Here is a 72089-nt window from a genome sequence, read left to right on the forward strand (position 1 = left end):
AGCTTGTTTCTTTTCTGTAGATCTATTTAACAGCACTGTGTTCAAATATTTAAAATAACTAAACAACACAGGTTGTACCAGAGGGCTCAAGAGACCGTCTCCTAACTATGATATCAGGGTCGTAGCAGCCAAGAAAATCAAGCAGGAACGGTTGAGAAATATTGCTCAGGAATGTCTCCTATTGGAGGCCTTCATATGCAGGAAAAAACATTCTTCAGGTTTATAAGAACTTTATTAAATCCCTGAATCTACAGGTGCATAATTCGGATAACCAATCCATGCTTAAAAAACTGAAACATAGTAACACCTCTGATTTTTGGGCGTGACTAATGATAAGGAGGGTGGTGTCATGGCCTCAATTACCTTCCTGATTTCAGAACAGCATTGGACAGAGTATAAGCATAACAAGTTTGGCAAACCTATGCCTAGGCGGATTGCAGGTTGAGCAGGTCTGCTTCCCGGTTGAAGGCCCGTGGGATGAAGAGGATATTCTATGGGCTAACTCTAAGACCAAGCAGTCAAGAGCTCCTGGCCCGATGGTCTGGTGTCTGTGGTGATAGAGAGTGATCCACACACACGAGCTAGCCCATTGGAGACTCTTTTTGGGTCCATCTTCTCCACAAATATGGCATGGGTGAATTAAGTGATCCTAACAATTACAAGCCAATAGCCCTCCTAAATGCAACTAGTAACATCTTTTCATCGGTTTATAGTCATAGCATCGAATGCTAAAGCATCAAATGCCTTACCATCTAAAAAAAAGCATTGAAAAAAAAACATCTAATGCAGTTTCTTTCTTTTTGTTTTTTTAATGGGGGTCCCCCAACCACTATTTTTTAATCTTTAAAAACCCAATACAATTAAAATAAACCCTTTACCTTAAAAAACTGCATTAGATGCTTTTTTTGTCAATGCTTTTTTTATGGTAAGGCAGTCAATGCTTTGGCATTTAATGCTATGACTGGATACCCTTTTCATCCCTCCTATTAATGTACTCAAATTTTTAAGCATCTAAGTGCTGGGTCCCATTTTCAGGTGGGGTTTCGACCAGGCATGGGCACGGCTTTAAATGCCAACATCATGGCCCATCCTCAGGTGAATGTCAAGAGGGGCTCTATTGGCACAGGCTATATGGCCTCTATTGGCATGTGTAGATCCTTTGACAGGGTAAACAGAACCACCTTGTGGAACACATTATTGCCTGGTCTGTACATTTGAAACTGATACAATTGCTGGCTGGTATTCACAATGATTCTACATTAAAGATTAGGTTGACCGGGGAGGGCATGGTGTCAGGACCAATAAAAACCTTTGTGGGTCTAAGACAGGGTTGTGTCCTGGCCCCTGCCCTCTTCAATGCATATATATCTGACATATACCACATATGGGTACAAGGTCTTGAATCTTGGATAAGTTAGCTTATATTCAACTTCAAGATCATGTTGAAAAGCACAGCACTCGTCAATCCTTTTATAGGGCCCGTCATGGCACTGAAACTGCCATGCTTGACCTGAAGTCCACCCTAGCTGGCATAGCAGACAAAAACCAAGCCGCTCTGTTGATGGTGCTAGACCTCTCCACAGCCTTCGATGGTGTTGATCACACCTTCTGGTGACAAGCCTCGGAGAGGTCGCAAACTGCTCCACGCTGGCATCCAAATGTATTGCCTCCTTCTTGGGACCACGCATGGTAAAGGTCTGTGTTGGCAACAACCATTCCACTCCCATCACACAAACTTGCGGTGCGCCACAAGGCTCTTCCCTGTCACCATTACTCTTTAATTTGTATATCCGACCACCACTAGATCTTCTGAACAGCTTGGGTGTCTACTATACAAACTACGCAGACAACACTCAGGTTGTCATTCAGCTCTGTGGCAAATATAAGAATGTTGCCGAAACCCTCAACAACATCTACAGAGCCATCCAGAATTGGATGGCCTGTAACTCTCTGGCTCTCAACAAAAATAAAACTAAGCTGATGATTGTCCCCACCAAGAACACTCGGAGCAAGCTAACTTCAGACTACTCCAATTATCTGATCGCAGACAATGGGCCTCATTACGAGGTTGGAGGCAGCCATGGAGCTACTAGCTCCATGGCTGCCTCCAAAACCCTTCCGACTCCGCCCTGGTGAATGGAGCAATTACCGGTCCATTCCAAAGTCGGAGGGACCGGTAATTCCCCCTTCACCGGGGCCATTCCCCATTCCCATTTGAGCCCCCATTGGGCTCAATGGGAATGGGGAAGGCGCTAATAACGGTACCGCAAACTGCGGTACCGTTATTAGCTCTAGTGTCCCTTTGCGGGTCCCGTCCTTAACGCCTGCAAAAACCAGGCGTTCAGGAAGGACCCGCAAAGGGAACTCGTAGTAGGGAGGTAAGGGATTACCAGCACCGGTGCCCTTACCGGTGCCAGTAATCCCTTACCTCCCACCTCGTAATGAGGCCCAAGGTCATAACCGTTTTAGGAAAGTGAAAACACTGGGTGTTATCCTGGATGATGAACTTTCCATGAAGCCTCATGATTTCAGTACTCGTTCATGCTGTGGACTCATCAATAAACAAATAAATTCTATTCGACCTTTCATAACAACTGACAACTGCGCTCTTCTGTCCACAGCAGTAATAAATTCCAGGCTGGACTATTGCAACAGCCTGTTAACCGGCACCACCTCTGCAAACATACAAGCTCTCCAAGTCACACAAAATAATGCTGTGCACACTATCTTAAAACAATTGCGTTGCACCCACATCTCCTCCTTTAGGAAAAAGCTACACTGGCTTCCTGTGAAACAGAGAATAACACACAAAACGCTCACATTAGCGCACAAATGCGTGTCTCTACCAAGTCCCACATACCTATCTGAGCGCATTAAGATCAAGCCGAAGAATAGAAACCTTTGCTCTACTTCAGCTACAGTACTTGTCCAGCCGAGATCCAAACTTGCCACGTTCAAAGGGAACCAGTTTTGACTCTCAGGCCCCTATCCTTTGGCACTTACTTCCGGCAGCCATACGCCAAATTCAGAATTACTCTCGTTTTAAAAAGGCTGGAAAAACCCACCTCTTCAACCTGGACTAAGAACTTGTATCTTCACCTCTCTCAGTTTAGTTCATGTTTAGTGTGTCCTGTCCCTTGGTCTGTTGTGTGCGTCCTGAGGCCTGCGGGCATGTTGGTACGTTACAAAAATTAAAATAAATAAATAAGGTACTACTTTCCCATTAAGTTGGGTCACTTAAAACTGTACTGGCAAGCTTTCACGGGCAATTTGGTGTTCTTTGATAGACCACTATCAGCCTACAGCAAAAGCTAGACATAGGGCCTCATTACAAGTTTGGTGGTAACCTTGCCGGTAAAACCGGCAGGCTGCCACCAAACTTGCAATATTTTACAGCGCCCGCGAATGGGCAATTACTGGGGCATTCTGGCCCGCCGGACCCGGTAATTGCCCATTCGTGGGCGCCGGAAAAAAGAAGCTTCCCATTCCCATTCGGCCCCATAGGGCTGAATGGGAATGGGGAGGTTGGATGCACTGGCACTGTTTAGAACGGTGCCGGTGCATCCGACATGCTGTGCTCGCGGGTGCCTTTCTGCCAAGCAGAAAGGCACCCGCGAGCACAACTCGTAGTTTGCCGGTCCGGGAACTACGGTACCAACAAGCTTATCGGTACCGTAGTTCCCAGACCGGCAAACTTATAATGAGGCCCATAGTCTTTGACTATGCCACTGCAAACAACTTGTTAGTTAACAGAAATAAAAACTAAAATTGTTGTCTTTTCCACCATAAATAGGCGGAAAATTATGTATTGGAAGGTGGGGGAACAGAGACTGGAAAGAGTACCTTCTATCAGATATCTAGGATATAATCTTGCCAGCAGTTGCCCTTTTGGTGACAAGCCTCGGAGAGGTCGCAAACTGCTCCACGCTGGCATCCAAATGTATTGCCTCCTTCTTGGGACCACGCATGGTAAAGGTCTGTGTTGGCAACAACCATTCCACTCCCATCACACAAACTTGCGGTGCGCCACAAGGCTCTTCCCTGTCACCATTACTCTTTAATTTGTATATCCGACCACCACTAGATCTTCTGAACAGCTTGGGTGTCTACTATACAAACTACGCAGACAACACTCAGGTTGTCATTCAGCTCTGTGGCAAATATAAGAATGTTGCCGAAACCCTCAACAACATCTACAGAGCCATCCAGAATTGGATGGCCTGTAACTCTCTGGCTCTCAACAAAAATAAAACTAAGCTGATGATTGTCCCCACCAAGAACACTCGGAGCAAGCTAACTTCAGACTACTCCAATTATCTGATCGCAGACAATGGGCCTCATTACGAGGTTGGAGGCAGCCATGGAGCTACTAGCTCCATGGCTGCCTCCAAAACCCTTCCGACTCCGCCCTGGTGAATGGAGCAATTACCGGTCCATTCCAAAGTCGGAGGGACCGGTAATTCCCCCTTCACCGGGGCCATTCCCCATTCCCATTTGAGCCCCCATTGGGCTCAATGGGAATGGGGAAGGCGCTAATAACGGTACCGCAAACTGCGGTACCGTTATTAGCTCTAGTGTCCCTTTGCGGGTCCCGTCCTTAACGCCTGCAAAAACCAGGCGTTCAGGAAGGACCCGCAAAGGGAACTCGTAGTAGGGAGGTAAGGGATTACCAGCACCGGTGCCCTTACCGGTGCCAGTAATCCCTTACCTCCCACCTCGTAATGAGGCCCAAGGTCATAACCGTTTTAGGAAAGTGAAAACACTGGGTGTTATCCTGGATGATGAACTTTCCATGAAGCCTCATGATTTCAGTACTCGTTCATGCTGTGGACTCATCAATAAACAAATAAATTCTATTCGACCTTTCATAACAACTGACAACTGCGCTCTTCTGTCCACAGCAGTAATAAATTCCAGGCTGGACTATTGCAACAGCCTGTTAACCGGCACCACCTCTGCAAACATACAAGCTCTCCAAGTCACACAAAATAATGCTGTGCACACTATCTTAAAACAATTGCATTGCACCCACATCTCCTCCTTTAGGAAAAAGCTACACTGGCTTCCTGTGAAACAGAGAATAACACACAAAACGCTCACATTAGCGCACAAATGCGTGTCTCTACCAAGTCCCACATACCTATCTGAGCGCATTAAGATCAAGCCGAAGAATAGAAACCTTTGCTCTACTTCAGCTACAGTACTTGTCCAGCCGAGATCCAAACTTGCCACGTTCAGAGGCACCAGTTTTGACTCTCAGGCCCCTATCCTTTGGCACTTACTTCCGGCAGCCATACGCCAAATTCAGAATTACTCTCGTTTTAAAAAGGCTGGAAAAACCCACCTCTTCAACCTGGACTAAGAACTTGTATCTTCACCTCTCTCAGTTTAGTTCATGTTTAGTGTGTCCTGTCCCTTGGTCTGTTGTGTGCGTCCTGAGGCCTGCGGGCATGTTGGTACGTTACAAAAATTAAAATAAATAAATAAGGTACTACTTTCCCATTAAGTTGGGTCACTTAAAACTGTACTGACAAGCTTTCACGGGCAATTTGGTGTTCTTTGATAGACCACTATCAGCCTACAGCAAAAGCTAGACATAGGGCCTCATTACAAGTTTGGTGGTAACCTTGCCGGTAAAACCGGCAGGCTGCCACCAAACTTGCAATATTTTACAGCGCCCGCGAATGGGCAATTACTGGGGCATTCTGGCCCGCCGGACCCGGTAATTGCCCATTCGTGGGCGCCGGAAAAAAGAAGCTTCCCATTCCCATTCGGCCCCATAGGGCTGAATGGGAATGGGGAGGTTGGATGCACTGGCACTGTTTAGAACGGTGCCGGTGCATCCGACATGCTGTGCTCGCGGGTGCCTTTCTGCCAAGCAGAAAGGCACCTGCGAGCACAACTCGTAGTTTGCCGGTCCGGGAACTACGGTACCAGCAAGCTTATCGGTACCGTAGTTCCCAGACCGGCAAACTTATAATGAGGCCCATAGTCTTTGACTATGCCACTGCAAACAACTTGTTAGTTAACAGAAATAAAAACTAAAATTGTTGTCTTTTCCACCATAAATAGGCGGAAAATTATGTATTGGAAGGTGGGGGAACAGAGACTGGAAAGAGTACCTTCTATCAGATATCTAGGATATAATCTTGCCAGCAGTTGCCCTTTATCTGAATGGAAACCTACTCTATCAGAAAAATCTTGACCATTAAACCTAGCTAAAGTGAAGCCAGTTATTTTATACGGCTTAGATATGTCAACAGCAGATTTGGGCCCACACTTGAACACCTTGCAGGGAGTGATCTGGAAGGAGACTCTTGCTTATCTAAATCAATCCCTAATGCTGTTGTTATACATGAATTGGGGTTGATTTCACTTCAGTGCAGGATCCACTGGAAACAATCATCTGTGCCAAGATGATGTTGCCTCCGGCTAACTCTCTGTACTTTGATTTGGGGAAAATTCTAGTTGACAATTCTCTGCACTTGCCTACCACTTTCAAAGCTAACATGATGAACTCCTCAATGAAATACAATCTTCTCAAGAGGACCTAGTCTTGAGGCAAACTAAGACCAAACAGTAGCTGTTTTCTACTGATTCGCCTTAATATAATCGACTTTTTTGATTCTTATACCACATGTAAAGAATATGCTAAATTTCCAAGGAATCGAGGAGATTTACCTAAATACATCTACCACGTCCCCAGTGAAAAGGTGTGCAGCTTACATATGTTTTTCTGACTAAACCAGCTTCCGACACTAGAACGCATGGGCAGTTGGAAACTTGAAGAGCCTTGACCTCGAAATTGTAGACTAAATGGGAGTTTGTCCACCCTAGAGACACTGAAAGATCTAGTCCTCTTGGGCCTGATCCTAACCAACATCAGAATCCACTACTTTAAAGCAATGCTTTCGGAAGACAGTATTTGGTTAGGAGAAATGTTCTCGAGAAGACTAATGTGGGGGGACAATGTCTAATTAATCATAGCATTATGGGGGTTCCTCTCAGAAACATTCAGGATACTTGGTGAAGGTGTCCAAGACGTGTAAAACTGGCAACATAACTAGGGTTGGAAGTATTCGAGACAAGGTTCTTAATTTAGTCTGGGCTAGCTTACATATCAAGGGTTAGTGAGAGTAAAAGCGTTCACAATTGTGCTCGTTCATGATTTGTTTGTTTGTTTCTTTTACATATGTCAGCTGACTAATTAATTGGTAACTTTGATACATGTTTGCTTTTTTTGTCTTTATTTATTTTAAAATTTGTTTATTGGCATTTAGTTATAATTACAGATCAACACCGTAGGTGAATGTTCCTACAGTTGTCAAAAATTACATATTTTTCTTAAATCATGCCGCATAACAATAAACAGTAACATGTCTAACAACAATTAACTTTAACTGTCTCCTTGATTACCGTGAGGGATGGTCAACATGGTTCCAGGATTGTGGGGGCCTGCGGGGGGGGGGTAGGAGGGAGGAGGGCAAGATCTTATTCGGGTTTTCTTCTGGAGCTGCGTTGGTCACGCGTCAGGTGACGTAGTTAGTCTTGCGATTTAAAGGTTCACCGAGGTAGGTGGTTCAAGGGGGCTTATCGTCCGAAGAGTGAAATAATTTTGCCATGGTATCTTTCCATGCTGCCAATGCCATACTCGAGTCCTCAGAAGATCTGGTAAAACTGTCCTCATAGGCTTTCGTTTCAGCCTTCACCCACTTTTCCAGCTCTTTGTGCCACACTTTGTAGTTCGGTCCTGTGGGCTTTTTCCATGACATAGCAATAGTTCTTTTAGCCATGATGCACATTATATCCATCAGTTTAACTGAGTGCTTGAGTTTAGCGAGTCTGGGATAAGTCCCTAAGAGGCATTCAGATGGGGTCCATTTATATCTGGTTACTCCTACTTCCTCACATGTCTGTTTTATTGCTGCCCAAAGGCTATGTGTCTTGTTACAGTTCCACAGTATGTGGATCAAGTTTGCATCTTCAGCCCCGCACCAAGTGCAGCTCGAGAGCGAGGATTTGCTGAATGTAGCCAGTTTGCTTGGAGTAAGGTAAGTGCGATACAGTACATTTATCTGAATTAACCGGAATATGTGATTCCTAGAAACTTCCTTGGGGAATGCCAGTGCTCTCTCCCATTCCTTATCTGACAGTTCTTGACCCATATCCGTTTCCCATTTTTCCTTGAGTTCGGCACTTTGAGGGTTGGGAGTGTCAGTTAGATGGCCATATATTTGGGACACTACTTTCCCACTTTCCCCCAGATTATACAGCAGTGTTATGAAGGCATCTGTGTCCGGTTCCTCAGGCCAGTTATCCCATCTCGTTCGCGCTATTTCTCTGATTTTTTGATACCAGAGAAATTGGCCTCCATGAATGTCGTCCTCGGCTTGTAGCGCTGCAAAGTCTCTGAAGGTTCCCTCAGCGTATAGGTCACCCCAGGTATACACCCCTTACCTTGCTTTTTTTGTCTTTATACTTGTGATTTGTTTGTGAAAGGTTTAAATATGTTTAAAAACCAAATCACAATAAAAAAAAAATCAAACATGATAATCCTTATTACCTGGTATACCCAGATAATAACACTTATGTTTGCTTTGCCCTTGATGCACAGTTACTGACCAATCTAGCTAGGTAATAACACTTATCATGTTTGCTTTACCCATGATCCACTGTCACAGTACATCAAGGGTAATGCAAAAATGATAAGTGTTATTGGGCCAGGCGGATAGCTCAGGGATAATGGACTCGCCTTAGGTTCCGCCGTGTCGTTCTAAGAAACCTCTGGGTATTAAGCGTGTTATAAATAACCAATCATAATTAATTATAATAATTAGAATTATTACCTGCCCTACACTAGTGGGGCCAGTATTCATACACTTTCTGATTGTGGCGTGGCATTGTTTATTTGGGGTCAAGGTACATGTAAACATAATATGTGTTCTTACCTATCTAGTTTGGCCTCCATTGAGTAGTATTGTCAGTCTGCGTATACTTTCTTAATGTGGCATGGAATTTTTTACTTGGAATCAAGGGTAACACAGACATGGTAAGTGATATTATTTGTCTATTTTGGCCGATGGTGTCAGTGTGCATTTACTTTCTCACTTTGGCATGGTATTTGTTACTTTTTTCTTGACACCAAAGGTAAAGCAAACATAATGAGTGGTATTACATGGCTAGACAGGCTTACATTGGTGGCTCTAGCCATATATTCTTTGTGTGTCATGGCATTTCTTTACTTTGTATCAAAGGTAAAAGCAAACATAAATGTGATTACTTGGTACACTGTGTTCAAATGGATTTCTAAACTCTGGCCTGGTGGATAAATGTTTAGGAGGCCACCCTTGCAAGATGAACAGGGAACACTTCTGGACTGGTCTGGATAGCCAGACCAATTCACTGTAGCTTGGAGATCAGTAAAGGCTTGGAGGGTAATTCATAGAAAATTGCACAAAAGTGGCGCACGCGGCTGGCGCACAGCGTGCCCGTGCGAATGTCTGCACCAGCCGCGTGCGCTAAAATCGATTTCCATGCACAGCGTATTCATGGATTTTCGCATCCAAAACCAGCCGTGGAGCAGCGTGGCGCAGCTACCCTGCAGCAGCACCAGTTACGCCCCCAAGAACGCCCTCGCGCAAGGAAAAGCCTCCAAAATCCCCAAATAATCGCAAAGGGCTGCGCTAACACTGGACCAGTTCAAAAGGCTGGCAAACAGCGAGCGCCAAGCGGGGAACGTGTATTTCAGTGGTTCGCGGGAAGTTCCACTCGCGATTGTCCTGTGTACGTGTGCATCAGGGGTGCGTGGGAAGTATCACACGTGATTCCATCAGGGTACTTGTATTCCAGGGGTGCGCGGGAAGTATCACACGCAAAAACAGCAGGGTACGTGCATTTCAGGGGTGCGCGGGAAGTATCACACGCAAAAGCAGCAGGGTACGTGTATCTCAGAGGTGCACGGGAAGTATCACACGTGATTCCATCAGGGTACGTGTATTCCAGGGGTGTGCGGAGGTATCACACGCAAAAACAGCAGGGTACGTGTATTCCAGGGGTGCACGGGAAGTATCACACGCAAAAGCAGCAGGGTACGTGTAACTCAGGGGTGCGCGGGAAGTATCACACGCGATTCCATCAGGGTATGTGTATTCCATGGGTGCGCGGGAAGTATCACACGCAAAAACAGCGGGGTGCGTGTATTTCAGGGGTGCGCGGGAAGTATCACACGCAAAAGCAGCAGGGTACGTCTATTTTAGGGGTGCGCGGGAAGTATCACACGCAATTCCATCAGGGTACGTGTATTCCAGGGGTGCGCGGGAAGTATCACACGCAAAAACAGCAGGGTACGTGTATTTCAGGGGTGCGCGGGAAGTATCACACGCAAAAGCAGCAGGGTACGTGTATCTCAGGGGTGCGCGGGAAGTATCACACGTGATTCCATCAGGGTACGTGTATTCCAGGGGTGCGCGGGAAGTATCACACGCAAAAACAGCAGGGTATGTGTATTCCAGGGGTGCACGGGAAGTATCACATGCAAAAGCAGCAGGGTACGTGTATCTCAGGGGTGCGCGGGAAGTATCACATGCAAAAGCAGCAGGGTACGTGTATTTCAGGGGTGCGCGGGAAGTATCACACGCGATTCCATCAGGGTATGTGTATTCCAGGGGTGCGCGGGAAGTATCACATGCAAAAACAGCAGGGTACGTGTATTCCAGGGGTGCACGGGAAGTATCACACGCAAAAGCAGCAGGGTACGTGTATTTCAGGGGTGCGCGGGAAGTGTCACACGCAAAATCAGCAGGGTACGTGTATTTCAGGGGTGCGCGGGAAGTATCACACGCGATTCCATCAGGGTACGTGTATTACAGGGGTGCGCGGGGAGCACCACACGTGAATTGCACGTGTGGGTCCTCCCAGGTGTTCCCTCTACACCCTCCATGGCCCCTGCAGGTGGCCCACACCACAGGGGCCTACCCTGCACATGTCCTGCAGGCACCCCATCCACCATGGCCATGCCCCCCAGCCAACCCACGTCACCTTGCACTACTGCCCACCAACGCATGTCCCCCTGCACCCCCAGCCACCAGGGGCAGCCTCCACGGGGCCCCCACTCATGTCTCCCATCACCCCCACCCCCCAGCCACCAGGGGCAGCCTCCACCAGGCCCCCACTCATGTCTACCACCACCCACACCCCCCAGCCACCAGGGACAGCCTCCACCAGGCCCCCACCCATGTCTACCACCACCCCCACCCCCCAGCAGTGCAGGGGCAGCCTCCACCAGGCCCCCACTCATGTCTCCCATCACCCCCACCCCCCAGCAGTGCAGGGGCAGACTCCACCAGGCCCCCACCCATGTCTACCACCACCCCCACCCCCAGCAGTGCAGGGGCAGCCTCCACCAGGCCCCCACTCATGTCTCCCATCACCCCCACCCCCCAGCAGTGCAGGGGCAGCCTCCACCAGGCCCCACTCATGTCTCCCATCACCCCCACCCCCCAGCAGTGCAGGGGCAGCCTCCACCAGGCTCCCACACATGTCCCCCTGCACCCCCACCCCCCAGGGGCAGCCTCCACCAGGCCCCCACTCATGTCTCCCATCACCCCACCCCCCAGCCACCAGGGACAGCCTCCACCAGGCCCCCACTCATGTCTACCACCACCCCCACCACCCCAGCCACCAGGGGCAGCGTCCACCAGGCCCCCACCCATGTCTACCACCACCCCCACCCCCCAGCAGTGCAGGGGCAGCCTCCACCAGGCCCCCACTCATGTCTCCCATCACCCCCACTCCCCAGCAGTGCAGGGGCAGCCTCCACCAGGCCCCCACCCATGTCTACTACCACCCCCACCCCCCGGCAGTGCAGGGGCAGCCTCCACCAGGCCCCCACTCATGTCTCCCATCACCCCTCCCCCCAGCAGTGCAGGGGCAGCCTCCACCAGGCCCCCACTCATGTCTCCCATCACCCCCACCCCCCAGCAGTGCAGGGGTAGCCTCCACCAGGCTCCCACACATGTCCCCCTGCACCCCCACCCCCCAGCCACCAGGGGCAGCCTCCACCAGGCCCCCACTCATGTCTCCCATCACCCCCACCCCCCAGCCACCAGGGGCAGCCTCCACCAGGACCCCACTCATGTCCCCTATCACCCACACCCCCCAGCAGTGCAGGGGCAGCCTCCACCAGGCCCCCACTCATGTCCCCTATCACCCCCACCCCCCAGCCACCAGGGGCAGCCTCCACCAGGCCCCCACTCATGTCCCCTATCACCCCCACCCCCCAGCAGTTCAGGGGCAGCCTCCACCAGGCCCCCACTCATGTCCCCTATCACCCCCACCCCCCAGCCACCAGGGGCAGCCTCCACCAGGCCCCCACTCATGTCTCCCATCACCCCCCCCCCCAGCAGTGCAGGGGCAGCCTCCACCAGGATCCCACACATGTCCCCCTTCACCCCCACCACCCAGCCACCAGGGGCAGCCGCCACCAGGCCCCCACTCATGTCTCCCATCACCCCCACCCCCAAGCAGTGGAGGGGCAGCCTCCACCAGGCCCCCACTCATGTCCCCTATCACCCCCACCCCCCAGCAGTGCAGGGGCAGCCTCCACCAGGCCCCCACTCATGTCCCCTATCACCCCCACCCCCCAGCCACCAGGGGCAGCCTCCACCAGGCCCCCACTCATGTCCCCTATCACCCCCAACCCCCAGCAGTGCAGGGGCAGCCTCCACCAGGCCCCCACTCATGTCCCCTATCACCCCCACCCCCCAGCCACCAGGGGCAGCCTCCACCAGGCCCCACTCATGTCTCCCATCACCCCCACCCCCCAGCCACCAGGGGCAGCCTCCACCGGGCCCCCACTCATGTCTCCCATCACCCCCAGCCCCCAGCCACCAGGGGCAGCCTCCACCAGGCCCCCACTCATGTCTCCCATCACCCCCACCCCCCAGCAGTGCAGGGGCAGCCTCCACCAGGCCCCCACTCATGTCCCCTATCACCCCAACCCCCCAGCCACCAGGGGCAGCCTCCACCAGGCCCCACTCATGTCTCCCATCACCCCCACCCCCCAGCCACCAGGGGCAGCCTCCACCAGGCTCCCACACATGTCCCCCTGCACCCCCACCCCCCAGCCACCAGGGGCAGCCTCCACCAGGCCCCCACTCATGTCTCCCATCACCCCCACCCCCCAGCAGTGCAGGGGCAGCCTCCACCAGGCTCCCACACATGTCCCCCTGCACCCCCACCCCCCAGCCACCAGGGGCAGCCTCCACCAGGCTGGCCGCACCGCCAGAGGCAGCTCCACAGGGCACCCAGGTGACTGATGGGTGGGACGATGGCACGGAGGACGACAGGCGCATAGGGGGTTCAGTTGAGGAGGGGATCATAGCAAGCCCCATCAAACGGAGGAATCCGGCCTGGGTGACCTGTCCCAGTAGGCCGACGCGGTGAACGAGCCATTCGAGATGACATGCAGTCTCCTCATGAAATGACTGCAGGTCACCTTGCATGGCCCGTTGACGCAACGCCACACCAGTCAGGACAGGCTCAACCCGGACCCGGATAGCCACGTCCGCAGGCAGAGGAAGGCCAGTTGTCATGAGCTCATCCCCTGCCTGAAAACGGGTCTGGACGTAGGCATCCCTGCTGGTGCAAGATGATGCAGTGACAGGATCAGGGACAGGATTGCACACAGGCACCTCCGCGGCGACCTGTGCTGCCTCTTGTCCCTGGTCCTGCACTGCACCACTAGCACCAGTGGAATCCCCACCTCCAGACCCCATCTCTGTTGCTTGCACGGCCTCCTCCTCCACCAACCTGGATGACTCCATGCCATCTTCCCCCGTTGGGCCCTGTGGGGTCCCAACTGCCCCTTCTGCTGCCGAGGAGTCCAACTCCGACCTCCGCCTCTTGGACCTCCCGCCGGCAGCTGCGGCCTGGGACGCGGCACCGGACTCCTCACTCCCCGACGAGATCACAACCTGGGAGGGGAGCCGGGCCTTGCGTCTCCGGCTGGCAGTGCAATCCCTGCCGCTGTGCTCCACAGCACCTTCTCCACCCTCTTCATCAGTTGACGCTGCAGACAGGGAGAAATAAAACACAGGCATCAGGGCACTTTACAATGGACACATACACACATGACAGTTGCACATGAGTGGCATTGGCAAACCTCAGACATGGCATCACAATCGGCAACACACATGTCATTTCAACTTGCACACATGAGCCATACCACAGCCACATCGCAACTGCCAGCACCATCCATACACATACAACAGCATGAGCAGGCAAAGGTGAGCCAGACATCACATGCAACACAGGGAGTGCACTACACATGCACGCACACCACCACACTTGCATGCATGTGTATACCTCAGCCAACTGTCACAGTGTTCCGATGGGCATCCATGTCACATCTGCCAATCAGGCTTCCACATCCCGCTGTCACATGCAGCCATGTTGCCTCACTGTTGCACCCTTGTCAAATACACACACATGCACATGTACACAGTGCTGATACATGCAGCTGAAAACAACATACATGCGTGACATCACGAACATGCCCACTTACATACACATTCATCCAAACATGTGTGCCCACACAACTGCATTTGGCATGCAAGCCTATACACACAAGCACCATCCATGTCTCAAACATGACAGCCCTTGCATGTGTTAGCCTCACGGTCCTGTACACCCCCACCCATACTCGGCCCCATACAAACAGATGTGCAACCGGCACACTACTGGCACATCACCACACGCACAGCTTACAATCATGATGCATGTACACTTACCGCTCGACTCCAGACGGGTCAGCCTCTCAAGGACCTGGACGTGGAGCGCTGGGGATATACGTTCCAGGACCCTCATCTGATCTTCCGACAAGTGTCCCCGGCGCCCCTTAGCATCCGCTGCCTTCAAGAGGTGCCGGGCCTTGTTCAGGGTCCTGGACCTGAAGTCCTCCCAGCGCTTCTTGACATGTTGGAAGTCGCGGACTGCCACACCCTCCGCGTTGATGGAAGTCACGATGTCCGTCCAGATCCGAGTCCGTCCTTCCTTGTCGGCGCGCACACTTCCGTAGAGGGCATCATACTGCCCCAGGACTTGCTCCACCAGGACACCAACTTCCCTGGCACTGAAGCTGGTGCCCCTCTGCCTCTCTGGCCGGGGGTTGTCAGTGGTGCCAGATGTTGCAGTGCCCGACATGACAACCCCAGAGGCAGGAGTGGGTGGGCAACTGGGTCCTGGGGCTGGGCTGTGGAGCGATGGAATCCCAGTCGGGAGTCTTCGGTTCCAGCAGGGGTGGTCACAGCAACAGAACCCCTGGCTGATGTGCAGGCAGCAAATGACAGGGCATGTGGGCAGCAGTCAGTCAGGCAGCAGCAGATGGCAGGTGGGAGCGTGCTCGGGGCTCTGGGGGGCAGTAATTCGGCCTTCTGGGAAGGAGCGTGGTCTTCCGTGTGCTTACGCGTGGCCAGCTTGATACGGAGTGATTTGGCACGTGAAAATCCTGCACGTCTGCGTGTAAATCGAGGAAAGGCCCTTAGCGCATATACACGTCAGCACGCATATGCGATTTCCTTGGACCAAAGGCCCTTAGCGCGTAAGCGCGTCTGTGACGTGACGCACGCCGGTGTTTCCCTCATTACATGTGATGACAGAGCACACGTGGATTTCCACCAATCGCGTGTGAAACTTCCTGCGCACCCCAGAAATACACGTACCCAGGCCAATCGGGTGTACGCTCAATTCCCTCCGATTACACGCGATGACACTCGGACGTGCAGTTTTACCACGTGTGCTCGCATATGCGATTTCATTGGCCCAAAGGCCACCATGCGCAGCTGTGACGTCACGCGCATTGCCGTAGAGAATGGCGTGTGTAAAAATGAAGAGATACACGTCCGAGTGTCAAAGCGCGTAATTGGTGGAAATGGCCTCATCACGTATGCGCGTCTGTGACGTGTGTATAAAAGGTACGTGTAGAACGCCATTTCCTTGTACGTGCTTTTCGTGGAGAGCGAGTGGGTGAAATCTGTACTTCTTGTCGGTTCACACATGATTTACTTCACAGCCTTGCCAGTTCGTACTCCCTGTTACCTCTGACAGCTTTTTCTCTTTTCCTCTTTTTCCTGGGCCTGTTTCCTCTAACAGCGTTCCCTTCTACTGTTGTCCTGTCTCCTCAGACAGCGTACAATTCTTCTTTTGGCGGGGGTGTTGCCAACGCGCACCCGCGCATATTTTTCACGCTTTTGTTCCTGGCAGACGGTGAGTCGCGCACGTATTTAACATCTGTGCTTGCCTCTGTGTGTCGCGTACCCCTTCAGAGGTCATTCTAGGCTGCGTGTGACACGCATATGTTCATTCTTGTGTTTCTGGGTGCCACAGCGTAGTGCAGGTTTATTTTTCCACGCACGTGGTCTAGGAGGGGTTGCGTGCACCTTACTTCCCTTTTTTGGGGTGCCTGTCCGTTGCGTGATCCGTCATCTTTCCCCAGGGGTGACATACAGCCTTGCTAGAGCACTAGGGTACGATTACCATCTGGTACCCAACCCCTTTGACCCCCAATTGCCCAGGACAATAGTTCACATTGACTCCAATATGCACAATAACATCAGTGCCATGGCTGGGAGGCGACCAAGCCGTAAAGGTGGCAAAGGTGGCCGAGCCCCAAGTGGTGGCCGTGGTGGATCAAGTAGGGGACGTGGCCGTGACTTGCAGGGTGCCCCTAGCCCCCCATGTGTGGAGGAGCAGTCAGGGACACCCATGCCCCCCCCCCCGGTTGAGGTCAACGTGGCTGACACCATCCATGCTCAGCCCTTGTTGGACCAGCCCACTGTGGAACCAGACCTGGCACAGGGTGACTCCATGGCTGACTTCCAGGTCAGCAGGTCTAGGCCACATGCACCGGTGAACGTTGGTGTCATCAGGCCACGTGGATCAGGGGCAGCTAGGTCATCTGCTGCCCCGCGTAGGCAGGCTGGGGAGGCTGCAGGGGCAGCTGCGGCTCCATCCACCCCACCTCTCACACACCCAGCCAGGACAGTGTCGGTCCAAGTCCATCATGCTGACATTCCCCCTGACACCATCACACTTGAGCTAATGCCTGCACCAACTCCCATGCTGAGTGTGCAATCCCACGCTCCTGCCCCTAGTGTCCAGAGCGGCGTAGGACACTCAGGATCCCCACCACCTTCCAAGCGGAAGAGGAAGAGTGCTCGTCCAGTAGAGGCTGATGCCCCAGACACGGCTACACAGTCCGGTTCGTCAAGGAAGCCCAGCTTCAATGAGGCCGAACTCAATGCACTTGTAGAGTATGTGTCCGCACATGACCGCGAAATGGTGATTGTTGCAGGATCCAAGACCACACCTGCACAATGTCAGGCACACTGGCAGACCATTGCGGACATCATAAGTGCCCTTGGAATCGTGAGGCGCACAGCTAATGAATGCTACAAGCGCTGGAATGACCTGAAGCGCAGGGCAAAGAATAAGCTGGCCTCAAGTCATGCCGCAACTCTAGTGACTGGAGGTGGGTCTCCAGCAGACGACATAGAACTCACTCCACATGAGCAGGTTGCTGGGACCTACGTCACGGAGGAACAGATCCAAGGCGTGGGAGAACTGGCAGATTACAAGGCATTGTCCGGTGAGTGCACATGCATGTGTGTGTCATCCATGTGCATGGTGTGTGTGGGAGGGCTTCTGTTTGGGTGCCAGGTGAGGGTGTGTGTGCCTGAGTGGTTCGGGTCACCCATGTGCCTCTTCCTATACATTCTTGGCACCAGCATTTGGGTATAGCAGCATCCCTTCTGCCAACATTAGACATCCAGCCCAACACCACGCCAGTTGCCCTTGGAGTGTCATCTTGCCACAACATTGTTGCTTATTTACCTCTGTTTATTCAGGCAGATTGTTTGCATACCACCACTTTTACTCGGGATTTCTCAGTCCTATTGTCACATGTATGACATGGCTATGGTACAGTGGACTGGCTTAGTTTCCTGGACATGATTAGTTTAGACATGTCCCTGTGCTATAGGACCATTTTGGACTGGCAGCTGCAGGTTAAACATTTGAACCATTTCAATGAAAAAATCAATTATATGAGCAAACTGGACTGAATGAACAATTTGTGACCTCCTCTCCCTCTTCACTTCATGGCTAGGGTACATGCCATCTGTGTGATGGCATGTGTATTTGACCTGCCAATCACTGGCCAATGTGTGATGCAACTGCTAGGCAGCATGCAGCAAATGTGTTCATCTTCCATCTTGGTGTCATCAATGTGTGCCATCTGCCTCCCCATCATACGCAGTGACGGTGCATGCATGGGAGGGTTTTAGTCATGTGGGACATGTGTCAATCAAGTACTGTTTCTGTAGCCTCTCAGCCCTAATTGTGTGCCATAGTGCTAATGCCTGTTTCCATTTGTTTTCTTTTATGTCTTTGCAGGGGATGACGCACTTGATACTGCTGGGGTTGTGGAGATGGTGCAGACCCAGGAGGGGTCTGAGGGCCGACCGACCACCAGTGAGAGACGTGGTGTGGTGGTGGGTGAGAACCCACAACTGCTGCAGGTCGTGCTCTCAAGGGGTGTCTCTGGCTGCACCTCCCCCGAGCTGTATTCAGGTGTCGATTCGGATGATGAGACCTATGTGCCGTCGCAGGTGAGTGTTCCTGGGAGGGATTCTGTTCTGTCCGACCCACCTGCACCAGGGTTAGAACCTCAATGGGGATGTCAGTGTTGGCAGGTACGCCTTTGGTGGTTACGGATGCAGGGTCACACTCAGCGACATCTGATCCTGTTCCTGGGCCAGCAGATCAGAGGGGGAATGCAGTCCTGCAGCCTCAGGCAGTGCCGGCACAGCAAGGCGCAGTTCGCCTTGCCCCAGACAGGTGTGGTGCCCTGCCGACGTGGTGGCCGTCAGCCACCTGGCAATACCGCATGGGAGCAATCCATATACGGTATGGCAACCCAACAGGCAGCATCATCAGAGATGATGGCTCAGGCCATGGATAGGGTGGCCACTTCCATTGTCCCCCCCGAAAGGCTGATGGAGCGACTTCAGCAGGCAACCGACTCCATCTGCCAGTCACACAGGGAGGACATGTTGGCGTCCGACAGGGACAGGCGGGCGGCACTGGTGACTCTGCAGGAAGCCATCTCCATAGAGTCCCAGGGCCACAGGGAAGCCCTGAGGGTGGAACTCCTTCACCTCAGGACGACTCTTGTTGAGCTTGAGGCTTCAACAAACAGAAGGACAGAACAGCAGCTGGAGCGTCTCACCCGTACGCTCTCAGCTGAGATGCAGGCAACTAGGGTGGAGGACCGGGCATCCCGTGAGTTGTTGCATGGGGACCTCTGCACACTTATCCTCCAGAACGAGACCTACCACACCCGCATGCTTGCAGCCATGGAGGAACAGACTAGGGCTTTGCGTGGGCTGCCTCCCATAGTGCCACCACCTCCTGATGCAGCTGCAGAGGGTGAGGAGAGCGACAGCAGTGATACTCCCACAATAGGGTAGCCGTGTAGGCCATGAGCCCATGGAGGTGTTTTTTTTCCGCAAGATCCACACAGGTGGGTTTTGGTGTGCATCCTGTCCTCGGACCTCCTGGGTGGCCTCCCCCACCCCGCCGGGCCCATTAATGGCCATTTTTGATTTTTGATTTTTTTTATTTTTATTTTGATTTTTATTTTTTGGGACAGTGTGTTGCCTTGTGTGGCTCCCGTGGGCATTCGCTGCATTGTGGCTGGGCACATGCAGGCTTGTCATGGATGTGGTTCAGATGCTTGGGTTTTTGTCACACACACCCCTCCTGCTTCCCGTTTCCATGGGCTTGCAAAGGGTGTGCCCAAGTGACATTGACGTACATGGTGACATTGGACTCCCATGAGCTGTGTGGGCAGTCTGTAGTCAATACTGTGTATACATTCATAGTGCATATTGTTGTTGTATTGTACACTGCATAGTGTATTGATATCTGCCTCTGCATCCATCTCATCCTCCTAATTTGCAGGTCCATTCCTCATGTCTTCACAATGTGGTCCACCTTGGAACTGGAGTCCATGTTGTAAGCAGTGCACCTACACTCTTGAGTGGCGCTAACACTGTATACTTGTAAGTGTCCGGAGGGCTGTCATCATCAGGTAGTGAGGCTAGCAAATTTTTAAGTCTGTAATGTCATGTTTAAGGTAGGTTGGAGGTTGTGTAGGTGATTGGTATTCTTGGTAAGTATTTGGTAATGTGGGTTGTAGGTCCTGCATTACTGTGAGCATTTCATGTGTGGACATGTTTCCATTAGGGACACTGTAGCTGGTGACACTTGGGGCATGTTGTGGGGATTAATTTCTTTCCTCTCACATTGCATGACATGCCATGGTGTGTTGTGTGGCCATGCCGGGGAGGGGTTGGGTGACATGGCACTGTTTTCATGTAGTATTTTGCGAGTGGGTATTCATTTCTGCAGCATGGAAGTGTCTTTTGATGACACTGCATTGGTGGTGTTTGTGTAGGTAGGGATGCACACATTGTGACAATTCCACGTGAACGATCTCAGGCTGCTATAGTTCTGACAGTTGACTGTCCCTTTGTTCGTCTTAATTGTCAGGTCGAGTCATCATTGCTTATCAGATGGTATGTGCCAGGCCTGTGTGCACTCCACTGGGGTGTGATTTCTATGTGAAGTAATTAGCCACCAGCTGCGTACGGGCTGCCTCACCCCGTGCCCTCTCCCCTCCCATGCGCAGCGGGCGTGCATGTGGTTGGGGATGAGGGGGCACAACCATGTCCACAGCCAGGCCCCGGCGTGTTGCAACATTGTGCAGGACACATGCTGCCACTATGATCCTGCACACTACTGGGGGCGCATATAACAGCTGCCCGCCAGAACGGTCAAGGGAGCGAAAGCGTGACTTGAGCACTCCGAATGTGCGCTCCACTATGCCTCGGGTTGCAATATGGGCTGTGTTGTATCTTACCTCTGGAGGCGTGATGGGGTTCCGAATTGGCGTCATCATGTGGGTGCTCAGAGGGTAGGGACTGTCCCCTGGTGAGGAGGTGATGGGTATCATTATTGGGGTAGTGACATAACTCTGCATCTGACATGCATGCATGTGCAGTGGCATTCATACTCACCAAGCAGCCATATATCGCCATGCCGACGAGCTTCTAGGTCCCGGCTTAGGGTAGACATTCGGTAAATGAAGCTGTCGTGGGTGGACCCTGGATAGTTGGCATATACTGAGGTGATGATTCCCTTAGCATTACATACTACCTGCACGTTGATGGAATGCCAGTGCTTGCGGTTCCTATAGATGTGCTCAGATGCCCTGGGGGGACTTAGTGCCACATGGGTGCAGTCAATGGCACCTAGCACTTTTGGGAATTGTGCCACACCGTAGAAATCGAGGGTGGCAGCCTGCCTTTCTGCAGGTGTCCTGGGCATGTATATGTGCCTACGGACTGATGGGCGTGCAGTGATGATGTTCAAGACCTGGTGTAGGCAGCGTGACTGCGTGGCCTGTGACACCCCACCCACTATGGCACTTGTCCGCTGAAATGCTCCTGTGGCCAAGAAGTGCAGTACATTGAGGACCTTCTCCAGGGGGCTGAGTGCTTGGGAGCACAGGGTGGGTGATGTGAGGTCATCCTCCCATTCACTGACCAGGTCCAGTATTATGTGTGGTGGAAACCTGTACCTCCCATACACCTGGTCATCAGGCATCCCAAAAAGGCTGGTTCTGGGAGTGAAAATTCGGGCCCTCACTATCCTCCTCCTCCTCCTTTGGTAACCCACGGCCACTGCTGCTAGGAACGGTACATTCATCCTGGCATATGAGCTTGTTTGTTGTTTGCGCACACTTTTATGCTGCGCGGGTCGACGTATGCCTGCTTCATGCTGGCGTACGTGTTTCAGGATTGGACCATTTATTTTTTGGCATGTCGTAGTCGAACGTGTGAATCTTCCCGCCCACCCCAGGAATACACATAGCACACTCTCCCAGGCCCAGTCGCGGGTAAATATTCCCGCCCACCCCTGGAATACATGTACCCCACTCTCACAGGCCCAGTCGCGTGTGGAAGTTGACGCGCACCCCGAAGTACACGTACCCAGGCCAATCGCGTGTGGAACTTCCTGCGCACCCCGAAGTACACGTACCCAGGCCAATCGCGTGTGGAACTTCCTGCGCACCCCGAAGTACACGTACCCAGGCCAATCGCGTGTGGAACTTCCCGCGCACCCCTAAGTACACGTACCCAGGCCAATCGCACGGCTGTAGGGTGGGGGTGATGGGAGACATGAGTGGGGGCCTGGTGGAACCTGCCCCTGGTGACTGGGGGGTGAGGGTGGTGGTAGACGTGAGTGGGGGCTGGTGGAGGCTGCCCCTGGTGGCTGGGGGGTTGGGGTGGTGGTAGACGTGAGTGGGGGCCTGGTGGAGGCTGCCCCTGGTGGCTGGGTGGTGGGGGTGATAGGAGACATGAGTGGGGGCCTGGTGGAGGCTGCCCCTGGTGGCTGGGGGGTGGGGGTGGTGGTAGACATGAGTGGGGGCCTGGTGGAGGCTGCCCCTGCACTGCTGGGGGGTGGGGGTGATAGGGGACATGTGTGGGGGCCTGGTGGAGGCTGCCCCTGGTGGCTGGGGGGTGGGGGTGATAGTGGACATGAGTGGGGGCCTGGTGGAGGCTGCCCTTGCACTGCTGGGGGGTGGGGGTGGTGGTAGACATGAGTGGGGGCCTGGTGGGGCTGCCCCTGCACTGCTGGGGGATGGGGGTGGTGGTAGACATGAGTGGGGGCCTGTTGGAGGCTGCCCCTGCACTGCTGGGGGGTAGGGGTGGTGGTAGACATGGGTGGGGGCCTGGTGGAGGCTGCCCGTGCACTGCTGAGAGGTGGGGGTGATGGAAGACATGAGTGGGGGCCTGGTGGAGGCTGCCCCTGCACTGCTGGGGGGTGGGGGTGATGGGAGACATGAGTGGGGGCCTGGTGGAGGCTGCCCCTGCACTGCTGGGGGGTGGGGGTGGTGGTAGACATGAGTGGGGGCCTGGTGGGGCTGCCCCTGCACTGCTGGGGGGTGGGGGTGGTGGTAGACATGAGTGGGGGCCTGGTGGAGGCTGCCCCTGCACTGCTGTGGGGTGGGGGTGGTGGTATTCATGGGTGGGGGCCTGGTGGAGGCTGCCCCTGGTGGCTGGGGGGTGGGGGTGGTGATAGACATGAGTGGGGGCCTGGTGGAGGCTGCCCCTGCACTGCTGGGGGGTGGGGGTGATGGGAGACATGAGTGGGGGCCTGGTGGAGGCTGCCCCTGGTGGCTGGGGGGTGGTGGTAGACGTGAGTGGGGGCCTGGTGGAGGCTGCCCCTGATGGCTGGGGGGGTGGGGTGCAGGGAGACATGAGTTGGACATGAGTGGGGGCCTGGTGGAGGCTGCCCCTGGTGGCTGGGGGGTGGGGGTGATAGGGGACATCAGTGGGGGCCTGGTGGAGGCTGCCCCTGCACTGCTAGGGGGTGGGGGTGGTGGTAGACATGGGTGGGGGCCTGGTGGAGGCTGCCCCTGCACTGCTGGGGGTGGGGGTGATGGGAGACATGATTGGGGGCCTGGTGGAGGCTGTCCCTGGTGGCTGGGGGTGGTGGCAGACGTGAGTGGGGGCCTGGTGGAGGCTGCCCCTGGTGGCTGGGGGGTGGGGGTGCAGGGAGACATGAGTTGGACATGAGTGGGGGCCTGGTGGAGGCTGCCCCTGGTGGCTGGGGGGTGGGGGTGATGGGAGACATGAGTGGGGGCCTGGTGGAGGCTGCCCCTGGTGGCTGGGGGGTGGGGGTGATATGGGACATGAGTGGGGGCCTGGTGGAGGCTGCCCCTGCACTGATGGGGGGTGGGGGTGGCGGTAGACATGGGTGGGGGCCTGGTGGAGGCTGCCCCTGCACTGCTGGGGGGTGGGGGTGGTGGTAGACATGAGTGGGGGCCTGGTGGAGGCTGCCCCTGCACTGCTGGGGGGTGGGGGTGGTGGTAGACATGGGTGGGGGCCTGGTGGAGGCTGCCCCTGGTGGCTGGGGGGTGGGGGTGATAGGGGACATGAGTGGGGGCCTGGTGGAGGCTGCCCCTGCACTGCTGGGGGGTGGGGATGGTGGTAGACATGAGTGGGGTCCTGGTGGAGGCTGCCCCTGCACTGCTGGGGGGTGGTGGTGGTGCTAGACATGGGTGGGGGCCTGGTGGAGGCTGCCCCTGGTGGCTGGGGGGTGGGGGTGATGGGAGACATGATAGGGGGCCTGGTGGTGGCTGCCCCTGGTGGCTGGGGGGTGGGGGTGATGGGAGACATGAGTGGGGGCCTGGTGGAGGCTGCCCCTGCACTGCTGGGGGGTGGGGTGGTGACAGACATGAGTGGGGGCCTGGTGGAGGCTGCCCCTGGTGGCTGGGGGGTGGGGGTGATGGGAGACATGTGTTGGTGATCAGTAGTGCAAGGTGACATGTGGGTTAGCTGGTGGGCATGGCCATGGTGGATGGGTTGCCTGTGGGACATGAGCAGGGGTGCAGGGTAGTACCCTGTGGTGTGGGCTGCCTGCAGGGGCCGTGGAGGGTGTAGAGGGAACACCTGGGAGGACCCACATGGCCAAATCACATGTAGCATTCCCCGGCACCACCGAAATACACGTACCCTGCTGAAATTGTGTGTGAATCTTCCCGCGCACCTCGGAATACACGTTCCCAGGCCAATCGCGTGTGGAACTTCCCGCGCACCCCGAAGTACACGTACCCAGGCCAATCGCGTGTGGAACTTCCCGCGCACCCCCCGAAGTACACGTACCCAGGCCAATCGCGTGTGGAACTTCCCGCGCACCCCGTAGTACACGTACCCAGGCTAATCGCGTGTGGAACTTCCCGCGCACCCCGAAGTACACGTACCCAGGCCAATCGCGTGTGGAACTTCCCGCGCACCCCGAAGTACACCTACCCAGGCCAATCGCGTGTGGAACTTCTCGCGCACCCTGTAGTACACGTACCCAGGCTAATCGCTTGTGGAACTTCCCGCGCACCCCGAAGTACACGTACCCAGGCCAATCGCTTGTGGAATTTCCCACGCACCCAGGAACACGCGCACACGCTATTTTTCACACAGCGGGTGTCCGTGTTTGTCGGTGCCCCTTTGCACCTCATTTGTCCTAGAGGGCCACTGTATGGTCCATTCATCATGGCTGTATATGGGTGCTTTTTGTTAGCGCACATTTTGGCGCACATTTTTTTCAGTCGCAGGGGCGCTACCGCCTGCTTTCTTGTGGCATACTTGTTTGGCCCTGTGCGCGTCTTTGACCGTGCGCTGGTTTGCCCTATTCGATTCCATGAATACGGGTTGTAGGCGAGCGTGTGGGCGTTCCGCGCACTTGCCTCCTGTACTTCCCCCGTGACGCCCATATTTTCACGCATTGTTCCCCATTCCGAGTGTTACGCCCCGTGTTCTGCCTACTTTTGTGATGTGTGCCGCGCTATGTGCGATTTCGCAGTGGCCGTGGCGCACGCTGTTGGATGACCTGTGCGCCGGCGTGCGCGGCGCACATTTTTAGCGCACATCCAATGTTTTTCTCGCGCACGGACTTCCATGAATCGATGTGCGCTGGTTTCCCTGCGATTTTCGCACTTGCACTGCGATTTTCGCACTTTTACTGCGATTTGCACGTTTTGGCACCTCTGCGCGAGAATTTTCGGCGCACATTATTTCCATGAATCGACCCCTTAATCTCAGGAGGAGTGAGGATGATCAGGGGTCTCCAAAGAGCATACACAGTGAAACATCAAGAGTTACAATTAGACAGTAGTATACAAAACTATACTAATTGTTATAGGCCCAATAACAAAACAAATGAATCATGAAATGCTATAGTAAAACACCACACAAGCAACACACTATGTAATACATACACACTCATTGGAGTCAGTGCCAGAAAGTTAGCAACTCCACCAATACTTAAAGGAAAAGGATGAATAGCTTTTATAGCACAAACATTCTTCAGAGATGGCAACACTAACTTTATATGTCCAGCCCTAAGATGAATGGAGCCTTGTTCTCAATGTTCATTGCACGCTTTAAGCACCCGGTCGTGCATAAAGTTCACAAAGTACTTTTTAGGGAACAGGAAAAAGTTAGGGGAATAATTTGGATGGGGTGAAATGGGTCCAAGAGTCAGGCGAGGATCTATTACAATGAACAAAGCTGTTCCTGACTTTTGGAGGGCTTTAGGGAGCAGATACTACCCAAGCCAAAGAGAAGGCCAAAATTAACCTTCAATGCGTAAATGCATTTGGTTGAACAAAGGGCTACTGGTAAGTCACATCACTACTCACCGCCCTTAGCTTGGATTTGGTCTAGACTTGGCAGGTCTGGGGGGGAGGTTGTCAGATGTTCAATTTCCCACCCTCAATTCGGCTTCCAGAGGCACAGGTGCTGTGGGTGTGGATGCAGGTCAGGTTTGGGAGAGGAGCTGTAACTCTTGATTTTGTATGTAGAACAAAGAAAACACTGATGCAGCAGGTCTCAGTGCACAGGAAGGCACATGTGAAAACTGCCGTCAGCGACTGTCACTGTCGCACAGTGAGGAAGGGGAACTCAACTCTCGTTTTATGAAGCAGCTTCTTATCTTGAGGACTGAAGGTGCTGGGATGACTATCTCACAATTAAGTTGTGTTGATTTAAGAGCACCATAGTTTGTTTTTCCTGTTAGTATTAGAGTTCATTTGTTTTTCACTTTTGCCCTGTGTTTCTTGACATATGATTGTCCCTTTTTGGGTTACCACATATTGTTTGATCTTATTAATAACAATGTGATTGTGTGTGTTTTTTTAAAATAAAATAATATAGATACAAATCATAATTAGCTGGGATTCCCCTCATGTCGAAACTCAAAATGGTGATGCTCCTGCACGGCATCCCGGGATTAAGTTGTACAGCCAAATGGATGGCCCAAGGACACTTCCGCACAGGCTAACTTGCAGGGTAACCAGGAGACGTTGAGAGTCAATGGTCCTACCACTCTAAGGGTTCAAAGCACATTCACAGGTCTTTTAAGATCAAGTGCAAAGCAGGGCTTGATTGGCACAACAGTGGGATTCGGTTGGTAGACCTCTTAAGTGTGTCTCAGTATCGTCCTTTGTTCTGCACGGCTTTTCAGGATACTTGGTTCTGTCTGCATATCGGTTCTGACCTGTTTCTGATCTGCTGGAATGAATGCTGGACCCCTCCTCATGTCCACAGTTTGGCGAGTGCTCACACCCGGCCCCCAATGGGAAGAGCTGCTTCATGCATGCACACCAGCAGTAGTCCAATCAGAGACCACTGGGGTTGTCATACTCCCGTCCACACCAGGCACTCTGACACCAGTAGTGTGGTTTGGGACCAGACAGTCCAAGCCCACTTACTGGGTACCCACACAAGAGACCTGCAGGGACCAGCAAAATAAGCAGTCTTCATCGGCAACTGCATGCCCAAATAAGGAAATCCCACACCTGGAAGGGCAGGGGGAAGGCCAAGGGACAAATGGCCAAAGGAACCGACAAATGACCTTGTGGCATGGCCTTGTTTGACACTAGCCACAGTTAAGAGCCAAATGTGGTAAACAAGGTTTGGCTCATCAACAAATTACCCAAATACAAGAAAAAGCTACTGCTGCCACCAGTCTGTTCCAAGGCACATTGTACAATTTCCTGTGATTACTTAGAGGGTGTCTAGGGCCATAAAACACAATGACCCCATTACGCTGTACTGTAAGGTACTTTGCACAATGATAAAAAGTTACCAACAAGTATCAACAAAGCCAAGAGACTAAGAGAAACAAAGTTTCTCAGTACTGACAGCCTGCAGTACATGCCAGTTTCCCCATAACAATGAGCGAATGCCCAGTGGAGTGCAGCTGAAGGCTGTGCTCCACTGTAAAAAGACAGGTTGGGATAAAGAAACAAATGCAAAAAGTTTGGGGGTCCATGGACTATGGAGGAAAAGTTGCTTCTAGAGAAATATTTTCTAACACACTGGCCTTTCTTGGTGTAGCCACTCTGCATATACTTTCTTTCTGTGGCATGGTATTGTTTAATGCTGGGAGTCTTTATATTGTAATACTGGCTTATATTGGTGCAGCATGCATGGACATGTATAGGCACAGTCAGCATGACAATGATTTATACCAGGCTTGTGCAACCTTTTTGAATGTGGGGCCGAAGTGTTATGAAGAGGCTGGCACAGACAGGTAAGTGATATTAAGGTTTTATTTAGGATATAACAATGGAAGAAGACCCCCAACATTACATTAAGAGGCTCTTCTCCTTCAGCTCCTTCTCCAACTGACAAACATTAGAACACATCACCAAGGAACGCTGTCATCAACATTCCATGACATCATACAGGGATGCAGCACACAGGAAAGAAACACTATGGAGGGCTTTCTCCACTTACATCTCATAAGTCATCATAACACGAAGCATTCACTTTTTGTCACCCAGTGGGCCGGCAAGCCAAAAGTCAACAACCTCACCCAACGCAGTATATTAAAAAGCGATATTGTGTGACATTTGACACAATAGCATCACAGGCAGTGATAGCCATGCAGTTCCAAGGATAGCTTTTGGTGTCATGGGCAGTGATCAAAGGTTAGTTGCTTGTGATTTCTTTCAGTGTAATATGTGTTAATATTTTTCTGAAATAGTGGGGGCGACCGAGCGTAGCGAGGGAGCTACAAGGTTCTAGGGAGGGTTTGGGGGGGTCTCCCCCCCAAGAATATTTTTCAAATATGGGGTTGAAATGGTGCATTTTACAGCAGAAAAGGTGACCAAAAAGCCATAAGTTTACAATCAGTTCTAAAGGGGAACATGAAAATTCCATGTCACCAACAGCAGAAAAGAACATTTTACAACACAACACATTTTAATGATCAATGTGTCCACAGTGTAAGACAGCATTGTCACTGATGTAACACATTGACGTGCTGGTTGTACCCAAAATATGCCTCTGTAGCAACATGTCTATGCTGGCTGTTCCCAATTTAGGCCAGCATTGTCCTGTACATAGCATGATTGATGCTGCCTGAGCATGTGCAGTGTGCCCAATACATATGGCAGCTTATCTCTGTAATACACATTATTTCTGTGGTGATGAAAGAAGCATAATTCAATTCAACAGATAAAATGTGGAAAAGCGATCAACCAAAGGTGAACCTAATTGAAGAAACGCAATGTGAGCACAATCTAAAAGTATGCAACCTAGCAGGCCTAGTGCACACTTTACCTTTTCTTTCACCAATAAATCAGGGGGAGAGCGCGAACGCAGTCCCCCACTACCAGAAATAATGCAGTCGTGTATCCCGCATTTGGGGACATAGCCGAGGTCAGCAAATCCGATGTGCAATGGGTAAGCCTCACCCTTGGAGATCTGCCCTTGAGATCAGATTCTCCCCTGCCAGCTAAGTATGAGTTGCATGCAAGAGGGCAGGGGTTGGGTCAGTTCTGGGAAGCCCCGCTAAGCGAGGGTGAGAAGGCAGGCCCTGACCCAGCCCCAACCCCCCAATCCCTGGAAGCTCTGAGCGTCTGCAGAGCTGCCTGTCCCGCGTGTAGTGTTATACATTGACATATGTTGTGGTCAAAGGCATAATGAAAGGCATAAAGAAAATGTTTTGGGAAATAGTTCTGTGTACTGTTGGTAATTTGCATGTCTCAGTTCTTTTCATGTGCTACCATAAAAAATAAAAAAAAGATTTGAAACTGTGTTTTTTCACCCAATTTTTCACAGACATTTTTCTAAAATTTACCATTTTAACCCATTATTTCTAAATATTTCCCAGGAGGAGAGCCCTTTGACCCTCTCTTGCTTGGTTCAGACTCCTTTGCTCTGCCCTGTCGTCCCCGGATATTAGACACATGCAATGAAACCCCTCCAGTTCAAACTTTCACCAGCCACCACTGATTATAGCATCCAATTCACTTTTTGAAGAACTCCTGAACTCCTACCAGCAGAGCATTGTCTGTGCCCTCGCTTATAAAACTGGCACAACATAGATATTGCTACCATCCAACTGTGGCTTGCTCTCTTTGGCCAAAAGCGATTCCATTAGACACATTCCAACCAGCAGGTATTTCCCCCTCTTGCTTAGGGTACTGTTGGCATAAACTTATACAGTTCCTCACCTCTAGCCAAAGGATGCCCTTCTGGGCCATAAGCCAACATTTGTAACCCCAACAGGAATTACTTCTTGTTTGGTTAGGGTTTCTGTAAGGTTGTGATATTCTTACCCATAAGCCACAGGTCCCCATCCAGGATCAAATATCTCAGCCCTTAACAGTTTCTTGTTCTCTGGTTTCTGCCAGGCTCTGATACCTAGCCTTCAGCAGGCTTCTTCTAATCCTGGTCTCACACCAATGTCTGAGATGGAGCCCTTATCATGCTTCCAAGTTCCTCTTCCTTTCTGGGTCTGGTCTCTGTCAGTGTCTGTGTTATAGTCCTCAGCATGTGAGCTGCAATTTTCTTTCCTCTTGTACTTGTCTCTAGCATTGCCTGAGATATAGCCCTCAGCAGGTTTTCTTTCTTTGTTTCCTTCTTTCCTTCATTCTTTCCTTCTTTCTTTCTTTCTGGTCTCCACTATTTTCTGTGATATAGCACTCTGCAGTCTGTCAGGTTTCTCTCCTTTTGGCTTCTTCCCTGTTCTTCCTGCCTCTAGGTCTTAACCCAACCCCTGGAAGCCCACCAGCTGGCATACCAACCTCAGCCTACTTTTGCTGCAAAGTCACTTCGTCACAAGAGCCACCACATGTATGAGGTATCCGCAAACATTTGCAGGTACTCTGAGCATGGTTGGACTGGGACAACAAATAAGTCAGAGCAACAAAACAAAAGTGGACCACAAAGAGAAAAGTGGCCCGAAATCGGAAATCCCATCGATTCATGACTCTCTGCAAGGCACCTCTGGGAAAACGGTGGAGGGCGGTACTGCACACGTTTTGAAAAGAAACTGAATTAAATTAGTTCCTCGTTAAAAAACAAAATCACAACCCAAAACCTGCTACACTCCAATACAAACCATTAATGAAGAAACCTCAGAAACTGCTTTGCCAAACACTAACGTGTGATCTCTATCTCAATATCTAGGGAGCTTTCAGTTGTACGCCCACCTTTAATTGCAAGGCCTCTCATGTTGGCAGCAACATATTTATTTAATTTATGATATCAAATACGAGATTTACGATGCATACGTTGCAGGGTGCCTTTGCTGGCAGCTGTCGCCTTGATTCATAATAATACATGAGCACTTGGGAATGCACACGCTTCAAGCTGCCTTTCCTGGCAGAACATAACAGTACTGGTTTTCCCTGTTATGCCCGCTATATATAGGGAGTGGAAACTCTATCGTTTCGACAGGTTTCATAAAAAGAACATTTTGGAAATTGGAAATCCCCAACCTGTTTGAGAAGAGAGTTCAGAGAGCAACCAGGAGAGTATGGTTTTTTGAGTGTTAATTCCTAGAAGAAGATGTCACCATTTTTAAAGCTTTAGAGATGGCCTATTCAATAAACTAAGAGTTTAACCTCTGGCTACCGCCTGATCTCATCAGCAGACACGTGTACTCAGTGAGCTCTCTCTGCAGTACCCAGCTTTCAAGGGGTTCCTGATTCTCCCTCTTGTCCAATAGGTTACCCTCTTTCTTATTGTGATAGGTTAGCATCTCATATTCTCAGTCTTTGAAGTCACCTGCCCCTCCCAGGAGCTGTGCCCTCCTGCGCTTCTCCCTTCGATTTCTTAAAAAGAGCGGGTCCCGAGAGGGGAGGAGGGAGCAAACAACGGGCCATTGAGCCCTATGGGGGCTGAAATGGGAATGTGGAAGGTACGGGCACGGGTTCCTAGAAGGAGGAATTACCGGGCCCTCCGAACTCGGAATGGCCCGGTAATTCCTCATTCTGGGAACCCGGACCCGGACGCGATTTCGGCGGCAGCCATGCCACCAATAGCGGCATGGCTGCCGCCGAGATCGTAATGAGGCCCATTGTGTTTTATAAATATGTGTCTGACTGATGCATGAACATTGTAAAGTGATTTTTAAAGGAAACGAAATGCAAACATCTGTTGTAACTGTGTGCTTACAGGTTTATATTCCACATTGAATCAAGGAGCCAACATTCAGAGCTCTCAAGTTTCCAGTGGCCATACATGAGACCACCCAGTCCTGTTTTTTTCCTGGCTTCTGGGTAAGGTAGTTGTTTCTTTCCCATTTGAAATTTTTGGAAAAGTACACGTTCCAGAATAACAAGCAAGACCAGGACTGAATGGCCTTCTCATGGATGGCATCCAGAACTTTACTCTCGCTTAATACAAAGGTACCATTCTAGGTATTCAGTGCCGATACTAGGCTAAATTCATATTGTAGGAGCAAGGGCTTCTATCGTCACATATGCAGCAACTACTTGTTTTAAGCACTGGCATATAGATATTAACTACATTACCATGCTGATCATTACTTGTGTTCCATTTTACTTACTGCTACCGCCCAAGCCTGTGCTCCTTCTGTGTTAGTATAACGTGCAAAACTAGCATCATATACTATGTATCACTCGCTGATTGTTCAATGCAATGCAACTGCTAGCTTCCCTTGTAAACTAGGAGATCCTACCGTGTAAGTACGAGGGTTACTACGCCCATTACCCTGCATTGTTTATTTGCTACATGTATAGACCTCCAATATGCATAATCACCAACTGCTCCATTTCCATAATACACTGAAGCAGCCTATAATCGCGCGCCCAGCATATACCTTCAGCATACTACCCTATTGTTCCTTTCTGCACCAGCTACTCATATCTGCCCCGCAGTAGATGTCACCCCCTTAGCAGGCACTGCCTCAAACCCACAACATGGCTACACTGCCCACCAGCATGGCGCCTATATTGGCCTGCTCCGACTCAGTCACACCAGCAAATTTCCTTCCTGAACTTCGAAACGTCACACTGACATATCCCCACAGGACAGCCCATGCAGCACCCGTCACTGTCCTGCATTCAATTCATTCTCCACCTCGCATACAAGGTGCACCCTTAGGTACCCAGTTCCCTTCCTGGACTATGCCCCCCTCCGTAAGGAATCCAAGGTTAGGTACCCTTTCAAGACATTTCGCCTCCGCACTGAAAAAATACTTAGGAGGGCAAACTCACCATTTGCACTTACCCTCAACCACTACCAGTCCTATCATCTTGCATATCATCCTAAAGGACACGAGGCCCCAAAAAGCCCCTAAAATCAGAAATAACAGCAAACATAACACCAGACTAATCCAACGTGCTCTAAACAATGCATGGTCCATTCCAGCCCATGCCACTGAGATTCATGACTTGATTACAGATCTGGATCTTGACATTCTCGCTATCACAGAAACTTGGTTGCACAAAGATTCTGGACCAGCCATTTGCCAAGCCCTCCCCCCAGGATATACCATAATAAAGCATGACAGAACCCCCAATAAGGGAGGTGGTGTCGCCCTCATAGTCAAAGGCTCACTCGACTCCAGACTAATAAAGTCTGCTACTGCAGAAAACTTTGATGCCCTATCAGTCAAAATATCCTTCACACCAAACAATACAACAACGCTCCACATCATATACCGTCCCCGAGACCCTCTTCTGGACTTGCTGGGGGAAACTGGGGGAAAAGGAGGAGGAATGGTAAAGGCTTGAAAAAATAAAACCTCCGTTTTGGAGGAGTATCAGGTAGTGTTCGGCCATCCAAGATTGAATGGCCAATAAACAGGTTGAGACAGTGGCATGGATCTGAGAGGATAAGGAAGAGAAAGATAGAAAGAGTAAAATATCTTTGGTATAGAAGTGGTGGGGAAGACCAAAAGAAGAGATAATAGCCACAAGAGGTTGAGTATAGTGTGAGAAGAGGAGGGGAACAAATACAGAGCCACAGGAGACCCAGTGGGAAAGAGGTAAGGAAGGAGATACATTCCCAGCCCATGAGACTGACTAGGTGTGATAAGTCAGATAAGATTTAGACCAGGTAATTACAGGACCCAATATTGAAAGAGCATTTGGTTATGCTTCAAATAAAGTACAATAAAGTGCGTAATACATACTTAGTAAGATCTTAATATCCTTTCAAAGTATTATTAAAAAAGAAGCATTACAAAAGAAGCATCATTAGTATTATTACCATCTAATAGAAATCAAATTAATTTGAATCAGAAATTTTAATACTGCAATTGTTAATGAAACTTTGTTATCACTGGATAATCAATGATCCAAAGACTGGGTAGGATCTAATTACTTACAAAACGAACAGTGGTTTATTATCCTGATTGAAACATTAAAAAACATCTCTCCTGTAGGGATTTGAGTAAATCTACAATAAAGGAATTGAGTCCTCCAGTATGCATTAGGACATTTCTGTAGATAACAAGGGGTCGATCATTTAGACATTTCTATTTATTCTCTAGCATTTGTTACTTTCAATATATCCCACCAGTCATTTATAAATAGATTTATTCTTAGCGTTTCTAAGATTTCTTTTGCTAAAGTATGAGAAATATAAAGAACTGTATCCTCCATTTTATAATTCAGAATATACCCATTAATGTTGAAATAATGGTAATTTGGATTAAGTGAATTAACTCGCAGCAGGTATATTTCCACTCATGTGGTTTTGAACTAAACTGTTAATTTTATGAGCTGTGCTTTTTAAGAAATATCAGTGCCCTAAAATATACCTTTATTAAGTTTGTCAATAACTGGATGCAAATACAGAACTATATACAACGCTGGAGAGTTCCACTGGTCCAAAGATGAGGGCAAAGTGCTAACTGTAAGCCTGTATGGGGCTTGGTGTGCAATCTCTCCAAGGAGTTGTGTGGCTAGCATTGGCCTCGTATTGAGGATGATTTGCACAGCTGGGTGGGGGAAGTAGATGGGTAAAGGACCATTTTTAGAGCGACCCATAGTGATTGCAAATTGAGCAATTGGAGAGAAAAGTTTGCAATCTTAAGAGCGGGGGCATAGGAAAGGCATATTGAGGAAGCAAACCTCAAAAAGTACACATGGTAGTTTGAGGTCACAGTAAGTTAGGTCAAAGAGAGGAAGAAGAGGGGTGATCAGATACAGAGAATAAAAGAAGATAGAATGATAGTCTGATGGAATACAATGAAAGGTCTGTTGCGTATCTCAAGGTGGACAAGGAGAAGCCATAGTGAGAGGATAAGGTGAGTAATGTTTTAATTTCCGTATCCGTTTTCAAGCCCCTCGACAGATCTGAGGGTCTTTATACAAAAAGCCTTTCTCTGAGTGTCAGAACTTTGTTACAACTGTGTGGTGCAGATATCTACTACAAAATGCTAATGTAGCATAGGGTCAGTGTCCTGTAATTCTGTGCAATAGGTAGCTTCGGTGGTCAGAGATCGTAACTTGTTATGTGCAGTTTATTAATACCTTGAAAGAGAATGGGTGTTGTAATGAATCTGATGGCATCATTACTCCCCTTTCGGCAGGTACCTTCCTCCATTTGGCCATGGGAAGGCAGCCACTACCTGACCCTGACCTTGGTGGTGGCTATATGAGGTATATGAGGAAGGATCACATGGGGGGAGACAACCTGTGGGAGAGAGTGATGGTGTCCACAGATAAGACATGGTATCCCCCTTTCCCAAACAGCATACATACCCCATAACCAACATCTTAATTGCGTATTGTGGTTCCTTCACTTTTTCCCCACATCTCCAGAACAGTTGTCAAATCTTTACTTAAATTTAGAGTGTGTTGAATCTATTCCTGCAATATTTTCATGCAAGTAAAACAAAACTACCATTCCCAGAAACCCCTTAGCACTGCAACGAAGAATTAGAATGGAAAAATGCCGATCAGAGGAAGTCCTGAGCACAGGCAATGCTCTAGTTGTTGTGAGCATACACCTGTGCCTGGGACATTTAAAACAAGATCACAAGAAGAAATGGCAGACTGCTGGTAGGAGCGGGCTGCAGCTTCTCGAGAGACTGGAGAATGCATAGAGGAATGTTGGTGCCAACTGGCACATGTGGTTAGCCAAAAAGGAAGATGTGGAGAAGCTTTCAGGTTGTAACACCAGAAGTGATAAAAGTGCTCCTGGGCATTCACCAGTGAAAGACCGCACAGAGAAACTTATCGGGAAGCCACAGGGAAAGGAGAAGCCCACTCAGCAACACAAGAGATGTGGAAGTTGAAGACCGAACAGCGTGAAGGGGAGAGAATCCGGCAGCTGTCATCAGTGGACCACAGACTAAGCAGGAGTTAACATGAAGCACAGGTGAGTCCATGCTGGGATGAAGGGAGCACGAGGCATATTGGCAGGCACGCAATTTGTTAAACATTGAACAATATAAATTGGATGAAAAGAGGACATCTTTTCTTGATACTGAAAGTGGGAAAGCACGTTTGTCTCAGGAGAGAATCTTTGATGATGTATGAAAAGAGGCAAGAGAGCGTTTTAATACTTTACTGTTATCGCTTGGCGACCTAACAGTCACAGTGTTGTGAATAATCCGGTTGTCGCGTCTTGCTGAAGTATGGCAGTAAAAAAGCTAAAAAAAGCCTAAACTAGTAAATGTTACAATCCTTCATTAAAGACAAGCAGCAAATTATTTATACTTTGTCACTGTTTATTTTCATAGTGTAGTGCCATTTGTGATGACACGTGTTTCGGGCTATGGCCTTTATCAAATCAGGGCACTTTCATTAAGTCCTTTGGTTATTTAAAGCATTGTCCGTAAAACATAACACATGTACAATAGTGATTACATATTTATGTGCGTTGATACAATTTGAATACATTGTGCAACAAATATATATATAAATTGGCGGAGGGATGGTTCGAGTAGGGTTTATAGTGACAAAAGGGAACACATTTCAAAATAAATTGAAAACAACGTTCAGACAGAAAAACACAAAGGAGAAAAAAGAGAAATAAAGTAGAACACTGTTAGTATTTGCATTGTCGTGTGCAATTGTAGTAAAGCATAGCATATTTATGCCTTGAATTGTTTCATTAGTGGTTATTCTCTGTTCCTATTGGTCACAAATTAGAGATATTCCATTAAACATATGATGTGTTTACTCTATATTAGAGTCAGTCTAGTCCTTTTGCTCTCTTTTTAATGATTTGAGTTAAAAATAACATTGGCTGGGTGAGGACGGCTCAGATATACAATTGAATAAAGTTAACATTAGTGAGTCAGATAAATGCTTACCATTGGTCTTTTAGTGATTCGATTCACTTTGAAGAGATAAAGAGTTAAATCCCTGCAATAGAATGTTAAATATCGATCATTCATGTCTCTATACGATTTGCAAATGGTTTATAGATGGTTTATAGATAGATCATTCTGCATATAACTGTAGAGGTTATAGATAACCTGGGTTTTCCGTGCTGAGAACTACATGTTTTTGCTATCATTCGTTGTTAAAATGACTAATGTTATATCATAACGTTATGGTTCTAAATTCACACTTTGCTCTCTAAGGATTAGTTATTGGGCACTCATCTGTTAGTATCTGCATACATTGTGCCCGGGTATGCTTTTTTATTGTATCTGGTCTAACTCGCATGTGCTCTGGGCACGTGTACTTTTTGCAGCGCTCGCACATTATTCCGATGTAAGCCATTCGGTCCCAAAGTTTTCACATATTCTTGCTAGAGACAAGTAAAATGTTTTGAAATATAATCTCAGTGTATTAGTTAGATTGCAGGATCAATGCTATCGTGCTTACCTAGTTCATTCAAACTGCTGTGTATTACGTGTCGGCTCTCTTCAGATAACGCAAGATGCCGGCGCCATTAGATTTATTGTTCGGACATTCTGCTATGGCAACCAAACGTTTGCCGTCTTGTTTTGCTATTGTCCCTCCTGTGTACCATGTTTTAGGATTCAATAGGCATATTTACATGCGTGGAGATATAAATATACCCAAAACTAGTGAGTATCAATAATACTACTATAGTAAGATACATACTTTTCACGAGTGTAATCTAACAGAGCTGGTGATACTTTTAATTTACATTATCCAAGGGTGAATAAATGAGTAATAGATAATAGAGAGCGTATAATTATGAAAAAATCATAGGAGACAAAAGTGTTATGTCTATTTCATTCTGTCATACTCCGAATTTGCCAAGGAATACTACAAACCTGCCTCTAGTTTAGTATATTGAAATTGAGTTGTTCATGTTTCTTGAGCAATGCCAACACTGCCAATGTAGATGTTTGACTGAAATATATTGCGCATGTTAAATGATAAGCATGATAAATTATTTACCGTTACAAATAGTTGTTCATTTGTTTACATATAGAACCCTTGACCTTATTTCAAAGTATTGAAAATATTACAGACGGTTGGTAATTCATTCTATGACCTTACCTCTAATTTTGTTTGTGTGACTGAGTTTGTTAATGGTTTCTTGATAATGGCACCATTGCCAACAAATACATCATCCTAAATTATATTACATATGATAGTTCCAGCATGTTAAAACATTTAACATTACATGAAAATATTCGTTTTTCGAATATATGTCCTTTCACCATTTCTAATATTACAAAAGCATAGGAAATTGGCTTATGGAGACCATCTCGTTGTCTGTGTTGAGGCCTGTTACGGTGGTGTTGAATTTGCATATTAGTCTTGCTTCCACGTGTCTTAAGTTTTTTTCTCTGTCGCCGCCTCTCCTGCCAAGTGTTATCTTCTGTAAGCCAATGAATTTAAGGTCTGTTTTCTTGTTGATTTGATGTTCTTTTTGCCAGTGTTGGGCTGTTGGAAATTGTGGGTCCTGACTGCCGATTTTGGACAAATGCTCTCTGATCCGAATTCTAATTTCTCTAATGGTACTTCCAATGTATAGTTTGTTGCATTTTCATATGATACCGTAAAGTACATATTTGGTCCGAAAGTTAATTAGATTTTTTATTCTATATTCCTTGCCATACATGTCCAAGAAGATGCTTGTTTTTTCATAGGCATGTTTGCACATGGTAAATGTTCTGCACGTTCTGAAACCATTATTATCCAAGTGTAGCCAGGTTGTGGCTACTGGTGGTGTCTCTCTGGGCAGAAGTGAAGGGCGCAATATGTTTTTGATTGTATTTGCTCGTCTGTATATAATCCATGGTTTTCTTTCAACATACTTCCGTACATGTTCATATAAATTCAGTAAATACCAATGTTTGTTCAGTACTTTTTTGATTACATAGAAGTCACTGCTCTATTTCGTTATGAATTCTAATTTTGTCTTGGGAGCTGTTTTGGTATTTATTTTGTTCTTTCCCTTTCAGTGTCTGTTCTTCTTAAAGGCTGCATATTTTTCGATATGCCTTGTTAATGCATTCCTTCGTATATCCTCTTTGGTAAAATCTCTTGTGTAAGAGCTTACATTCTTTATTGAATTTGTCTTGGTTCTGGCAGTTTTGATGTGCCCTTCACCTGTTGGTATGTTATGTATTGTTGGTTCAAAATGGCAGCTTGATGCAGCTTGATGCATGCAAAGTTGAATTCACCTCTGTTTCTTTTCTCTAGGTCCAAGTTTCCAATTCTTCCCCAATAGTATGTTTTGTTAAGTCTAAGAAGTTGATTTGATGTTCATTGCAGGTACCTGTAAACTGTATCCCAAATTGGTTGCTATTTTTTCTCTCAGTGAATTGGTCCAGTTCCTTCAGGGATCCTTTCCAAATTAGGAACACATCATCTGTGTACCTGATCCTATGTACTATTTTGTTTGGATATTCCTCATCAGTGTATATGATCTTGTCTTCAAATAAGCCCATAAAAAGTTTGGCTAGGGCTGGGGCATATTTTGTGCCCGCCCATGGCCACACCCTTCATTTGTTGATAATATATGTCATCAAACATGAATATATTGAACTCGAGAGTTCATTGAAGCATCTCCTTGACTGTTACTTCGTAGAGTGATAACAGCAAAGTATAGAAATTGCTCTCTTGCCTCTTTTCATACACAGTCTGAATACTGTTAGTACGGCTGAACGTAATTGCAAGAGACAACAGATTAATAACTCAGACAATTTAAAGTGGCTGAATATCAACGCAACATGGAGGAAGAAACATCAGCACTTTTCTCAGGAAGGGGAAGCACGACACAGGCATTCATGCCTAGTGCAAGGAAAGAGGACTTGCGTACTAAATTTACGAAACTTGAGAGGGTGTCAAAAAAAGAAATTGACAAATATTGGGAGAAGGTATCCTTAGAAAATTACTTAAAGAACAAAATCATAACTAGAGGATTACGAATCCTCGTTTTTCCTGACTTCAATGATGAAAGAGATCAAGACCTTGCAGAAATGTGGGAGAAAAACCTTAGCACATTTCGGAAATGGAATCTTTCGTTTAATTTAATTTTCATTTAATTTAATTTATTGCTAATATGCACACATCCAACAAGGCTTTACAAATACAAACATATACATAAAATATATCATTAACAATAATCTAAAAAGCTCTCATAAAAAACTTTTCCATTTAAAAACAATTTTCTGGATGACAATTCTTTCAAAATAGATAAAATTACATCATAAAATGTCATCATATGAAAAATCAGATTCATGTCATTACCCTTCAACAGTGTTTCCCATATTTCACTTAGATTTCCATTATTCTTTGAGTTATCTTATGTTAATAGATATTTTAACCGCAATGCCAGCAAGCTCTCACAAACGCATAAAATGTGTTTGGCTGACTCAATAATATTCACACCGCATAATCTGCAATATACAAATTATTTTTGGATTCCCACTTTAGCGCCAAATACTTCCAGAGTATTGCACATGGTGAATTTAAACAACAGATACCTTCTAATTGTTTTACGGTCGGGAAAAGCCATCTGATATGTAGGTTTACACATTCTTTCAGACCAGAATTCTAAATACATACCACTATTAGATTTAGTCGCAAAATTAACTATATTTTGTTCTCTATTGAGATCATATATTGACCGTTTCAACAGCCATTTTATCTTGGTAATAGATGCCAATTATGACAGCCAATTATGTCTGTCTTCCTTTGTCCACTTAAGTTATATAACACACCATCTATGCATTGTAATTAAATCCTGCTTCTTATTCAGTTTTTCATATTGTCATCAATTCTACGATAAACTATCATTATTTAATCTGGACAGTTTCACACATAATATATAATACAGCCATCATATATTGTACTCTACTACTTACACTATTTTGCATTCCAATAAGATGTATTCTCGGGCGAGATACTTGGGGATTCACAGTAATATCCTTAGCATTTTAGCTTCAAATGTATCTAATTCTCTTGAAAAATAGCTTCTCCAAATTTCTGGCCTGTATAGCAAGCTTGACAAAATGTTTGCAGAATAAAACATTTAGGGGGTAATTCATAGAATTTTGCACACAAGTGGCGCACGCGGCTGGCACACAGTGTGCGCGTGCGAATGTATGCGCCAGCCGCGTGCGCTAAAATCGATTGCCGTGCACAGCGTATTCATGGATTTTAGCCTCCAAAACCAGCCGTGGTGCAGAGTGGCGTAGCGACCCTGCAGCAGCGCCAGTTACGCCCCCAAGAACGCCCTTGCGCAAGGAAAAGCCATCAAAATCCCCAATCCAGCGCAAAGGGCTGCGCTAACCCTGGACCAGTTTACAGGGCTGCCAAACAGCAAACGCCAAGCGGGGAACGTGTATTACTGAGGTTCGCGTGAAGTTTCACACGCAAAAGGGTCTGTGCGAGTGGGGTACGTGTATTACTGGGGTTCGTGTGAAGTTTGACATGCAATTGGAGCAGGGTACGTGTATTACAGGGTTCGCGGGAAGTTTCACACGCGAAAAAGGGCCTGTGTGAGTGGGGTACGTGTATAACTGGGGTTCGCAGGAAGTTTCACACGCGATTGGAGCAGGGTACGTGTATTTTGGGGGTTCGTGGGAAGTCTCGTACGCGATTGGACCCGGGTACGTGTATTTCGGGGTTCACAGGAAGGTTCACCCGCGAAAGGGCCTGTGCGAGTGGGGTACGTTTATAACTGGGGTTCGCGGGAAGTCTCACACGCGATTTCAGCAGGGTACGTGTATTACGGGGGTGCGCGGGAAGTTTCACACGCGAAAGGGCCTGTGCGAGTGGGGTACATGTATTCCTGGGGTTCGCATGAAGTTTTACACACGAAAGGGCCCTGTGCGAGTGGGGTATGTGTATTCCTGGGGTTCGCGTGAAGTTACACGCGAAAGGGCAACGCCCATGTGCGATACGTCACAGACGCGCTTACGCGCTAAGGGCCTTTGGTCCAAGAAATCGCGTACGTGTGCTAACCCGCTTACGCGCTAAGGGCCTTTCCTCAAATTACACGCTGATGTGCAATTTTTTCACGTGCCAAATCACTCCGTATCAAGCTGGCCACGCATACACACACAGAAGACCACGCTCCTGCCCTGAAGGCCATTTTTCTGCCCCCCAGAGCCCGAGCAAGCTCCCACCTGCCATCTGCTGCTGCCTGACTGTCTGCTGCCCACGTGCCCTGCTATTTGGTGCCTGCACATCAGCCATCTGCAGGGGTCCAGTTGCTGTGTCCACCCCTGCGGGAAAAGAAGACTCCCGACTGGGATACCATCGCTCCACAGCCCAGCCCCAGGGCCCAGTTGCCCACCTACTCCTGCCTCTGGGGTTGCCATGTCGGGCACATCTCCATCTGGCACCACTGGCAACCGCCAGCCAGAGAGGCAGAGGGCAACCAGCTTCACCGCCACCGAAGTTGGTGTCCTGGTGAAGCATGTCCTGGGGCATTATGATGCCCTCTTCAGCACATCACGCGCCAACAAGGAAGGATGGGAGAGGATCTGGGACGACGTAGTGGTTGCCATCAACGCGGAGGGGGTGGCAACCTGCGATATCCATTACGTCAAGAAGCGCTGGGAGGACTTCAGGTCCAGGACCCTCCACAAGGCCCGCCGCCTCGCGGAGGGGGGCCGGGCACGCATGAGTAACATCCAGATGAGGGTCCTGGAACGCATAGGCCCAGCGCTCCACGCCCAGATCCTTCGGAGGCAGATCCGTCTGGAGTTGAGCAGTAAGTGGCCAAACATTGCAGTGTGAGACAGGGCATGTTGCAGTGTGCTGGTAGTCTGATGCTTGCCTGTATGTGTGACATAGGCCATGTATGGATGTGTGTGTGCAGGGACATCATGGTCATGCATGTGAGACCAGTAATGTGTGAACCACATAGTTGGTGCATGTGTTTTAATGCAACATGGCGAGCTCTATGCGGAATGCACACATGAAAGCATGGCTTTCTCTGTTCCTGGACATGAAGGGGGGGTGAGGAATGGGTGCTGATGTCATGTACATGTATGGTGCACATGTGTGTGTGTGTGTGCCTGAGAAGTGTGTGTGTGACTTTGAAACGCCATGGATGCATGTGACTTTGAAGGCAACATCTTGGTTTACAGGGGCCCTTCTACATGGATGTTGATGTTGATTGCAGGCGCCAGGTCCGTTTCTGCATGTGTATTGTGTGCATTCACCCATGTGTTGTGGAATGACAGGATGGAAGTGACATTTGACAGTGCCACTCATGTGTTATTGCTTCCTATCTAGGGTATTTTGTACTGTACCCTGATGCTTGTGTTCTATGTCTCCCTCTACGCAGCGTCAAGTGAAGAAGAGGGTGGAGACAGCGCTGTGGAGAGAAGCAGCCGGGATGCCTTCATGGGCGGCGACGCAAGGCCCAGCCACCCTCCCAGGAATTACCATCATCTGGGAGCGAGGGGGCTGGTGCTGCGTCTGCCACAACGGCTGTGGCGGAAGGGCCGGGTGAGCCCCCACAGAGGCTTCCAATGGCGGAAGACGGTGTGGAGACATCGAGGTTGGTGGTCTCCTCAGAGGAGGAGGAGCCCGCTACTGAGCTGCACATGGGGCCTGGTGGGGGAAATACCACTGGTGCAAGTGGTGCAGTCCAGGGCCAGGGTCAGGAGGCAGCACAGGTCACTGAAGGGGGCCTGCGCATGTCGCTGTCCCTGACCATGTGACTGCACCACCATGCACCAGCAGGGAGGCCCCGTCCCAGGCCCGTCCACAGGTAGGAGAGAGTGCCATGTCATCTGCCTCTCCACTACCTGTGGACGAGGGGTCCCACGAATGTATGGGCTCTGTCCTGGTTGGTGTCGCGTTGCGCACGCGTGTCATTCGTTATGACGTGCACTCTTCCTGGGCGGAGAACGCACTCCATCACGGAGAGCAGCGTTGTGACGTCGCAATGCTGGGAGGGGCCCTGGTTGGTGGGTTCCTACATGTGTCGCGCACTCTGGCGGACCTCTCCTCCTCTGTGGAGACTATGCGCCAGTCGTTCTCCACACCGTCTTCCAGCCCAGATTCCACCAGGGTCCCCTGTGGACCTGGCCCGACCAACACAGCCAGCTTGGTGGAGCTCACATCCCTGCCACAGTCGGGAGTCGGTGGCCCAGCAGGGGTGGACACCACAACTGGAGACCAGCTGATGGAGAATGTGCAGGCACCATCAGACACGGCACATGGACAGCAGCAGCAGGAGCAGGCTCTAGGTGGGAGCAATGATGGCTCGGGGCCATCAACATCGGAGGGGCAGGCATCGGCCAGAGGGCAGGAGGACCCAGGAATGGGAGTGGCACCGGTTGGGCCAGCAGATAGGTGCAGAGCGGCTGCGGGTGGAAGAGGCGCGGCTCACCATGGTCAGGGCGGAATTCTCCATGCGTCGGGCTTTGAGGCGGGCAGAGTGCCTCGAGGCAACTCGCAGGGAGTTGGAACAAGCCATGAGTGCCTCCCTGCGAGACCTCGGGGCCAGGACAGAGGCCCGCCTCTGGCAAATAGACATGGAGTTCGATGATGCCCGGGCCCAGGACACCACAGAGTGAGCCACTGGACTTGCCTGCCGCCATTGTATATAGTTAGATAGTGTTAGGTTGTCTTTAGTTTTTTTCTTTATTTTGGTTGTGCTTGGACAATGCACCACGTTTTTGTATACAGTTTTTTATTAGGTAGTATTTTTGATAGGTTTCATTTCATCAGTTGGGCTCATGGACCCTGGATTGTTCATTTGTACATAGTTCACCATTGGATTATTCTCTTTTTTTTTATTTTCACCATGGAGCAATGGTTTTCCCTTTCTTTTTTCCCTTGGATTTGCTTTGTTGGTCTGTGACTTTGGACACCATTTCTTTTGGATTTCTTTGGATTATGATTTCTTGTTTTTTATTCTTTTACGGACATGCAGCTTTTCTTTTATTATTCCCATTGTTGTGTGTTGGATTTTGATTACATTCATGTTGTGTAAAATACATTTTATTCTTCATACTTCGATGTGTGGTATTATCTCATTGGTTTCATGCATGTCATGATTAGGGATGTAACTGTATAACGGTATACCGTTAAAGATACCGTGAACCACTTAACTGAATAATAATAACCGTCACATTGTTAATACCGGTATACGGTTTTTTACAGTTAAGTGTGATTTTCAATCTGATTTGGAAAGGCTGCAGTAAGCAAGTGCTGCGCAGTCTTGGTCTTGCACTGTTGGATGTGCCATCTGCCAAGTAGTTTCAGTTGGAGCAGTTTTTAATGCCATTCCATAAACCACACGTGCCTGACACAAAATCAGTATGTTAGCAATAGGAAGAATAAATACAGTGCCAAGAAGGAAAAGGGTTTACTTTGGCTTGGCGGCTTTGAGGTTTATATATTTATAATGCATAATGTTTGCTAACCATATGACAATGGGGGACTTCCCTGGTTCTATCATTGAATTTACATATAATAAGTCACACTGCGAAATGCACTCATCTCTGTGGGTATTCCCTGCTGCCATATCAAAGGGTAAGATGTCTGTGATTACTGAACACCTTTTGGCCCGCAAGTAAACTAAAGGCTGTAAAGTAAAGCGAGCGTGCGTGTGCGTGTGTGTGTGTGTATGCGCACAAGCGTATACTACCATCAGCCTCCATTGATCTGTGGCATGCAGGTTATAAAGATGGCAATATGTTCATCTTCACCAGTACCCAGTGGGGGAGCTAAAAGCCTAAATGACCACTTAAGAAAAGCTATTCAGTTTGCTTTGCCAGTCGCAGCAGGGCCCACCCCCCCTCCTCCTCCTCTCCACACGTGTGTTTGTGTTTGGTGGAAGCAAGGGGTGGCATTTCAGTGGAAAGTATATTGAAAAGCCCAATTCTGGCCCTGGGTGCCTGGTTTTGTTTGTGATGATAAATCTGACAATTTATGACCTTTTAGAAAATATTTATTAAGATTGGTTAACTCCACCTGCTATACCACGATAACCATGATATACCGTCATTTGGCAAGAAGGTTCTTGTACCGTCATAAAACTAATACCGTGACACCCCTAGTCATGATATGGGTTTTCACATTCACTTGCACCCATTGTGTGTGTGTGACGGAAATCCTCCCACTTAAGCTGTCATTAAGACACCGAACAATAAGCCAGAAATCAACAAGGAATTAAACAGCCTCCCACATGAAGAAAAATTTTGTAACTTGGGAGAAAACATCAAAATTACAATCTTTGGAACAAATTCTGCAGTTGTAAGCAAGCAAAACATCGAATCACAAATTTTGGATGATAATAACATGACAAAAAATTGGAATTGGTTAGCTGGCGTTCTGGGAGGGCAATCTAGCTAATGCCACCAGGGACACTGTAGTCCCCACATGAATGTCCTCTCATGGAACACCCGAGGATTCACGCATTTATTTAATGAATCAAAAAAAAATCCATTGAATCAAACAGTGATTTGTCTGCAGGAAACGTGGCTGACTCTGTGCCCATTATCAGATGAGTATGAAATAGTTATGAACCCAGCCATAGCGAGAAAAAAGGTCGCCCATCTGCTGGTTAAATAACAATGGTGAAAAAAAACTCGGGTTGGACAGTGAAAAGTGCCTGTAATTACACTCCTTATATCCAACATACAATTGCAGAGGCTACTTCAATGAATCCCGGGAAAAAATCCAGCTTAACATAATCAATTTATACTGGCATCATAAAGAAGCTGGTACATACAAATTTATGAATACAGTATTGGATCTGATTGACGCGATTAATAGCGAGCAACAAGTACCCAACGTAATTTGCTGTGGTGATTTCAACCTATCATGCTTGAGGAACGTGCAAGATTCATTGTCAGCGCGCAAACTTCCAAAGAGGGCATCATACTGCCCCAGGACTTGCTCCACCAGGACACCAACTTTGGTGGCAGTGAAGCTGGTGGCCCTCTGCCTCTCTGGCTGGGGGTTGCCAGTGCTGCCAGATGATGTTGTGCTGGACATGGCAACCCTAGAGGCAGGAGTGGGTGGGCAACTGGGTCCTGGGGCTGGGCTGTGGAGCGATGGAATCCCAGTCGGGAGTCTTTGGTTCCAGCAGGGGTGGTCACAGCAACCAGACGTGCAGGCAGCAAATGGCAGGGCACGTGGGCAGCAGGCAGTCAGGCAGCAGCAGATGGCAGGTGGGAGCATGCTTGGGGCTCTGGGGGGCAGTAATTCGGCCTTCTGGGCAGGAGCATGGTCGTCCGTGTGTTTTCGCGTGGCCAGCTTGATACAGAGTGATTTGGCACATGAAAAAATTGCACGTTAGTGTGTAATTCGAGGAAAGGGCATTAGCGCGTAACCGCGTCAGCACGTTTCCCTCATAGCACGTGATGACAGAGCACACGTGGTCGGTGCAGAGTCTCGTGAGTCTGCTGGAATGTTGGACTGCTGTTGGAACTTTACAGTCCTCTTTCTATCTCTATCAACTGAGAGGGGTGTGCTTATAACCCCCTGTACTCCGCGGAGCGGCGCAGAGTCGGTAGAGAGTGTCGTGAGTCTGCTTTGCCTGCTGGACTGTTGGACTGCTGTTGGAACTTTACAGACCTCTTTCTATCTCTATCAACTGAGAGGGGTGTGCTTATAACCCCCTGTACTCCGCGGAGCGGCGTGGAGTTGGTGCAGAGTCTCGTGAGTCTCTGGAGGCTCCCGAGGCTCAAGGGGCACAACCCTCATGGATCGAGGAAAAATATCTAAAGTGCCGAAAAGAATCATACATCACCCCTTTACCTGTCTGCAGCTGAAGCGTGCTGAAGAAGGATCTGAAGGAACTTTACCTGTGTCCTGGAACCGCTTTGCCGTGTCCACTACAACAGCGGGGAGCAATCAAGTAAGGAAATCCAAATCTCATTCTTCCCCAGCCGCACGCATAATATCATTGCCGCGCGTGTCAATGGAAGACACGAGCGTTTGTGCTAGCGTTTGTGCTAGCGACGTGCGAACCACGCATGCTGTTGTTTCTTGTGTAAATCACTCGTACAGTGAGCCAGACTGTTGCCTTTCCACCGATAGCCTATTGAGCTTAAAAAAACAGGAAATGTTTCTACTAACTCTGCTTGCAGAGTGAATGAAGGGGGGCCCTGTGACATTGAAGTATGGAGAGAAGGTAATGGTGTCCCACTAAGTAATATGAATACGAGTGTAAGTTATCTTCCTGAGAGTGGTGCACAAGCGCTGGGAGAGTCCTCATTTGTAAACGATGTTGCCAGCTCTGATGGAGTACAACTCCCATGCGTACAATCCGTTGACTTGGCAGGGCCTGTATGCTTACCGGGAGATGTAGTACTGGCTGTTGATATGCGGGGTTCAATAAACCGCAAATCGCAACGGCTAACCTCGGAAGGTACTGGCTCATGGCTTGAATGTACTTCTGATACCACTTCCCTGATAACCATGACCTCCCATACGGGGAGTCCTTCATTGTCCCCCAAGTCTTGTGTCACTCAACCACTGTCAGATGCTACCAGCCCCTCGTCTTCCAATAAAACTTCCTCCAATGTGGAGAAAAGAGTTCACGTCAACGAAGTACCGATAAGTAACTTGGCTGAAATTATGACAGAAGCAGAGGAACGAGGCGTTAGAGAAGCTAAATGCAATTATCCCTCTTCTAACTGTATCAACCTTAATGTCTCAAAAACTCATTACGATGAAAAAACCAATTCCTTGGCCATAGCGAACAAACTCCTCTTAGATCTGACAAAAATGAACAGCTCATTGAATGCCAAATAAACATCAAATGACATTGATCCGAATAGTGGACTGACCACCATTGAAACCCGCTCCATGGCAAATGAGCTGGAGCTTAACGAACGACCAAGTAGCGAATGGCCAAGGGGTCTTAGAAAAAGAAGACGAATGGCTTCCAGTGCATCTCCCCCATACCATGCTCCTAAAATAGAAACCAACGGAACGGGATTTCTCTGTCTCAAACCTCTCCAGCGACACCTAGAGCTTACACGAAAACCATTACAAGGCTGCCTATATCTTCATGTAATGAGGAGCTGTCTGACTTTTCATCTTTGGACAAATCGCTGAATGCCTCTCCTATTAGACATCAGCTTCCCAAAGGGAAATCATCCAACTACAGAAAATCCGCCTCCCAAACATTAAAAGATCTCAAGCTGCAAAATATGGTGAAAGAAGCCTTAAATGATCTTAGACCGTTTGTTTTGTCCTCACTGACCATAGCTATGGCTCCAATGCTCAAACTGTATGAGCAATTGAATGACAATGTCAAAGATCTAACTACACTTGCAGCATTGACAAACTCTAAACTTGCAACAGCAGAATTATCGCATAATGGAGGAAATAGCAAAATACAGGATTTTATCCAAAGATTTGAAACCATAACCAAGGATCTTGCGGATCAGAAACGCTCAAACGTTGATGAGAAACGCCTAATGTCTGAAATAACATTGGAAGCGTTAAGCCTGCTGAAACAGGCCCAACCACCAAGGAGAATGTACGACGAGTCCCAACCAGCTTCTTGGGAGTCTGAGTCGGCTCCACTAATGGCAGACACCTTATCAACTGTGCGGGAAGGCTGTGTCCTTTGCAAAAATGATCCAGGACAGTCATTGAGGACAATTGTTCCATTCTCAACAATGAATGGATGAGAGGAGGCAAATACCTCTAGGCCTCAAATAACGCAGCTGAATGTGAATATTCCCCAGAGGGTTCCCCTGGGTGATGAAAGATCTAATAGCGAGGGAGCCAATCCCCCGGATGTGTCTCACTCAGATTCGTCACAGAAGCTACCACCGACTATTCGGGTTGCTGATGTCGTTATTCATCTGCCAGACGTAAACATCATATCATCCCATATCGAGCAATCCGAAACCCCAATGAAATCCCCCTCAGGTACTCCATCTACTCAACCTGAAAACAACCTGTTGGATGTAAGTATCCCTATGCCATCTACGTCTGCTAATACTGAAGGAATTACTGGACTTTCAGAACATGAAGCAAGCCGCTGTTCTGACACAAAAGATAAAACCTATGAAATATTCCAGAAAGCACATATTGTCGATGTAAGCAAACTGCAGGAAAAAAACCAAAGAATCAAAAATGTAAACGAAAGGCAATAACATGGGATCAAGGAAATTTCTAAGAAATCTAAAATCAGTCAATGTATTTGTTAATACAGAAAAAGCAAACGAATCATCTAAAAAGACCAATATAGAGGTACTGCAAAAGTGCCCGGACGATTCTGAACCGACAATTGTGATAGATGAAAGTGTCGTAACTGTTGAGCAAGAGCTCTTAAATTTATCAGTCTATGAAGATGTGACAAATGCCGAAATAGACGGTGAGGAGTCGGCACACAAAATCACAAGTCCTGAGGCCTTGGCAAAAATTGACCAGTCAAACTCTTCGAATGGGGCACCCCGAGCCAACAACGGGCGAGTTTGCGAACTAATACTCCCGCCAACAGAAGCGATCCCGTTGGCCCCCACCGAAAACTCTAACAAATTCAAAACTATGGCAGAAAAAAGAAGACACCTGGGGGCTCGGAAAGAAGCCCTAAAATCTGGAACTGAAAATAGCTTAGCTTGCTGGAATGATCATAGCAAAACGCAGACTGAAGAAATTGATAAACCAAAACTTAACATGACAGATATGGCTAGTACAATTCAGCCTATCCTGCAGGATTCCAGAATAACCACAACATCAAATGTGGCTAACAAAAACCAACAAAGTTCGCAACAAAACCTTTTAAAAAACAAAGACAAACTGGCAAAAACTGCGAAGCATATGCTAATACTGGAAAGAATATTGGACACTAAAGATAGCCTAACTTTGAATCGAAACAATGTCCTTAGACTTTTACATCATGTTTCCTGGACTCAATTGACTCAATTGAGTCCAATGACATTCAAACAGTGGCCTTCATCAACGATCATCAGAATGACAAAGTTGTACTGCATATAAATTCCAGACTTGTCTGTGATTCACTCCTAAATGCAGTCTCGTTCCTGCTATCTTTAGGCTTTGACATCCATGAGGTCTTCCAAAATAATACTGCAGACCCTTGTTCCACAAAGGCAACGGTAGCATTAGATAACAATTTGTCCTCAACCCACAAGGTTACCTTTGGAAACAAAGCTAATCTAAATCCTCCCACTTAAGCTGTCATTAAGACACCGAACAATAAGCCAGAAATCAACAAGGAATTAAACAGCCTCCCACATGAAGAAAAAGTTTGTAACTTGGGAGAAAACATCAAAATTACAATCTTTGGAACAAATTCTGCAGTTGTAAGCAAGCAAAACATCGAATCACAAATTTTGGATGATAATAACATGACAAAAAATTGGAATTGGTTAGCTGGCGTTCTGGGAGGGCAATCTAGCTAATGCCACCAGGGACACTGTAGTCCCCACATGAATGTCCTCTCATGGAACACCCGAGGATTCACGCATTTATTTAATGAGTCAAAAAAAAAATCCATTGAATCAAACAGTGATTTGTCTGCAGGAAACGTGGCTGACTCTGTGCCCATTATCAGATGAGTATGAAATAGTTATGAACCCAGCCATAGCGAGAAAAAAAGGTCGCCCATCTGCTGGTTAAATAACAATGGTGAAAAAAAACTCGGGTTGGACAGTGAAAAGTGCCTGTAATTACACTCCTTATATCCAACATACAATTGCAGAGGCTACTTCAATGAATCCCGGGAAAAAAATCCAGCTTAACATAATCAATTTATACTGGCATCATAAAGAAGCTGGTACATACAAATTTATGAATACAGTATTGGATCTAATTGACGCGATTAATAGCGAGCAACAAGTACCCAACGTAATTTGCTGTGGTGATTTCAACCTATCATGCTTGAGGAACGTGCAAGATTCTGCAGCATCAACCACAACGCAAAAGTTGGCAGTAAAATGGTGCTCGGCCCTACAAGAAAGAAACATAACAATGGCAAACGGGAACACTAGTGGAGACATTCCAGCACAAACAACATGGAAAAGTGGAAAGGCATCCTCCACTATAGACTATTTCTTTATTTCTGACAATCTGAGCCAACGAGCTGTGGAACTAACGATACTAGAAGATCCAAACAGTGACCACAGTAAGTTAACACTCACTCTGCTTTCTCTGATCGTAGTGAAACCAAACAGCTGGAGGAATCAGGTTGAAGTAGAATCTAACAGAATTCGCCTGAAAATAAAGCCATCTGAGGTGAAGCGGATTACAGACTTATACTATAACCTCATAACAAACTCAACAGACGCTAGCCCTGAATACACTGTTGTATTAGAACAGTTTATGACCATTCATAATGGTTCAAAAAGACTGGACTTTGCTCCTAAACACTGCTATAATCCCGAAATTGCAGTAAGAAAGAGGCAATTAAGAAAAGAGCTAAGACATCACGCACAACTTCATATTGATCAGCGACAGCTTGCAAAAAAAGCCTCAATGCAGAAATACAAAAACTGGCTAATTTCGCACAAAACTATCCAATACCAACAGGATAGCGAAGCCATGTTAGCGGTGCTTAGCAACAAGAATTCAGCCGACTTTTGGAATCTGATCAACAACATGAACTGGCAACAAAGCGCAATTCAGACAAATATGGTCCCACAAGCGGAATGGGTTACTCATTTCGATTCGGTTTATAGAAAAAACAGCTCAACAATTGAACCTAAACTTCCGAAGCTCACCAAGTGGGATTTAAGGTTCGACAAGGAGAGCATAGCACAGAGCATCCTACGAGCTTCCTCCTCAAGAGCACCGGGTCCCGATGGACTTACCAACCATCTAATAAAACAAAACCCAGAGGATTGGTCTGAGTTCCTCATGCTACTGTTCACACAGATCACGGAAGAAGCCACTATACCATCTAGCTGGAAATCAGCAATTATAATTCCCATCTTCAAGAATGGAAACAGAGCAGATCCGAAAAACTATAGGCCCATAGCATTACTAGATGTCCTAGGAAAAATCTTCGCTACCCAACTACAAAATCAACTAATGAAATGGATTGAATCTACAAAACATCTAGACCTCCGTCAAACTGGTTTTGTCCGAGGTGTTGGCTGCGGCCTAAATCTGCTACTGTTGAACATTTTGAAAATGGATGCCATAAGAGCAAACAAAAAAATCTATCTTGCATTAGTGGACTTATCCCAGGCATTTGAAAGCATTGACCGGGAATTATTATGGAAGAAAATGGCGACCTGGAACTGTCCTCTCAGTCTACTCTTGGCCATTAAAGCACTTCACACCGACACAGTGATAAGGGTGAGACTGAATCAACAAGGACTCCTCTCCGAGCCAATAAATACTTATAGAGGAGTTAAACAGGGCTGCCCACTTGCTGCCATAATATTCAATCTGTTCCTCTCAGACCTGGGGGCTGCCTTTGAAAATATCAATGCCTTTGCTCCAAAAATAAACGGAAACGAAGTAAATTGGCTCCTGTATGCGGACGACCTAGTCCTATTGGAGTTAACACCAATGGGACTGCAACAGAAATTGCAGATTCTTGATCAATATGTCACGCAAAGCGGATTAGTTGTGAACTCTAAAAAATCTGTAATCCTAACTCTGCAAGATCTTCAAAAAAACAAAAAGAGAGAGGGCCTGAAAAAATTTTAATGGAGAATTGGGAAGGAGGCCTTACAATGCGTTGACCAGACCATGTATCTTGGCATGTGCATTAGCTCAAGTATCAACGAGTCTCCTTGGGTCGCGAAAACAAAGGATAAATGTAAACAACTAACAGCACAGGCCTGTATACTTAATAAGAAGTTTGGTAAACATTCATTAAAACCTGTCATGGACTTCTATAAAATGAAATTCATTCCGGCAATTACACATGGAGCCAATAGTGCTGTGGGATGTCCAGACACACTATGGTCATCGCTTCAACATCACTTTTGGTCCAAAGTTTTGCGCCTTCCAATGGGTGTACCAACAGCTTGCATAAGATACGAGCTAAGTCTCTTGTCAATCAATGCAATTGTAACGTGGACCACTCTAAATGAATTTAGAAAAATAACCTCTGATTCAACTGCTCCTCAATACCAGATTCTAACCAGTGCAGACACAGGACCGACAAACTGTATTCTGTCCCAATGGATAACACGCTGTGACACCATCCTCAGTGATCTATGCACTAATAGAGAGTTACTCCATATGAATCCTGTCAAAGTAAAATCACTATTATGGCAGCAAGATTGAACTGACACAGGGGACATAAGAGGAACTCATAGAATCATGAAAATATGTCCAGCCGAAGCAAGAAAATTAAATGATCCTCAATCCTACTTGCTTAAGTTCCCAGATACTGCCCGTAGACTCCTTTATATGAAATTTCGCTTGAACCAATTCCCAACAAGAGAAATGTTGGCAATTCGACAAAAAGATGGAGCTCCAATATTGACCTGTCGCTTATGCGGGGAGGAAAATGAAACACTGAAACATCTTATTTTGTATTGCACACAATTGCGACAGGAACGATCTATTCATTTGAGAAAATATATTTTGGCAAGACCAACCCTATCTGCTGAGGATTGGTGGGATATGATGCATCAAGACGTGGAACGCAGCCTAACAATCGAACTGACTTTCCTTCTTGAAAAGATGATCGAAAAGCTAGAAAAACATGAAAACGACATCAAAGTCGCCGTAATCTCTGCTTGAACATTGGCAATCTATGAGTGTTTTGGACTGCAAAAGCTCCTTACTTAGTCTTATGCCTCTCCCTCTTGCCTTCCTCCAGTCTATCTGTCTATTTTTGCCCTTATATTCTGATTGGAGCTCCCTCTGTAAATCTTTCTTCTTCAAGAATGAATTTTCTAATGTTTTCTGAGATTTTCTTTTTTTTTATTTTTCTTTCTCTTTCTCTATTTTTTAAAGGTTTGTAACAAAGCAGTAAAAGAAACCCCAAAAAAACCCCAAAAAAACCAAAAAAACTGCACGTACGAGTGTCATCGCCTTAGCGCGTAAGTTACATTACGCACGTGGGCGTTTCCATCATAGCACGTGATGACAGAGCACACGTGCGAGTGTCATCGCGTGTAATTGGAGGAAAGCGCCCATGTACACGTGTATCTGACATGTACGTGTGGGCCGGTTTAAAAGCTACATGTAGGACGCCATTTCCTTGTACGTGCTTTTCATGGAGAGCAAGTGGGTGAAATCTGTACTTCTTGTCGGTTCACACGCGATTACTTCACAGCGTTTCTAGTTGGTACTCCCTGTTACCTCTGACAGCTCTTTTCTGAATTTTTGTTGGGCCTGTTTCCTCAAACAGAGTTCACTTCTCCTTTTGTCCTGTCTCCTCAGACAGCGTACAATTCTTCTTTTGGCGAGGGTGTTGCGTATTCTTCATGTTCTTTTTCCAGGTAGATCGTGAGTTCCGCACGTACTTAGCAACTGTGCTTGCCCCGTGTGTCGCGTTCCCCTTCAGAGGTCATTGTAGGCTGCGTGTATTACGCGTACGCTTATTTTTGTGTTTCTGGGTGCCACAGCGTAGTGCGGGTTCATTTTTTCACGCACGTGGTCTACGAGGGGTTGCGTGCACGTTAATTTTTGATTTTGGGCTGCCTGTGCGTTGCGTGACCCGTCATCTACCCCCAGGGGTCACAGGCAGCCTTGTTGGAGCACTAGGGTACGAATTCCATCTAGTATCCTACCCCTTCGACCCCCAATTGCCCAGGACAATAGTTTACTGCAACTCCCATTCGCACAACAACATCAGTGACATAGTTGGGAGGTGAATAAGCGGTAAGGGAGGCAAAGGTGGCCGACCTTCAAAAGGTGGGCGTGGTGGGCGCAGTAGGGGACGTGACCGGGATTTGCAGGGTGCCCCTATACCCCCATGTGTGGAAGAACAATCACGGACACCCATGCCCCCCCCCCAATGCTTGAGGGAAACGTGGCTGACACCATCCCAGCTCAGCCCCTGTTGGACCAGCCCATTGTGGCACCTGACCTGGCACAGGATGACTCCCTGGTTGACTTCCAGGTCAGCAAGTCTAGGCCACGTGTGGCGGTGCAAGTTGTTGTCACCAAGCCACGTGGATCTGGGGCAGCTATGTCATCTGCTGCCCCAAGTATGCAGGGTGGGGAGGCTGGAGGGGCAGCTGCAGCTCCATCCGCCCTAGCTCTGACTCTCCCAGCCAGGACAGTGTAAGTCCAGGTCCATCAAACTGACGTTCCCCCTGCCAACATTACCCTGCAACCAATGCCTGCATCAAGACCTATGGTCATTGTGCATTCCCACACTCCTACTACCCAGTCCACCGGTGATTCTGCCCCTACTGACCAGAGCGGCGTAAGCCACTCTGGCTCTGCTCCACCTTTAAAAAAGAGGAAGAAGGGTGCTCTGGCACGACAGGCTGAGACCCCAGACACAGCTACACACTCCGGTACCTCAAGGAAGCCTTGCTTTAATGAGGTGGAACTTGATGCACTTGTGTCCTATGTGTCGGCACATAGCCACGAAATGCTGGTGACTGCAGGGTCCAAGACCACAACTGGTCAACGTAAGGCACACTGGCAGATCATCGCCGACCGCATAAGTGCCCTTGGATTTGTGAGGCGCACAGCTGATGCTTGCTACAAGCGGTGGAATGACCTGAAACGCAGAGCAAAGAACACGCTGGCCTCAAATCATGCCGCTACTCTGATGACTGGCGGTGGATCTCCACAAGAGGACAACAAACTCACTGAACATGAGTCTGTTGCTGGGGCCTTCATCACAGAGGAACAGATCCAAGGTGTGGGAGAACTACCTGATTATGATGCATTGTCCGGTGAGTGCCCATGCATGTGTGTGTAATGCATGTGTATGTTGTTTGGGTGACGGGTTCTGATTGAGTGCCAGGTGAGGGTGTGTGTGCCTGAGTGGTATGGGTCAGCCATGTGCTTCATCCAAAACATTCAGCGACCTTGGATTTGGGTGTGACAGTATCCCTTCTGCCTACAGTAGTAATTCAGCACAACATTACGGCAGTTGCCCTTGAAGTGGCATCTTGCAACAACATTGTTTGTATTTTTCAGTGTTCGTTCAGGCTGATTGTTTCAATTCTCCCACTTTTGCTACGCATTCCTCAGCCCTATTGTCACATTTGTGACATGCTTCTGTCATTGATGAACCCCACATTGGCCCACATGTATTACCTTGTTAGGTGAATGATTTGACCATTCAGGCTGATTGAGTATTGGCCTGATCACATATATTTTTGGGGCCTGTTTGAATGTGGAACATGATAGTTGCTTCCTGTCATGTTGAAGTGCACAACCATTGATGTGTACATCGGCCTGCAATCACTGTATTTTTGTACACTGGATGTGTTGCAGTGTGTGGCACATGCCTATTTTGTCACACTATGTAGCATTTTTCATCTCATCATGTCCATCTCACATGGATGGCTGACAGTACTCATTCACTGACATATGGATGTACCTGTGGAATGTACCATGGCTATAGTACATGTCATCTGTATGATGGAATGTGTCATGTATGTGTATTGGACATGCCACTCACACGCCAATGTGTGATGGCAGTGCTACCCAGCATGCAGAAAATGTGTTGCTCTTCCATCTTGTTGTCATCAGTGTCTGCCTTTTGCCTCCGCAGTGCATTCATGGGAGGGTTATAGTCATGTGGGACATGTGTAAATCATGTAGTGGTTCTGTAGCTTGTCAGGCCTATTTGTGTGCTATGGTGCTAATGCCTGTTTCCATTTTTTGTCTTTCATGTTTTTGCAGGGGATGACGCACTTGATGCTGTTGAGGTTGAGGAGATGGTGCAGACCCAGGAGGGATCTCAGGCACCACCGGGCACCAGTGGGGGACGTGGTGTGGTGGTGGGTGAGAACCCAATCTTGCTGCAGACCATTCTGTCCAGAGGTGTCTCTGGGTGCACCTCCCCAGACCTCTATTCAGGTGCTGATTCGGATGATGAGACCTATGTGCCGTCGCAGGTAAGTGTTTCTGGCAGGGATTCTGTTCTGTCCAACCCACCTGCACCAGGGGTAGAACCCTCTATGGGGATGTCAGTGTTGGTAAGTCCGCCTTTGGCGGTTACGGATGCAGGGTCACACTCCACAACATCGGATCCTGTTCCTGAGCCAGCAGATCAGAGGGGGAATCCAGTCATCAGCCTCAGGCAGTGCCGGCACAGCAAGGCGCAGATCGCCTTGCCCCAAACAGGTGTGGTGCCTGCCGATGCGGTGGCCATACGCCACCAGGCATTACCGCATGGGAACAATCCATGTACGGTATGGCAACCCAACAGGCAGCATCAGTTGAGATGATGGCTCAAGCAATGGAGAGGGTGGCCACTTCCATTGTCTGCCCTGAAAGGCAGATGGAGCAACTACAGCAGGCAACAGACTCCATTTGCCAATCACACATGGCGGCACTGGAGACTCTACGCCAATCGATATCAATAGAGTCCCAGGGCCACAGGGAAGCCCTGAGGGTAGAGCTCCATCACCTCAGGGAGACTCTTGTTGACCTTGAGGCTTCCACTAACTTGAGGACAGAACAGCAGCTGGAGCGGCTCACACGTTCGCTTTCAGCTGAGATGCAGGCAACTCGGGAGGAGATCCGGGCATCACGTCAGGTGCTGCATGGGGATCTCCGCAATATAATCCTACAGAACGAGACCTTCCACACCTGCATGCTTGCTGCCATGGAGGACCATACCAGGGCTTTGCGTGGGCTACCTCCCATAGCACCACCACCTCCTGATGCAGCAGCTGAGGGTGATGAGAGCGACAGCAGCAGTTCTCCCACATTGGCATAGCCGTACAGGCCATGAGCCCATGGAGGTGTTTTTTTTCCCCAACATCCACACAGGTGGCTGTTGGTCCGCACCCTGTCCTCGGAGCTCCTGGGTGCCCCCCCCACCCCCCACATGGCCATTTTTGATTTTTGATTTCTGATTTTTGATTTTTGATTTTTTTTTTACAGTGTGTTGCCTTGTGTGGCTCCCGTGGGCATCCACTGTATTCCGGCTGGGCACATGCAGGCTTGTCCTGAGTTTGGGTTAGATGCTTGGGCTCGTGAGACACACACCCCTCCTGCTTCCCGTTTCCATGGGCTTGCAAAGGGTGTGCCCAAGTGACAGTGACTTACACAGTGACGTTGGACTCCCATGAGCTGTGTGGGCAGTCTGTAGTCAATACTGTGTATACATTCCTAGTGGATATTGTTGTTGTATTGTACACTGCATGGTGTATTGATATGTGCTTGTGCATCCATGGCTTCCTCCTAATTTGCAGGTTCATTCCTCATGTCTTCACAAGGCCGTCTACTTTGGAGATGGAGTTCATGTTGTAAGCAGTGCACTTACACATTTGCGTGGCAGCCAGGGGCGTTGCTAGGGGGGACTAAGGGGGCTATAGCCCCTGATCTTTTGGTTGTAGCCCCGGATAGAATCTCAGAAGCTACAGCCAAAAGACTAGCTAGCCCCCAGCCCCAACAGTTCAGACATCAGCGTAGCCCCGGGTCTTTTCCAGACCTAGCAACTCCCCTGGTGGCAGCAACACTGTACAGTTGGAAGGGGGCGATGTGCTGGCATAATCAGGTTGTAAGACTACCACTACTTTAACTTAGTACTGTCATGTTTTTGCTATGTTTGAGGTTGTGTAGCTGCATTGTATTGTTGGTAAGTATTTGGTCATGTGTGTTGTTAGTTCTACATTACTGGGAGCATATTGTGTGTGGCCAGTTTCCATTAGGGACACTGTACTTCGTGACACTTGTGTCAGGTTTTGGGGATTGCTTTGTTTGCTCTCACATAGCATGACATGCCATGGTGTGTTGGTTGGCGGTGCTGGGGAGGGGTTGGGTGACATGGCACTGTTGTCATGTTGTATTTTGCAAGGGGGTAATGAATTTAGCAGCATAGAAGTGTGTCTTTCGATGACACAGCATTGGTGGTGTTTGTGTAGGTAGGGATGCACACAATGTAACACTTCCAGGTGACCAATCTCAGGCTGGTATGGTTGTGACAGTTGACTGTCCCTTATTTCATCATCATTGATTGTCAGATGGTATGTGCCAGGGCTGTGTGCACTCCACAGGGGTGTGATTTTAAGTGAAGTAATTAGCCACCAGCTGCGTACGGGCTGCCTCACCCCGGGCCCTTTCCCCTCCCATGCACAGCAGCCGTGCATGTGGTTGGGGATGTGGGGGCACCACCATGTCCACGGGCAGGCCCCGGCGTGTTGCAACGTTGTGCAGGACACATGCTGCCACTATGATCCTGCCCACTACTGGGGGAGCGTATAACAGCTGCCCGCCAGAACGGTCAAGGGGCCGAAAGCGTGACTTGAGCACTCCGAATGTGCGCTCCACTATGCCCCGGGTTGCAATGTGGGCTGTGTTGTATCTTACCTCGGGTGGCGTGGTGGGGTTCCGAATTGGCGTCATCATGTGGGTGCTCAGAGGGTAGGCACTGTCCCCTGGGGAGATGATGATGGATTTCATTACTGGGGTTGTGACATTACTCAGTATCTGACATGCATGCATGTGCAGTGGCATTTATACTCACCAAGCAGCCATGTATCGCCATGCCGCCCAGCTTCTAGGTCTCGGTTTAGGGTTGACATTCTGTATATGAAACTGTCATGGGTGGACCCTGGATACTTGGCATATACTGAGGTGATGATTCCCTTGGCATCACATACTACCTGGACGTTGATGGAATGCCAGTGATTCCGGTTTCTATAGATGTGCTCAGATGCCCTGGGGGGACGTGGAGCCACATGGGTGCAATCAATGGTACATAGCACTTTGGGGAATTGTGCCACCCTGTAGAAATCCTGGCTGACAGCCTGCCTTTCTGCAGGTGTTCTGGGCAGGTATATGTGCCTGCGGACTGATGGGCGTGCAGTGATGATGGCCAACACCTGGTGTAGGCACCGTGACTGCGTGACCTGTGACACCCCCCCCACTATGGCACTTGTCCACTGAAATGATCCGGTAGCCAAGAAGTGCAGTACATTGCGGACCTTCTCCAGGGGGCTGAGTGCTTGGGAGCACAGGGTGGGTGATGTGAGGTCATCCTCCCACTCACTGACCAGGTCGATTATTATGTGAGGTGGAAACCTGTACCTCCCATACACCTGGTCATCAGGCATACCAAAAAGGCTGGTTCTGGGTGTAAAGATTCTGGCCCTGACTATCCTCCTCCTCCTCCTGCGGTATCCCACGGCCACTGCTGCTAGGAACGGTATATTCATCCTGGCGTCTGAGCTTGTTTGTTGTTTGCGCACACTTTTATGCTGCGCGGGACGTGCGCCTGCTTCATGCTGGTGTACGTGTTTCCGGATTGGACCTTTTTTTTTGGCGCGTTGTAGGTGACCGTGTAAATCTTCCTGCCCACCTCAGGAATACACGTAACACGCTCTCCCAGGCCCAGTCGCGTGTAAATATTCCCGCCCACCCCAGGAATACACGTACCCCACTCTCCCAGGCCCAGTCACGTGTGGAAGTTCACATGAACCCGTAATACACGTACCCTGCTGATATCGTGTGTGGAAGTTCACGCGGACCCGTAATGCACGTACCCTGCTGATATCGCGTGTGGAAGTTCACGCGGACCCCTAATACACGTACCCTGATGAAATCGCCTGCAAGACTACCCGCGCACCGCTGAAATACACGTACCGAGGCCAATCGCACTGCTGGGGGGTGGGGGTGCAGGGAGACATGAGTGGGGGCCTGGTGGAGGGTGCCCCTGGATGCTGGGGGGTGGGGGTGCAGAGTGACATGAGTGGGGGCCTAGTGGAGGGTGCCCCTGACTGCTGGGGGGTGGGGGGTGGGAGACATGAGTGGGGGCCTGGTGGAGGGTGCCCCTGGATGCTGGGGGGTGGGGGTGCAGGGAGACATGAGTGGGGGCCTGGTGGAGGGTGCCCCACAGTGCCGGGGGCTGGGGGTGCAGGGAGACATGAGTGGGGGCCTGGTGGAGGGTGCCCTACAGTGCTGGGGGGTGGGGGAGCAGGGAGACACGAGTTGGACATGAGTGGGGGCCTGGTGGAGGGTGCCCCTGGATGCTGGGGGGTGGGGGTGCTGGGAGACATGATTGGGGGCCTGGTGGAGGGTGCCCCTGGATGCTGGGGGGTGGGGGTGCAGGGAGACATGAGTGGGGGCCTGGTGGAGGGTGCCCCACAGTGCTGGGGGGTGGGGGTGCAGGGAGACATGAGTTGGATATGAGTGGGGGCCTGGTGGAGGGTGCCCCTGGATGCTGGGGGGTGGGGGTGCTGGGAGACATGAGTGGGGGCCTGGTGGAGGGTGCTCCTGGATGCTGGGGGGTGGGGGTGCAGGGAGACATGAGTGGGGGCCTGGTGGAGGGTGCCCCTGACTGCTAGGGGGTGGGGGGGTGGGAGACATGAGTGGGGGCCTGGTGGAGGGTGCCCTGGATGCTGGGGGGTGGGGGTGCAGGGAGACATGAGTGGGGGCCTGGTGGAGGGTGCCCCACAGTGCTGGGGGTTAGGGGTGCAGGGAGACATGAGTTGGACATGAGTGGAGGCCTGGTGGAGGGTGCCCCTGGATGCTGGGGGGTGGGGGTGCAGGGAGACATGAGTGGGGGCCTGGTGGAGGGTGCCCCTGACTGCTGGGGGGTGTGGGGGTGGGAGACATGATGGGGGCCTGGTGGAGGGTGCCCCTGGATGCTGGGGGGTGGGGGTGCTGGGAGACATGAGTGGGGGACTGGTGGAGGGTGCCCCACAGTGCTGGGGGGTGGGGGTGCAGGGAGACATGAGTTGGACATGAGTGGGGGCCTGGTGGAGGGTGCCCCTGGATGCTGGGGGGTGGGGGTGCTGGGAGACATGAGTGGGGGCCTGGTGGAGGGTGCCCCTGGATGCTGGGGGGTGGGGGTGCTGGGAGACATGAGTGGGGGCCTGGTGGAGGGTGCCCCTGACTGCCTGGGGGTTGGGGGGTGGAAGACATGAGTGGGGGCCTGGTGGAGGGTGCCCCTGGATGCTGGGGGGTGGGTGTGCAGGGAGACATGAGTGGGGGCCTGGTGGACGGTACCCCTGGATGATGGGGGGTGGGGGTGCAGGGAGACATGAGTGGGGGCCTGGTGGAGGGTGCTCCTGACTGCTGGGGAGTGGGGGGGTGGGAGACATGAGTGGGGGCCTGGTGGAGGGTGCCCCACAGTGCCTGGGGATGGGGGTGCAGGGAGACATGAGTGGGGGCCTGGTGGAGGGTGCCCCTGACTGCTGGGGGTGGGGGTGGTGGGAGACATGAGTGGTGGCCTGGTGAAGGGTGCCCCTGGATGCTGGGGGGTGGGGGTGCTGGGAGACATGCGTTGGTGGGCAGTAGTGCAAGGTGACATGTGGGTTGGCTGGGGGGCATGGCCATGGTGGATGGGCTGCCTGCGGGACATGTGCAGGGGTGCAGGGTAGTCCCCTGTGGTGTGGGCCGCCTGCAGGGGCTGTGGAGGGTGTAGAGGGAACACCTGGGAGGACCCACACGGCCAATTCACGTGTAGTACTCCCCGGCATCCCCGAAATACACGTAGGCTGCTGGATTCGTGTGTGGAACTTCCCGCGCACCCGGAGTACACGTACCCTGCTGAAATCGCGTGTGGAACTTCACGCGCACCCCGAAATACACGTACCCTGCAAATTCGCGTGTGAAACCTCCCGCGCACCTTGGAATACGTACCCTGCTGAAATCGCGTGTGAAACTTCACGCGCACCCCAAAATACACGTACCAAGGACAATCGCGTCTGGAACTTCCCGCGCACCCCGAAATACAGGTACCCAGGCCAATCGCATGTGGAACTTCCCGCGCACCCCGGAATACACGCACACGCTATTTTTCACACAGCGGGTGTCCGTGTTTGTCGGTACCCCTTTGCACCTCATTTGTCCTAGAGGGCCACAGTATGGATCATTCATCATAGCTGTATACAGGTGCTTTTTGTTAGCGCACATTTTGGCGCACATTTATTTCAGGCGCAGGGACGCTACCGCCTGTTTTCTTGTGGCGGACTTGTTTGGCCCTGTGCGCGTCTTTGCCCTTGCGCTGGTTTGCCCTATTCGATTCCATGAATACGAGTTGTAGGCGAGCGTGTGGGCGTTCCGCGCACTTGCCTCCTGTACTTCCCCGTGACGCCCATATTTTCACGCGTTGTTGCCCATTCCGAGTGTTACGCCCGTGTACGCCTACTTTTGTTATGTGCGCCGCGCTATGTGCGATTTCGCTGTGGCCGTGGCGCACGCCGTTGGATGACTTGTGCACCGGCGTGCGACGAGCACTTTTTCAGCACACATCCAATATTTTTCTCGCGCACCGACTTCCATGAATCGATGTGCGCTGGTTTCCCTGCGATTTTCGCACTTGCACTGCTATTCGCACGTTTTGGCACCTCTGCGCCGGAATTTTCGGCGCACATTAATTCCATGAATCGGCCTGCAAGTGTATAAGATAGCCGCCCAAAAGACTGGATCATCCTTAAGTATACAAGAAGGCAAGCCATCTGGGCACGCTGCTTTAGAGGGCTGCAAAGTTTTAATAGCATCAACTATGTCCTCCATAGAGAAGGTCATATCATCAGCATAGTGATGCGTCAAAATCTCAGATGGAACCAAGTAGGCAGTTTGAATTTTGCCCCAATATACCTCTTCCATGATTCAGCAGATATAGAGGAGCCTAAGTCATGATCCTCAACTAAGTTATTACCATTTAGGATGGACCATAGACAGCGAGTATCATTCTTTATCAGTACTCTCATCATCCATTGATTGTCGTTAAGACTGATCTTGTATTTTATAACTTTAATCATATTCCTATACTTTAGACACCTTCTTTTTACAAACTATATAACAAAGCAGATTCAAGTTTAGTCTCAACAACTTTCTCAGACTGCGATTTTTCTCACGTTTGAGAGTGGCTATTTCGTTGTTATAGATTTCTTGCCATCCATTGAAGACGTGCCCAGCATAATTCATTAGGGAGAAGATATGATTCTTGATTACCAAAGCATTCCATTACTCTCTTAGAACTGCATTATATCTCATATCTCCTCCCTCTGAGGCTCTCCATACGTCCCTGTGTACCAAATAAGTCAATTGTCTGTGAATACGGGGATGCCATCCCACTGAGGTCTGGGCCCGTTCAAGCTTCACCAATTCTAGCAACAAGTTTTTTTCTAGCAGTACCGATTGCAGTCTGAGGGTTAACAGGATAGGTGCATGGTCACTGAAAGGTGTATCAACTATGACTACCCTGTTTATCCTCCTCATTAGCCCCAGAGAGACGAAGAAGTAGTCCAAGTAAGATGCAACACCCCCTCTATTCCATGTACCCACATGTGGGCCTGGTTCAAAATCCACCCGCACAATGTTCCAGTCCCTAAAATAGTGGTTCCATTGCTTCCCCCTGTTAAATAAAGTTCCTTTTCATTTAGTGGTTTTAGAATCTGCACCATTGGGACCCACACTGAGACATATAGAATTCAAGTCCACCCCCCAATGAATATCATATAATTCGAGTTCTTCACCATTGCCTCCTGCAGAATGACATCTAACACATCTAAGCTTTTGTCTAGTGTGGTAGTTGCTGGATTGAAAAAAATACATATAATTAGATATACATGCGAGGGACATCCACTTAGACACAATTCAATAGCCAAGATAACATCTGCCACATAGATAATTACAGAGTTATGATCAATTGAATTAATGATCAATATTGCAACACCCCCCGAAGGGCGCCCAGCCACTCCTTGTTGTGCAGGTGCAGTAAAAGTTGCATAACCATCCACCACAAACTCGTTCACAGTCATCGTTTCTTGTATGAATAAAACCATAGGAGACAAAGGACTATCGGAACTTTTAAGCCAGTCTCCCAGGTTTTTCACCCCACAGCAATTCCATGAAATGAACGTACATTCAGATTGCCAAGGGTTGCTTTTGGTTTGCCGCCATGTCTATTATGGATGTCATCAGTGGTGCCAACCACATTATATTCAATGTCGCTCCCACTAATGCTGAGATCTGGGCAATGAAATCAGCAGCCTGTCCCGAGCTAGATGAGGTATTCTTGACACAGGGCGGGTTTTGTTCGCTGGCAATTGGTTCCTCCAGAAAAACATCGTCCTCTTCTATGGATCGAAATAGACATAAGTCTAAGCCACGCAATTCACACTCCTTCCTGTGTTCCCACAGCAGCCGTACTACGATTATAGATTGGGGAGCACAGATCATGCGCAAGTTGTTATGGTTTGCCAGTCTGATCCACTCTATGTCGTCAGAATGTAGCGTCCTCAATTGGGGGCTACCCTTGAGTACATTAAACAAGAACGATCTATTCAATCTTTGCTGGCCATTGATTTTGGGATCACTTTGCCATCCCAAGATATACCATGAGTCCCTTGTAAAAGAGACTTCGTCCATCTCTGTCTCAGAGTTTTTAGGAGAAGTTTGCACTTCAATACTAGGCTCCATGTCTTCGCTAGTGGCATTTCTGGGAATGTTTTCCTGTGTTTTACAGATCCCAATACCTGTTGACACAATCTCTTTTTTCCTTCCTGATAGGTTGCTTATTGCAACCTCTGCACTCGCATGTTCAGCACAGCTATGCTTATTATCATCAATGACATCATTGCCATAATAAACAGATTGTTTATTCACAATGGGTCCTGCACTTTTACCTTTGACATCAGAATGCAAAGAATTTAAAGATTTTTCGGCCATGTGAGTGTTTGTTTTGTCACTGGTCACACTCAAGTATTTCGTTGCTTTATTTATGACTATGGGGTAGTAAGTTGACAATCGACCTTGTTTCTAGAGATTTAGTATATCAAGGAACTCGCCACTTGAGCATGCCCCTTGATTTCCATTGGCCTTCCATCCGGGTGATTTTCAGTTTTTGTTCTAAGGGTAGAGCCAAATTAAGTAATGCTTTAGATTCCTCGTTAAGTTGTGTTAAATCAATCACTAGTTCATTGATCGAATCATTGGGGTAATTTCTCGTGTTTGTCTCTTGGTCACCATTTACAGCATTTTCTTTCCCTTTTTTTATTTTTTTGTTTATGGGCATGTCTTGTGTGCTATTTTTTTTAAGTTTTAGCCTGTGCGCATTTAATTTTTCAAGAAAAGAAGACTGTGACGTATTCTTCTTGATCATTGCCCCCTATCTCACCACTAGTTACATTGTTCACCTGTCCAGTGACTGGCCGCATTGTCAAACTTCGACTAGCGTGCTTTACAGATGTCATGACAGCGTTCTCAATCAATTTAACGAGGGGTGAAGGGCTATTTGGAGGCTCCTCCATCTCTCCAGGAACTATAGTGCCGGAATTGGCTACGTATGTACCGTGCTCGTTACGGTGTTAGTACTGCGATGTTGTGAAATGAGATAGCGAAATACATTATCCAGATTTAGTGAATTTGCTTGGATAGCCCTTAAAAGTGCCACAGATGATAAATCGGCAGAGGCAGTATCAGTTTTTACCCCTTCTGCTACCACTTTTGCGGGCTAGATTCAAATTTCAACATTTCTCTGGTCTGAGTGATAGATTCATTCTCTCACACTGACAGGTCACATATGCTAGCATAAATCCCTCTATTTTACATACTTTCCCTGACAGATCTGACATCGTATCCTTTATGGAGTTCAAATATGCATAAGTCAGGTCATGCCCTTTATCTAATAAATTTAGGATGGATGTTTTGACCGGGAATGACACATTTTCCTCTCCTCCATCTGTTGGATTGATACCTGTCTTATCGTGAGCTGCCGAGTTATTGTTCATACCATCCTTACTAAGAGAATGGCTATCATCATCTTCAAAGGTCGCATTGTCGTGGGGATCAAGTCCCAGCCCTACCCCCAATACCTCCCCACTGTGTGATTAGCGGGAGAGCTAGTTGATGGCCTTGATAAAACTGGGACTGTAGTGCTATCTTGTCCTCCTGTGGGAGCACCATACGTCTCATGATTGAAATTATGCAGACATATGCTTTCCGCTTCAGAAGGCAGAAGCATCGCCAGTGAGCTAGGTCCCAGAGAAATGCGATAGCACCTCTCCCACTCATTTGCCAGTGTGGGTGCCATAATGGATACATCATATATATCATTTAAGGATTCCTTCAGGGCAGGGTGAGCTAGTTTTCTTAATTTCTTACATGATTCCTTTCCTCTGCAGGTTGTCGTAAACTGTAATTCATCCTGAATGAGTCCTACCCCTAAATTTTTAGCACATAAATGAGTGCCCAAAATAGCACCTGCACTGTCGTTAGGTTCAACTGACAAAGATTGCAAGCTGTAGGGAACAGTGTTACCATCCATTTCTCGTTCCTTAACCAAGGACGCATATAAGTTGGGGATAGTCTCCTCAATGCTTGAGTCGTGTAACTGGATGGGCAATATTACATCTAGTGCCGCAGCCGATTTCACGTCGGAGATGATTTTCCCGCTTCGTAGGCTCCCCACCATAGCCAATCAGTAGTACAGCTCAAGTTTCAATATCCCAAACACTTTCCACCAACAGTTGCATGGATTAAATAAACCAAAGTTATCCACATGAGAAACACACAAAAGCGGGTTAATCAAATTTCTACTTATTTTAAATAGGTTAAATCTAAAGGCCCTCCACCGACCACCCGCCGCACCGTCGAACAGTACAACAGTTCAACACTTGCATGCGCGATGCACGTGCCTGGATGTTTTGATCTGTATGTAGTTAATCCGAAACAGGGAAGGAGGAGGAGCTGTCAACGATGCGTAGGGGTGGGTATGGAGAGGGGCGAGAAAGCAGAAAAGGGTGTGTGTTTATATTGTGCAGTAGTGTTATAGAGACACAGCAAGTACAAATACGAGTGAATACAAGCGAGTACAAGCAAGTACATGCAAGTAACGCTAGGTAAGAAAGTTGAGTTAATTACTTTCTATGTCCAGGTTCCAGGCACAGCAGCCAGGCGTGTTTGGGGGCATACAGTGCTTCCTCTGGCCTACTAGTCCCACCAGCAAAATCCAAAGTAGCATGATATGAGTAGCATTTCCAGGTCGCAGCCAGCAGTGTGTCTCAGTCCAACAGTTCAACAATTGCGCACACTTCCGGTGCCATGTTATTGACAATTCAAATCACTAGTTTGGGGTATATTTATATCTCCAAGCGTGTAAATATGCCTATTGAATCCCAAAACATGACGCACATACGAGACAATAGCAATAGAAGACGGCGAACGTTTGGTTGCAATAGCAGCACATCCAATTAATAAATCTAATGGCGCCGGCGTCTCGCGTAACCCGAAGAGAGCCAATGCGTAATACACAGCAGTTTGAATGAGCCAGGTAAGCGCAATCGCATTGATTCTGCAATATAATACACTGATATTAGGTTGTCTCTAGCAAGAATATGTGAAAACTTTGGGACTGAATGGCTTACATCAGAATAATGTGCGAGCGCTGCAAAAAGTACACTTGCCAGCGTGCACACGAGTTAGACCAGATGCAATAAAAAAAACATACCCGGGCACAATGTATTGCGATACTAACAGATGAGTGCCCAATGACTATTCCTTAAAGAGCGAAGTGTGAATTTAGAGCCATAACGTTACAGTATAACATTAGTCATTTTAACAACGAATGATAGCAAAAACACATAGTGCTCAGCACGGAAAACCTAGGTTATCTTTAACCTCTACTGTTATATGCAGAATGATCTATCTATAATCATTTGCAAATCGTATAGAGATGGGAATGATCGAAATGTAACATTCTATTGCAGGGATTTAACCCTTTATCTCTTCAAAGTGAATCGAATCACTAAAAGACCAATGGTAAGCATTTATCTGACTCACTAATGTTAACTCACATTTATTCTATCGTATATCTGAGCCGTCCTCACCAAGCCAATGTTATTTTTAACTCTAAATTCAAATAATTAAAAAGAGAGCAAAAGGACTAGACTGACTCTAATATAGAGTAAACACATATGTTTAATGGAATAACTCTAATTTGTGACCAATAGGAACAGAGCATAACCACTAATGAAACAATTCAAGGCATAAATATACAATTGGACAAGACAATGCAAATACTAAAAGTATTCTTTTTATTTCTCTTTTTTCTCCTTTGTGTTTTTCTCTCTGAATGTTGTTTTCGTTTTATTTTGATATGTGATTTTCTTATCGTTTTCTCCTGTTTATCAATTTATGTTCCCTTTGTCACTATAAACCCTACTCCAACCATCCCTCTGCCAATTTATATATATTTTGTCACACAATGTATTCAAATTGCATCAACGCACATGAACATGTAATCACTATTGTACATGTGCTATGTATTATGGACAATGCTTTAAATAACCAAAGGACTTAATGACAATACCCTGATTTGATAAAGGCCAGAGGTCGAAACACTTGTCATCACAAAGGGCACTACACTATGAAAATAAACAGTGACAAAGTATAAATAATTTGGCGCTTGTCTTCAATGAAGGATTGTGACATTTACGAGAATCTTTGATGGACAAATAAATCATATTAGCATATAATGCAAAGGTGATACAAGATTGGAAGTGGTAGCAAAACAATAATGAAGAAATAGACTATGAAATAAAGAAATGAGCAGAGCGAGTTAAAGTGATAAACTACCAAAGGTGGAGCCACAGAATCAGACAAATAGAAGAAGTCCTGGCAGAGAGTATACCAGGCAGTTACAAGTGTGTGGAATAAGAAGCTCTAGCAGGAGAGCATACCAGGCAGTTGCAAGTGTATGAAACAAGAAGCGCTGGCAGGAAAGTATACCAGTCAGTTGCAAGTATGTGAAACAATAAGCCCTGTGAGACAAGTATAGCAGGCATTGCATGTTTTTGAAACCAGAGAAACAGAGAAAACCCTGGCAGAAGTGTATACCAGGTATCCAGACAATCTAAAGATCAAAGGTAGTCACAGAGATGCATTTGATATTTGAACAAGTAGAAAAGACACAAGTTACTCCTGTTAAGAAATTGTAAAGAAGAATCCAAGGGTAGGGTGGCACCCTGTGGGTTGAGGAACCTTATCCTTGAAAGACTTTATGGTGTAGTTATTCATACCTTTCTTCTGAACAAGAGAAAAAGACAAGAATCGCTATTGTCAATAAATTGTGAGGAAGAATCCAGGGGAAGGGTGACACACTCTGGAGCAAGGAACTACAACTTTGAGAGACTTTGTTGGAGTAATTCATTCCTTTCTTTTGAACACTTTTGAAACCCTGATGGCCAAAGACATTACCATTTTCACCCTAAGGTTAATTGTATTAGAATGTGAGAGTTAGAATTGTATTTTGGACACAGGACCATTTTGTTTTGGACACCACACTGACACTGACAGTTCCTTAGTTTTTGGATTTGGTAGGGAAATACCTCTAGCACAGGGACAGCAAGGCATTTTCCCAATCCCTTTTATTTGTATCAATAAAAGTCTTTTGCCAAAACCATGTCCACAATGTGTCCAACTTTCATTCCTGACCCTTCACAGTGTTAATTGCTATAATGAAAGTCAAAAGTCTTGTGTCTACCATATTTGTAAACAGTGCACATAATACAGGTGTGGAAGCCTTTAGGAAGTGTTGAAAGCCAAGGGGCAATCTTAGCAGTACAAGTCATGATCAGGGTGTAGCATAATGTGTCTCTAAAATGTTTCTCCAAGTATAGATCACTTCAAATGTTTTCTTTGAATGGCAGTATTAAGATTGATGCGATGCCCGTGTTTTTCCTAAGAATGAAATACACCTTTTTACTTTACCATGAGTGTATAGTAATTAAATCTGAGA

General features: G+C 48.4%; 1 non-coding gene across 1 annotated transcript; it reads right to left on the reverse strand.

The window, feature by feature from the left end:
* Positions 1-29273: 29273 nt before the first annotated feature.
* LOC138526621 (U1 spliceosomal RNA) lies at positions 29274-29435 on the reverse strand. Its single transcript, XR_011283665.1, has one exon. It is a non-coding gene; the product is annotated as a U1 spliceosomal RNA (small nuclear RNA).
* Between the last annotated feature and the right edge of the window lie 42654 nt (positions 29436-72089).

Source organism: Ambystoma mexicanum, chromosome 7p, assembly GCF_040938575.1.
Source record: "Ambystoma mexicanum isolate Mex_15411 chromosome 7p, UKY_AmexF1_1, whole genome shotgun sequence".
Classification (NCBI taxonomy): domain Eukaryota; kingdom Metazoa; phylum Chordata; class Amphibia; order Caudata; family Ambystomatidae; genus Ambystoma; species Ambystoma mexicanum.